Source organism: Lytechinus pictus, chromosome 10, assembly GCF_037042905.1.
Source record: "Lytechinus pictus isolate F3 Inbred chromosome 10, Lp3.0, whole genome shotgun sequence".
Classification (NCBI taxonomy): domain Eukaryota; kingdom Metazoa; phylum Echinodermata; class Echinoidea; order Temnopleuroida; family Toxopneustidae; genus Lytechinus; species Lytechinus pictus.
The window spans coordinates 17,425,773-17,497,861 of record NC_087254.1 but is presented as its reverse complement, the minus strand read 5'-3'; the positions used below and the strand labels follow the sequence as shown (position 1 = coordinate 17,497,861).

The following is a 72,089-nucleotide window of genomic DNA, read 5'->3' as shown; positions in this document are numbered from 1 at the left end:
TCAAAATTTCCATTCTGTAAATAAAATATTAATATTAAAATATCAATCCGTTGTCAATAAATCTGGATGAAATGCCTGAGAATTCTGGATTACTTTTTTTTTCAGGTAAACATTGTACAAGTAAACAATATGCATAAATAGGTCTTCTGAATTGCAATGATATCAAAGTAATATGTTATCATGTAGTGCTGTATGGGGTCTTGCATTGTCCTGTTGAAACAATGTGATGCCAGGATGTGCCTACAGGAAAGGGAGCAGATGGGGTCTCAATACTCAATACTTCATCAACATAGCGCTGAGCTGTCAGATTACCTGCCAGGATAACCAGATGAGTCATATGGTTGGCTGATATGCCTGCCCACACCATCACAGAAGGTCCACCCCACCGATCAACTTCACGAATGTAACATTCTGCATATCGCTCTCGTCCATCACTTGTATTGACGCAGAACCTGGATTCATCTGAAAACAATACTGCATTCCATTGTCTTCTGGTCCAGCGGCAATGCTCTCTGCACCACCTCATTATATTCCTTCTATGGATATGTGTTTGGTTTATTTCATCCTTTGACATTGACTTTTGTGTAAAACCTCGACGGCTCATTTTGTTACATTTTGTGACTTTTGATTCAGTGGCCTAGATGCTGTACATGTCATTTTATTTCTTTGTAATAAAGATAATCACTTCCTGTTGGGTATGTGATTACTAATGGATATTGCACCATACCTGTGTACAAAATTGTTTATTTCTATGGGGTGAATTTTTGTGTGCAGCCTTTGAAAGAAGTGGGTACTTTCTTTTGCTGGCCAGTTTATATATATATATACATACATACATCTTGTTCATCTTGTTCGAGGATATGGCCCTTCTGACATTTCATTTCATTTTAAAATAATAACTAAAAATCCCCCCCTGCCTTGGCGACGAAAGAAAAAAAGGAAAGGAAAGAAGGAAAGGAAAAATAAAATAAAACTAAAACATAGTGTTATGTATACTCTGAATTAATATAATTAATCATTAATCATTAAGTCACATAATTCAGTTTTCTAAAGCAAGTTTAGTTTACATTGACAGAATGGCTGACATGAGACAAGGGGTGGTATTCTGATAGCCATGATTAGTTAAACCTTGGTTAACTTAGACCACACTTTTATAGAGTGCCAGTTGTCAACTCATTAATTCTTATCCTGCTAAAAAAAAAGTTGTCACACAATTATTAAAATTGCCATGAATTTTGAAGCCCAGCTTTCCTTGGAAGTGTGATTTCAAATTCTATTTCAGACTAGGGTTATCAGATTACCATCCAAAATGTCTAGACTGACAGAGATAGGGGTGATTGCTTCGCTCATTTGTTGATAGATTGAATGACAGACTGGCTGACAGACTAACTGACAGGCAGAAAGTCTGACAGACAAAAAATCTGACAGATAAAAAAGTCTGACAGACAAAAAGTCTGACAGACAAAAAAAGTCTGACAGACAAAATGTCTGACAGACGTAATATCTGACAGACATAATATCTGACAGATAAAATGATTGACAGATATCTGACAGACTTTTTTTTACAGACTGACTGGATTCATTGATTTGGTGATTGCTTCATTGATTTGTATAATAATATTGATCGATTGACTGGCTGACAGACTAACTGACAGGCAGAAAGTCTGACAGACAAAAAAAACTGACAGACAAAAAAATCTGACAGACAAAATGTCTGACAGACAAAAAAATCTGACAGATAAATTGTCTGACAGACAAAATGTCTGACAGATAAAATTACTGACAGACAAGATGACCGACAGACAAAATATCTGACAGACTGACTTACAGATAGAGACATAGGGGTGATAGCTTTGTTGATTCGTTAGTTGATTTATTGATTGACTAACAGACTGGCTTGCAGACCGACAGAATGGCTGAGAAGCAGAATGACTAACTTATTGGTATACTGATCGATTACTGATTGATATACATAGGTGCCGTGGTCCGGGGTTCGATCCTAGCTGTGGCTCCTATGCCTGTGAGCAAGGCATTTAATGTGCAATGCTCTTTTATCCTGCTTTCAAATAAATGGAAATGCTATAGGAATTATTGGTAACTCGGTGTGCACTTGTTTAAAAGAATACATGGTAAATGCTACTTGCATTGTTTCTTTGTTCACATATTCATTTATCAATTCAATGAATCAAATTCATGATATAATTGATCAATGCAAATATATTTATATTGTGTTCTATTAATTCATTTGCAATCAATAAAATGGGGTTATTATCAAACCCGCAAAACCATTCATATTTTTTTCATGTATCGCTCATTATTCAATTATTGAAAAAAAATTAGCTCGGGCTAATTTGCGCTTTCATAAATTGTTAATTGAGAAACACATCTTGTTTTTTATTCAATAACGTGCTTTTACTCTCTAGTTTTCCGATCTATTGTAAAATAATAGTGAAGCTCGCGCTTCGGGCTAGACTCATTTGTTTAATTAAATACACCAGCTCGCACTAAATGCACATAGTGTCTTTCTTTTAGGTCTAACTCTAGAAATTTCAGCACACGCTTCGCCCTCACAAGATAATCGAATCTTGTGAGAGATTTTGACATAATGTTTAGAATAAGATATTTCACCCTTTTCCCTTTCCATTTTCTTTCTTCACCTTTTTTTTTCTTGGTGGTGATTCTTCGTTTGCTCCACCCCATCTGTAAGCCGGTCTGACCCTTTAATTTCTCGTAATATTGATTTTTTTTCCAACTTGAATATGAAACAAATTATATAGGCCTATGCAAACCACCAGTCGATTTTACATGATTTCAGTGATGCATTTGCCTTCTGCTCATAAATATTACCATTGATCAAAATGAAGCCCATACAAGATGCATGGAGTTTCTTTAAAACGATGCAGACAATCACTGCTAACCCATAAACAATACGCTGTGTTCATTCACAATAGGTCCATGTGGTATATGCACTGAGGCGAATGGGCACACAATGGCGGGAAATTTTGAAAAGCTGATGGGCAGCCGAAAGTGAATGTCTTTTGTCGACAGGAATGCAAGCCATGTGACAACAGTAATGGCGTATGAAAAGGCGCCACAGCGAACATGAGGACAGCAAATCTATAAACAGCGGAAATGTGTTCTCAAATAATTGGACATCAGACAAATTTTCTTTCCTGATATTACTGCCTACATGGGAGAAAAGACGGAAGCTGCAGTGATTTTAAACATGATTTTGGTGATGACAAGGTAAGTGAAATAATTATCTAAATATTCTCCAAGGCAAGGAGCCAATGTAAAATCTTGCTTGTTTTGTTGTCTACATAATGCACGATTGGCGATCATGTACGCGAGTATAAAAAAATCGCAAAAACCACGGGTAAATTTGATACTTTTTACCAGCCTATAATCTGTGTAGTGAGTGGAAATAGTGTTTATATTCACCATATCATGAAAATATAAAATTCATGGAAATATTTGGGGTTGTGAAACCTGACAAAATGCTTGTTTCAGTAGTGTAAATCTGAAGTCGAAGCGAGATTTCTTGTTTAGGGCTCCTTTTTAAACTGGTAGTGTCCACCTTGTGATGACAAGCGACCCCTGGGAAATGTTCAAAACGGTGTTAAACCTTTTGCGAACTTTTAAAAATGGTTCAAAGCAATCCACTTGTTCCAACCTTTTTATCAATGACGAGAAAACATAGAATGTGTTGATTTTGGCCAATATCAATTAAAATATTTGTCATACATGCAAACATTAAGAAAATATAGCAAGATTGAAAATAACTTCACAGACATGGGCATGGCACAACCTCGTTGCAAAATTGACAGTGTCAGTCATGGGTCATCGATCGGGAGGGGTGAGGATATATCGCCCCCCCCCAATTTATCAGTTGGGGATGGCCTGTGTAAGCATCCCCTAATAAATTAAAGTCAAAGATCATATTTTAATATGATGAATCATAATAAAGTATGATCATGATGATACTAATAAACAATAATTATTATATTATATTATTATTGTTGTTATTGTGATTATTATTATCAACATTATTATCTTAATGATAATGATGGTAATCATGTTTGGGTGTTTCTATATATAAGGGACAAATGGGTATCAATGACGCACGGGGGGAGGGGATAAATCCCCCTTTCAGGTGGGGGGTGGCGTATGTGATCACCCCATCCAATAATTTACGATCAAATATCTAATAATATTTATTATGAATCATATGACAATTATCATGGTAAGAAGAGTACATGCTCACGGTTCGTAATGGTGATATTGATTGTTGTATATATATATATATATATATATATATATATATATTCGGTAGATATTCCACGTGTTGGAGTAATATTAAGAGAAACAAGGTTGAAACTTTCATGCTTTAATCCAACAAAATTTATTGAAGTCCACAAATTTTTGACGAGTATATACCGTCTTTATCACTTGATAATTTTTTTTTTTTTTTTTAATACCGAAAAAATGTTCACAAAACTAACCAATATTGTGCACAAAATCCTTCCAAAACACTTTAGAAAATGCAAAAGCGCCCAATGACCAGCTCGGCCGCTTCGCTCTTTGCTTTCGAGTTTCTTCGAAAAAAATTACGCATCTTACCCCCCCCCCCCGAAAAAAACTGCGTACGGCCATGGTCACCCCCCCCCATAAACACTGATCGACACCCATGGTGTCAGAATAATTTTTTTTTTATATGAAGAAGTTAAACTACAAATGATTAATTTTTCGTCAGTTAAAAGTGCATAGGCGGATCCAGGAGGGGCCCGGCCCCCCCCCCCATTGGCGGATAAAAAAAGAAAGGAAAGAAAGAAAAAAAGAGGGAAAGAGAGGGGAAAAAGAAGAGGAGGAAGACGAGTGAATAAAATAGGATGAAGGGAAGACTTGGAAAATAATTCAAAATCTTTCATGTCACTATATAAAATTTTCGCTCGCGCTTCGCGCTCGCATTGCCTGTTAGGTGATTTTCGTATCTTGTTCAATATGGAGCTTAAATATCAAGTTTGGAAGTCAATATACAAAACATATTTTACCTCGGAAATCGAACTTTTATCATTTTGTGTGATTTAAAAATTGATTTTTTTTTAAGTGCTCTGTAAAAATGTCAGTTTATATGGTCTGAATATTAACATTTTTGATTTATCAGGTACCTATTATTTTCGTGTATTCCATAAAGTTGTCAAAATATCAATTTTCAGGTCTGATCGTCAAAACGTATCAGCTAGCGCTGCACGCTCGCATTTTGATTGGCGAGTTATGCATGTCTCAATATTGATTATACAACAAACTACTTAAAAATCCCCTTTTCATGACATTTTATCAAAAATTTTGGCTTGCGTTTTGCACCCGCATTAATGGTTAAAAATATATTAACTGATGCATCCTATTTATGATTACAAAAGTGCTTTAAATGTCCAGTTTTCAGGCCAACAGATTTTGCGCCCTCTTCTTAGACATTAATGAATAAGATATTAATTTAGAAATTAAATTGTCCCTTTTGTTTGATCTCACGCTTAGCAAGAGCAATAGGAAGATAGTCATCATTTTCATATGATGACATGTCCCAGAGATGTCCAGGGCTATGTCAAAACTCAAAGTAATAATAATGGAACATATCAGCTCTTTATTAAGTGCGATCCATATCCATCTCACAATTGAAAGTGCTTGAAATGTATAGAGCGGATATTGACTCTTTTTTGTCAGTCGGAATATCTTCAAATCAATCTTCCGAGCTTAAGTCATGTGTTCTTCATGATTAACGTCTACTTTTATTCACATAGCTATTTCCAAGTTTTGCGCAAATAATTTTTCACGAACTTTTCAAAATTAAGCGGAAAGACTTTTCGGCAGTTATGTGGTCACTTGATTAAAGAGATCTGTACCAATGTTTAAATGTGGAAAAAGCTTCAGGATGTGGCAAACATATAATTTTACAGCATTATTTCTGAGTGTAAACTTTTTTGATACGCACTGTATATAATATGAAAATCTTAATATTTTTTTTCTTGAAATATCGGCAAATGATAAATCTAATGTCAGCGGCGAAAGTCACAAATCATTAGGGGGTCAGTAACCTGAAAACGCTTCAAGTGGTACTCCGGGCTAAAAATGAAAAAAAAAAATCAAATCTACTTAGCAAATCGCTCAATAGTTCATCAGAATCTAGAAACAAATACGAAGTTAATGAATTCTATAGCAACATTTAGTGAAAACATTTACATGTATATGCACACTGTTATGAATAAGCATTAGGTGGGTTGATGATATCATGTCCCACTTTTCTCTTTCTTGTGTTATTACATGAAATCATAATTATTTCATATTTTCATACCTGTGTGTATGCTATGTTTTTCTTGTAACAAAACAAGTTGCTGTATTGGCTACTTTATACATTAATTCAGTTTACATTCTTGGTGGGGGAAAATATGAATGAACACGATATCAAATATATAACAAAATACAAGAGAATACTAAGTGGGGGGATATATAATAATCAGCTTGCTCATTGCATATTGACCAGGACATGCAAAGAGCTGTAGTGCCGAAATGCAACGTTTTGAAATATCACATCTTTGTTAATTCTTGCCCAATTTTGGTGAAATTTTCTGTTTTGTGTTTCTGATTTTCTATGATCTATTTAAATCATATTATTTTCGGCCTGGAGTTCCCCTTCAACCAAAGTTCAAGATTTTGAAATTTCAAGATAATTTTGAAATTATCAGTAAGTATAATGGTAAACCTTAATTAAACCTTAATTAATGTGGTGATGCCGAATAGGCCTACCAATTGATTTTTCACTTCACAAGAAATTCATGCATTTTCTTTCGAGAAGAGAAAATATCAATATACGTAGATCTCTGATGGCTGTATTCTTTTGATTGTTTCATGGTTGCAGGATTTCACCGGGTATGCTTCGGCCTTCTTTGATGAAGAGATAGATGAACCCCTTATGAATCATCAGAGACTGAACCCCCATCAGGCAACCAGACGACATCCAGGCATTATGCAGGCAACGTCATCCATACGGCATTCAGACAGCATCCAAGCACCATACCAGGCAGCCAGACAGCATCCAAGCACCATACCAAGCAGCCAGACAGCATCCAAGCACCATACCAAGCAACCAGACAGCATCCAGGCACTACACCAAGCAGCCAGACAGCATCCAGGCACCACACCAAGCAACCAGACAGCATCCAGGCACAACACAAAGCAACCAGACAGCATCCTGGCAACACGATAAGCAAGCAGACAGCATCTAGCCACCACAATCAACCAGACAGCATCCAGGTACGACACCAAGCAACCAGACAGGATTCAGGCACAACACCAAGCAACCAGTTATCATCCAGACACCACACCAAGCAACCAGACAGGCACCACACCAAGCAACCAGGCAAGCACAACACCAAGCATCCAGACAACATCTAGGCACCAGAACAAGCAACCAGTCAGCATCACTTCACCAAGCAACCAGATATCATCCAGGCACCTCATTAAGCAAACTGACAGCATTCAGGCACCACACCAAGCAACCAAACAAGCACCACACCAAGCAACCAGACAGGCACCACACCAAGCAACCAGGCAGCATCCAGACACCACACCAAGTATCCAGACAGCATCCAGGCACCACACCAAGCAACCAGACAGGCACCACATTAAGCAAACTGACAGCATTCAGGCACCACACCAAGCAACCAGACAGGCACCACACCAAGCAACCAGGCAGCATCCAGACACCACATCAAGCAACCAGACAGGCACCACACCAAGCAGCCAGACAGCGCATCCAAGCACCCCAGGACCAAAATCCAGTTAAAACCAATTGGGTCAAAACCAATTGAAACCAGTTGGCCAACTGGTTTCAATAGGGAAATTGGAACAACTGGTTCCAATTGAAAACCAGTTGCCAATTGGTTCCAGTTAAAACCGATTGGTTCCAATTGAAAACCAGTTGCCAATTGGTTCCAGTTGTTCAAATTTCCCTATTAAAACCAATTGAATCCAATTGGAGGCAACTGGTTTCAATTGGTTCCAGTTGAAACCAATTGGAGGCAACTGGTTTCAACTGGAACCAGTTGAAACCAATTGGTTTCCAACTGGATCCAATTGGAACTTCCAGTTGGAATGAACTTAATCAGTTACAAATTAATTAGCATTTGCACTAACTATTGCTCATGCCAACACAGAAACAGTGTTATATGTCTATTAATACCAATGTAAAGGGCATTGATAAAATACAGACTTTCATATGTATATATTTATATGGAAGATCTTCAAATATATGTATTTTTATTTGATGTAATTTGGTAACAGTTAGTGGTGTACTAATTATCCTTTAAAGGAGAATGAAACCCTTGAAACCAGCTGAATCCATATCAAAGAGAAAAATCAAAAGAAACATATTGTTGAAAGTTTGAGAAAGATTGAATGTATAATAAGAAAGTTATGAGCATTTGAATATTGAGATCACTAATGCCATGTAGATCCTCCCATTGGCAATGCGACCAAGATCTGTGATGTCACACACGTACAACTCCCTCATTACTTTAGTACTTATTTCACTTATATTCTCACTTTTATAGAGTCTATCACAAGGTGAGGTGTTCTCTTTATGAGAGGACAAGTACAGAGGTTTCACAACATTATATCATTGATGAATTGTTTGTCATATGATTAGAATGAGCAAAAAGAGATGTTTTGGGGTATATTTTCAGTGTCCAAAAGGGGAGAGTTGAGAGTTGCCAATGGGAGGATCTCCATAGCATTAGTGATCTCGACATTCAAATGCTCATAACTCTTCTATTGCTAGTCCTATTTTACTCAAACTTTTGTTGATCTTATTCTTTGATTTTTCTGCTTTCACAAAAGCTAACTTGCTCCAAGAGTTTCATTCTCCTTTAATCTGTTTTAATAATAATCTATAACATTTATGAACATGGTTTTCACTGCTAAGTATTCTAAATACTTATCATTAAAAAGTGTGGTACTTGAAATTGAAAATAATTAAACAGATACATTGTTAATGATGATGAATCTCATAAAACATTAATCTGTGCACACTGGCAGATAATATGCAAATTAACTGGTTTCAATTGGATCCAGTTGGGTAACTGGAAAATTTCCAATTGGAAACCAGTTGGAAATCATTTCCAGTTACCCAACTGGTTCCAATTAGAATTCATTTCCAGTTACCCATCTTTTCAGTTAGAAGTCATCTCCAGTTACCCAATTGGTACCAGTTAGGATTTCCAGTTACACAACTGCATGGTTCAAGTTAGGATTTCCAGTTACCCAACTGGTTCCAGTTAGAAATCATTTCCAGTTGGAAGTCATTTCCAGTTACCCAACTGGTTCCAGTTAGGATTTCCAGTTGCCCAACTGGTTCCAGTTGGGATTTCCAGTTACTCAACTGGTTCCAGTTAGAAATCATTTCCAATTGGAAGTCATTTCCAGTTACCCAACTGGTTCCAGTTAGGATTTCCAGTTGCCCAACTGGTTTCAATTGGTTTCAACTGGAAATTGTTCAATTCCAGTTAAAACCAATTGAAACCAGTTAAAACCAATTGAAACCAATTGAAACCAGTTGGAAATCCAACTGGTTTCAATTGGATTTTGGTCCTGGGACCACACCAAGCAACCAGACAGGCACCACAACAAGCAACCAGGCAGCATCCAGACACCACACCAAGCAACCAGACAGGCACCACACCAAGCAATCAGGCAGCATCCAGACACCACACCAAGCAACCAGACAGGCACCACACCAAGCAACCAGGCAGCATCCAGACACCACACCAAGCAACCAGACAGGCACCACACCAAGCAACCAGGCAGCATCCAGACACCACACCAAGCAACCAGACAGGCACCACACCAAGCAACCAGGCAGCATCCAGACACCACACCAAGCAACCAGACAGGCACCACACCAAGCAACCAGACAGCATTCAGGCACCTCATCAAACTAATGATTCTTGATGCAATCAGTGGAGGTCTAACCATTCCATCTACTCATGTCCCTGAAGCAGGAAAGACTGGGTAGGAAGAGATAAAAGGGAGAAAATCACAAAGGAGACGCTGATGTTCCTTGAGGTAAGGATACAAAGTCCTCTTCCAGTAACTCAAACTCTTTTACAATCTGATTTGTTGATAAGATCAGTGTATATGTCTGTTAAGAAAGCATCTTTTCAAACCAGGGTGTCATAAGTCCTCTTCCAGTAACTCAAACTCTTTTATAATCTGATTTGTTGATAAGATCAGTGTATATGTCTGTTAAGAAAGCATCTTTTCAAACCAGGGTGTCATAATTTGATTGCGTCCCGTGAGATAAGTTTAGTTCAGATAAAAATTAGAATATCGCATGCAATTATTGGTTATTTAAAAAAAAAGAAACATATCGTATATTTGTGATAACTGTCCCTTTAATTTTGGATGAGCGTAGCAGTAAGGATGAGTGCACCAGACCCCATTTTGATGTAGCCATGTATCTTATATAAAAGCAAATGTTTGTAACTATTTGAATAATCTAATTTTCAGGATTTCAGGTTAATTTGTAGATGTGTTATATATTTAGTTTGTTCAAGTACAAGAGAACTATTGCTGAGCTAGGATATTATTTCATTTACTGAATAATATGTCAAAAATATCTCACAGTTAGATTCTCATGAAAAGGTGATTTTTTTCTCGCTCGCTTCGCTCGCTCGTTAAGCAGCTTTTTAGCACATGCGCCATACTACGCCCCTCGTTTTTTGTACTCTTCAAGCTACTGCTGCAAAGAATTCTGTTCACAGTGGCGTACAGACCACAAAAAGGAATGGAAAGAGAGAAGAGTGAAATATATTATTCTCTGGATATCATGTAAAAATCCATCACAAAATTGGATTATTATTTTTGTATTAAAAATGTCAAACAAATTTTGCTCGCTCGCTTCGGTCGCTCGCAAATTTTTTTAAAAGATAAATTCTGCCCGATACGCAATATCTGACCCTCTCAAAATCGTTGCCTCATTACGCTCGTTTCATTACGCTTGTTCATACCATGATGTGACCGGGAAATTTTTGGCTCTTGCCCGATTTTGAAGAAATTTTCTATGTTTTGTGTGTCTGATTTTCTATGATCTATTCAAATCATATTATTTTCGGTTTGGAGTTCCCCATAGGCGGATCCAGCTATTGGCGAAAGGGGGGGGGGGGGGGCGCACTGCCAAGCGGCGCACATATTTTTGCACTTCACCGGCGCCATAAAAGAAAATGTTGAAAAAGGGGTAAAGTCTGACCCTGTCAAGTGCTCTTTTCAAAATGTAGGATTTCCAGTCATGCCATTTTGCATGACCACACGCAGATAATATTTCCGGGGGGGGGGGGGGGGGGCAAGACTCGAAAATTTGGTGCATATCTCACATTTGCACATTTTTCATAGTTTTCATGAAATTTTAAGGGATAAAAATGTTTTTCACAACAGCAGATCGCGAATGTGCCTCCCCCCTTGCTGCGTACGACCATTCCCTGAAGTCCACTTAAACATATCTTATTATAACAGAAATATACATCAATAAGATTTGGGGGGCAAAATCATGAATCAACTTTCCAAAGGCGCTCGATATCACACAAAACAAACAAACTCACACAAACACACACACACATATGCATATATATATATATATATATATTTATATGACCCATGAGATAGAAACACATATCTCACCAACAAATTAATGCGAGCGCGAAGCGCGAGCTGAAATTTTTTAGTATACTGACCTGAAAACAGGAAAAAGGTGCCTGTTTAGGACTGTTTGTAGTAACTCATGAGGAGGATACATATCTCACTACACAGATAATGCGAGTGCCGAGGGCGAGCTGAAATTTCTTTATATTCTGACCAGAAAGCTTGATATTCTATGCATTTTTGGTACCAATGATTAAGATGGGTATCTAAAAAAACAATAGATGCGAGCGCGAAGCGCGAGCTTAAAATTTTGATATTTCGATCTGAAAAAAAATGACAGTTTAATGGACGTTTGTAATAAAGAACAAGATTATATCCAGCAAAAGATTATTGCAAATCAAAGCGGGAGTTCTTTTGACGTTTAGTCCCGAAATAGGGACATTCTATTCACCTAATTATTCAATCATGAAAAGTATGGGGTTTTCCTACAGAAATGATGCGAGGGCGAAGCGCGAGCTGAAAATTTTTATATTCCAATGTGAGAAGCGGATAATTTAAGCACGATTTTAGATAAAGAACGAGTTGTGTAGCTAAATCTCAATATACGACTGGTTGCGTAATTATACACTCCCGGTACTAGCAACGGGTTATAGCAAAGTTTTGGGCTAAGATATCGAATCATCTTCATAAAACACAATAGTAGCTGTCTTAAACTAAAGGCCATAGAGGTGGCACAATGTGGAATGTGTAAAGAAGAAAAGTGACTGACCTTCTTTTTATTAAAGCATTGGAAAATAAGATCAAAATTAAAGGATTTGCTCTTCGCTTTTGTATGATTCTGGGATTTTTAAAAATAAATTAAAGATTTCATGACATCTGCCATTCTGTGGGCAACTGCCCCGCCCCAGTCCACTCTGTAAGGGCATGCGATAAGCTTTGTTATGACCATTCAACAATAAAATGTATAACCAGGTGTCGCTGATCATTCTTGACCGGTGCCGATCTAGATTTGGTTGACAATAGTCCCTTCTTCATTATTCTACCGGCGCCTATTTATTGGAACCAGGGGACGCTGATTATTCTTGACCGGCGCCGATTTAAAACAAGTAGTACTGATTATTTTTACCGACGTCACGTAAGATTCAGGCAGCGGCAATTCATAATTGACTGGCGCCGATTTAGAACCAGCGCCGAGTATTCTTGACTGGCGCCGATTTTTAACCAGGTGGTGCTGATTATTCTTGTCCGGCGCCGATTTAGATTTAGGTGGAGCTGATTATTTTTGATCGGCGCCGGTTAAGACTCAGGCAGCGCCGATTTATAACCAGATGGCGCTGATTATTCTTGACCAGCCCCGATTTAGATATAGGTGGCGCTGATTATCCTTGATCGGCGCCGTTTACGAACTCAGGCGGCGCCGATTTTTCTTTACCGGCGCCGATTTATAACCAGATGGCGCTGATTATTCTTGTCCGGCCCCAATTTAGATTTAGGTGGCGCTGATTATCCTTGATCGGCGCCGGTTAAGAATTCTGGCAGCGTCGATTTTTCTGTACCGGCGCCGATTTATAACCAGATGGCGCTGATTATTTTTATCTGGTGCCGATTTAGATTTAGGTGGCGCAGATTATCCTTGATCGGCGCCGGTTAAGACATTGGCAGTGCCGATTTTTCTCGACTGGCGCCGATTTATAACCCAGGGTTGTTTGATTTAAATCATGTCGATTTAAATCATGATTTAAATCGCGATTTAAATCACTTGATTTTTTTCAAAAAAATCACTGATTTAAATCAACTTTTATGAAAAAAATTAGTTTTCTCTATTTTCTCTTCTTCTTAACAGATACTTTTAATGTAATCATTTTCATTTCTGTTCCACATGCTTTAGAGATACTTTAAAAGAATGATACACCCTCATGGAGTCTGATTTAACACCACTGTTTTATTTTCAAATTGTAAAACAAGCAAAACTGATGAAAACAACAAGTTTCTAACGAAGTAATGATAAATAACTCTCTGTATGTACACCAAACTGTTAAATCTTCAATAAAATAATATATAAAATCTACAAAGGTGCTCAAAGTCCACAACTTGGATACTTTTACAAAACAGCTGAACTACTTGTATGTACCTCCTTCTTGTTACTATTAATACCCATTCTTTCAATTACTTAAGTTGAAGGCATATGTGTACATTTGATAAGAATTACATGTATATTTGCATGCCTTTAATAATGTCAATTTTGTTGGAAATTCTCAAGTTCTTTTAGTACTTCATGCGTTGGAGTAACACTTCGGATGTTTTGAACTGACTGATATAAAAATTTCAAGAGTTTAAATGTATACATAATACATAACATTACTTGGGCTTCCATAAAATGTCCCTCTCTATAATGCAAAAAAAAAAAAAAAAAAAAAAAAAATTACCTGTATATAAGTGGATTATTGTGTCAAATAGTACAATACACAATGTTCAAAAGACTACTTGACCACTATTATTGGTGTAAAACAGTTTAAATATAGTTTAAAACTTGTTAAGTTTTTTTTTTGAGCCACGCCTTCGGCGCCGCTCAAATATTAGGGGGAGCGCGCGCCCCCTGCGCCACCCCCTGGATCCGCCACTGTTCCCCTTCAACCAAAGTTCAAGATTTTGAAATTTCAAGATAATTTTGAAATTATCAGTAAGTATAATGTTAAACCTCAATACGGGTAATTAATCTGGAAATGTCGAATAGGCCTACCATTTGATGAAATTCATGCATTTTCTTTCGAGAAGAGAAAATATCAATATACGTAGATCTCTGATGGCGGTATCCTTTTGATTGTTTTATGATTGCAGGATTGCATCGCGTATGCTTCGGCCTTCTTTGATGAAGAGATAGATGAACCCCTTATGAATCATCAGAGACTGAACCCCCATCAGGCAACCAGACGACATCCAGGCATTATGCAGGTAACGTCATCCATACAGCATTCAGACAGCATCCAAGCACCATACCAAGCAGCCAGACAGCATCCAAGCACCATACCAAGCAACCAGACAGCATCCAAGCACCATACCAAGCAGCCAGACAGCATCCAAGCACCATACCAAGCAGCCAGACAGCATCCAAGCACCATACCAAGCAGCCAGACAGCATCCAAGCACCATACCAAGCAGCCAGACAGCATCCAAGCACCATACCAAGCAGCCAGACAGCATCCAAGCATCATACCAAGCAGCCAGACAGCATCCAAGCACCATACCAAGCAGCCAGACAGCATCCAAGCACCATACCAAGCAGCCAGACAGCATCCAAGCACCATACCAAGCAACCAGACAGCATCCAGGCACTACACCAAGCAGCCAGACAACACACCAAGCAACCAGACAGAATCAAGGCACCGCACCAAGCAGCCAGACGGCATCCAGGCACCACACCAAGCAACCAAACATCATCCAAGCACCATATCAAGCAGCCAGACAGCTTCCAGGCATTATGCAGGTAACGTCATCCATACAGCATTCAGACAGCATCCAAGCACCATAGTACATTATTTTACACCCGATTTTGATGAAAGTTATAGTGTTATGCTTGCTTGATCTTTCTCTTTTTATTCAAATCAATGTTTTGTTGGGGTGGACTTGTCCTTTAATATTCTGCTTGTGATCATCTCTAGCATTTAGTTTCAGTAGGTTTTTTTTTTGCAACTTTCATTGGCAAAGGTGGAAGAAACTGCAATTTCCTGATTAAACTTTCAATTGAATAAGACGACATTCTTATGCATGTACATGTATTTGACATAGATTAAAGTGTAAAATGTGACGAACAAAAAGAAAAGCAACCAGAATGAAAATATATATATATATGGTCATTTTCACAATATATGGTGTAACTCTGAAATTTCAATGTTTTTATCTGTAGCAGTCTCATAAAGCCACATAATTTAAAGATGCTTTGGCATATGAGTAACCTCAATGAGTGCTACCTCGGGTAGCATAGACATCTTCACTCATTACTTCGTTTAATTTTGGCAGGCACATAAGTACCCTAAGTTGCACCTTTTTTGTGTACATAAAATACATAGACTTTTTTTGGAATGCCCTTTCTTATTTCTGGAATGTTGATGATTACTTTTGTTATGCAGAATGTGAAGTTAGATGTTCAATGAAAAATACCAGATAGGTTTTTAGTGTGACTGCTTCTTTATTTCTGAGAACGGGGTGGTCCAATTTGTTGTTTCGGAGGCTTCATTTTCCGTTAACAATAGCTAACAAACTTTGTATTCCGAGCATTGGTTTTCAAAAAATAAAATTCTGCTCCCTAGGACCTTTATGCAACATTTGAAGTATAAACTTCCAAATAAAAACAAAATATCTTGGATCACACTTCTTTTTACAATTTTTTTCAAAGCCTAACTGATGAAGGTTAATTTTCCGTTAACTGTTTTGAAGCCTCCGAAACAAACTTTACAGACTGCCCATATAAATATGAACGAAGGAACTTGTCCAATCAATACATCACAATGTAGTATATGGACACCTAGTTCACCTGTCAATAAATAGCAGAGATATTCCTTGCTGTTTGAAAATAAGAGATGATACTAACTTTCCGTTAACAATTGAAGCCTCCGAAACACTTGAAGCCTCCGAAACAGTCAAATCACTTGTTTTTATTTTTTTGTTACTTCAGTCCAAAATTTGTAGGTTAAATTTGTATTATAATCATATGTTATGTTGTATAGACTGGCCTCAGGTAGAAATTGTATGAATATCAATTCAATTTTTTTCAGAATTCGCTGATAACATAAAAATTCTGTTTAGGAGGCTTCGAACATAAGTTAACACATGTTTTTTTTTGTTATTCTAAATTCATAGATAAGAGAGTGTTCACATTTTATTTTGTTGTTGTTGGTTTTGATCTACTTAAGAACAGAAACATATTTGATTTTATAATTAATAATATTTCTTAAGTTATACCTGAGCTAAGTATTTGAGATGGGATTTTCCACTCATAAAACATGCATTTCCCTATTTCTAACTCAGAATATAAACATTAGATATCAACTAAAAGAAAGAAAAGTCACACATATAAACCATGTAATGTTTATTAATATTGTAATATACAGTGGCTCAAAATAAAGCTCTGCATTTTCCCAAATTGACAGGCATCCTAAACTTATGTTAACACTTGCTTCGGAGGCTTCAAACAAGAGTTAACACCATATTTTGTGTTATTCCAATGTCCTGGATAAGAAAAATTAGGCATTTTTTCAACAGCATGTTTGGTTTTGATCTACAAAATTACAGGAATGAGTATTTCTTCATCAGATTTTCTAATTTTTAATGATATACAAAAGAACTTGTATTTGTGATTGAATTTTACATTTGTAAACGTGTGTTATCCTCAATCAAATTCAGGTTACTCAGTGTGTAGATACATGCATACTTACACACATACGCACAAATACAATATTTAGGAACATTTTAATATACAAAGATTTAAATAAATCTTTGCATTTTCTCAAATTTTCAAGGTATCTGAGACATGTGTATATATGTACATGTAAATACATGTACATGTAAGTTCTATGTTTCAGAGGCTTCATTCTCTTTGTCATACCATTATAAGTTAAGGTTTTAAGTTTGTCATCCAAAAACCATAAATTGGTGGACAGACCATCCTTTTATAGATTCTGAGGAAGTAATAGTGTTATTACCACAAATGACTAGATCATGATGAACATGTATTGGTATGGAGAAGTTTATGTAAATATTTTAAGCAACATCTAATAGCATATACATCTTCAAGATAGGCATGAATACCAAATACAGGGTTCTCATTCTCCAAGCACTTAGTCCATAATAGTACATTTGCTTTTTTCATTATCATTATTTTATCAATATTTTCTGCACAATTTGTTTTGATGGAATTGTGAATTCAAGTATTTTCAAAATATAAAAGTCTGTCACTACAATTTATTTCAATGAGCTCTTGGTAATAAGTACATAACAATTGGCATTGCACTTTTTGAGTAATGTATGAGCAATGCAGAGTGACACAGCCTTATCATGTTCGCAATCAGTGATTGTGAATTGTGATCATCCATTTTGTACATTGATTTCTTCTGAAATACAGGTTGGTTAGACTGTGACCAGCCACCCCAAACCTACAATAAGTCACTAGGGAAGGTTCTCTGTAAATAGCCAGAATATTATGTTTTTGTAAAAAAATAGAAAAAGAAAACTAATTGGAAAGAGTAATTTTTCTTCTTCATATACAGTCAAAATCTCAAGCAGTAAACTTAGATAGAAAATCAGATAAAATAGTCTTGACAGAAGTGTTTGTGGACTGTTTGGACTTTTCTCTGAGATCGCTGCATCTTAAGCTTGAATGGACCCTAAACTTTGAACATTGTTTTTCCCTATTTAAAAAGTTTCTTCTGCATTCAATCAATGACTTACATGTATGTGGGTTATAATGGATTAATTTTGACATGTTATATACCTTTTAAAAGCTTGAGATGAAATAATTTAAACTCAATAAAAATTTCATAATTCATTTTGGCAACATATACACTGTAGTTGGATTCGGGATGGCTGGTCACAAATTACCTATCAAAGCAATGTTAATCCCATTAACTTTCTCAAATAAAATAACTATCTGTGAGAGTTGTATCAGTTTGCCTTGAAGGATTTTCATTTCAGTTTTTAGAATATGATTTGAAATGATTTGTTTATAAATACTTAATGTACAGCTTACAATGTATGTCTTGATTGTCTTTTTTAAGAAAAAAAAGTGGGAAGAAAACCAAGTGCCAAAGATATGGTAACATGAAAAAAGATCAAGATGAAAGCAAAGCATGATATAAAACCTTTCAAGTATAATTTGATTAATTTTGTGAGCTTAAGCTCTAGGTTGGTATGCAGACAGTACTTGTGCCATAAATAAAATTACCCTAACTCCATTCACTACAAGTGATTCCAATACCAACAATTGTTTTGAATTATAATCATAACTTACATGTATTGTATGTACTTTTTTTAAAAGCTTGTTGTTGAATGATGCAAAGTAAAGTGCTATTAAGCACTAATTTGAAAGTGCAGTATTAATAAATTCAAGTCCCTAGCATAGAAAATTTCACTAATCACACATACATGTACATGTTTGCTCATGGCTATGTTCCTTAACACTTCCATTTGATAAAACAGTAAGGAATAAATATTCAATTTTATATTGTCATATCAACAATATGGTCGAGGTGCCGCGGCCAAGTGGTCTAAGGTGCCTTGCTATCCATGTACTTGGAAAGTCTGGAGTTTGATCCTCGGCCGTGGCACCTATGCCCGTTAGCAAGGCATTTAATTGACAATGCTCTTTTATCCTGTATTCAAATAAATGGAAATGCTATTGGTATTAACTAGGTGTGCATTTGTTTAAAAAAAAATCATACATTTCTAGTGTCAATTCAATTCAAATCCAAACTGCCTTTTAATGTGTGACTTTGATGCACTTACTTTACTTTGGTACTTTGGTATTTTGGGTAATGCACATCTACCTAACAAGCAGAATTTAAATATAGAAAATATTTCCTGGACATGTTCATTGTAAAAATATTGGATATTACTTTAATATGCATGTACATGTTACAGAAACTGTTGGACTATTAACATCATTGAAGTCTCCGAAACATACACTGTTGTTACCTAAAGGCATACAAAAAATAATTGTCAACCAACTTTCTGCATTGAACTTAACATATAATTCTGGATTTTTTTACAATTGGATTTAACATAATAATAAACAAGTGTTAAAATTGAAATAAGCTGTTAGCTATATGATGGAAAACGCAATATGTTAACATGATTGAAGTCTCCGAAACACTCTGGGAACCCTAGCAAAGCCACTGAAACACAAGTTTCAGTATTTCATCACTTTGTTTATGCATCATGAATATTCTTTTCTGTATGAGATGTACTTCTATTACTATATTCCCTTTAAAGCTGAACAATTACCTATCTTGGCACCAAGGCATTGAAATATGATGTCTTTGTGCAGTCGTTAACATTCGTGAATTACATTTTCCCATTCACGAGACATTAGTTTGTTTGATTTTGTTTACATTCAGTCTTATACTGATATGCCATTTGAAAAAGATAGATTTGTAAAAGTAATCAACTTAAATAAGGGACTTTCATAGTGCTAACATGACTGAAGTCTCCGAAACACATATTTTTGTTAACTGAAGCCTCCGAAACACACTTGGGAGAAATTTCCAACTTTCTTATTTGGTATCTGATTTCCATGGGATTTGTGTTAGTAATTAACCTTCATGGAGAAGTAAATGTACAATAATTTTTGCTTTCCTCTTCCTCTTGGAAGACATGTAATTTTAAACACTTTGTTGTCAAAATCCAAATTTGTGATAAATTTCAAAAACTTTAGAAAACTAATAAACTTTGACTCCAAAACTTTTAAAAACCTCAAAGAACATTTAATTTGTGAATGAAAAAGTGCAAATGAAAATGTTTTCCACGAAAAAAATTGTAATTTTGGTAATGAAATCAAAAGGCTGACTTTATTCAATTTTTCTCATTTTTCACAGTTGCACATAATTTTTTTGAGGTTTCTCAAGTAGATTAAGCTCCAGAACAGACAGAAATGAAGAATTTAGACATTTATTGACCTGTTTTTATTAGAAATGTTTAAGAAAGTCCATTTTGAAATTTTGATCTTGAATTTTGAAAGTTACACCCTTGACCGTGAAAAGGACCATATACATAAACGGGGCTTAATTTCAGTGTTAACCTCCGTCATTATTCGAGAGGGATGCATTTTTTTAGCCCTGGAAAACGCACTATCTTGCGCTTAAAGGGATGCTCCGGGCTGAAGAAGGTGAACATTTCATCAAAATCGGATAACAAATAACAAAGTTAATGAATTTTAAAGATTTGCATCATTCCGGTGAAACAGTTGTAGGCATGTCGGTGAAACAGTTATAGGCATGTCTGTATGAATATTCATTAGGTGGGCTGATGATGTCACATCCCCACTTTCCTTTTTCTTATGTTATTACATGAAATCATAATTGTTTCATTTTTTCATAAATGTGCAAATGATGTGTCTCCGTTATTATAAAATAAGTTGTAGCAAGAAATTACTAATGCACTTAATCAGTTGTAAATCCTATTGTTTTCGTTCTTGGTAGAATATTTTTGAATAAACCTAATTTCGTATAATGAAATACAAAAGAAGTGGGGATATGTCATCATCAGCCCACGTAATGCATATTCATGAAGACGTGTTGAAAACTGTTTCACCGGAATGATGCAAATCTTTTAAATTCAATAACTACGTTATTTGTTATCCGATTTTGATCAAATTTCTAGCATTTTGCTTTGTGAATTTACTCTTTTTATCGAGATATAAATATCTTTAGCCCGGAGCATCCCTTTAAGAATATTCTTGCCCTTGCATTAAATGAAAATAGGCCTATATATATCTTATTTTGGAGTCCTTGAAAATTATGACGAGAAACCTTTTTGGTTTTTCTATTAGTCACAATTGTAATGCTTTCCCTTCAGGTTTTATTGATTACTATTGTTTGGACCAAACCTCATTGATCATATACAGTGTAGACATAATCTGGTTTACCCTTCAGAAATGAAATGAATGAATATCTTCAACGCCGTGTATTTTGGTATATTTTACAAGATAAATGCAGAAATAAAGAACATAAGTAGGACATACTGCCCCAATGGAAATTCAGATAGAAAATGAAAACTGCGATTGAGACAAAAATTGAAATGGACCTGGGATCAGTTTTATAAAACTTGCTATAATAACAAATTTGCATTAACAGTTAAAAGCTACTGAAATCATTCAATCTGATTGGCTGATAATAAACTGTTATTGAAATTTTGCATTTGTTATTATAACAATTGTTATATGAAAGGGAATCCTGATCGTTAAAGGACAAGTCCACCCCAACAAAAAGAGAAAAATCCAACAAACTTAACACTGAAAATTTCATCAAAATCGGATGCTATGACATTTTAGAGTTTTGCTTCATTTCACAAAATAGTTATGTGCACATTTTGGTCGGTATGCAAATGAGGAGACTCATGACGTCATCTACTATTTCTTTTGTATTTTATTATATGAAATATTCCTCATTGTCAAGTGAAACAGCGATTAATTCCTCACGAAACATGTGGAATTAGCATTGCTAAACACGATATGATTCAGTCAAGTTGGTCCTTATTGTCAAATCTATTTTTTTAAATGAAATATTGTATAATTCAAACAATAAAAAACAAAAGAAATAGTGAGTGATGAACATCATCGACTGTCTCATTTGCATTTCACTGAGTTGTACATATCACTGTTTTATGAAAAATAAGCGAAACTTTAATATGTCATAACTTTCTTATTTTACATCAAATTTTGATGATATTTTCAGCGTTATGCTAGTTTGATTTTCTCTATTTATTTAAATCAACATTCTTCTGGGGTGGACTTGACCTTTAAGTGAATAAATTTCATTTTTTTCTGGCAAAGTCATGGATATAATTTTATTTTAGGAACTCAGTAATGATGTATTTCTGAAATGTTTTATTAATGTATTGGATACATACATTATTCTTCTGAATGGTAATGATATCCATATCAGCTTTAAAGGGGCGGCACATTGACAAAAACTCCATTGACTGCACGATGTAAAAAGTCTTCAAATACACCTTTTGTTACTAATTACTGCTTGTATATGGATGTATCCTGAAGTGATTTTAGCATGTTATAATAATAAGTGGGCCTATGTATGTGTTGTTTTACAATCAGGGTATACCGAGCTGTCTCATTTGACTACAAAAAAAAAATCCCTTTCCCCCTCAATTGTAGTGTGTGTGTTGTAAACAAGTGATATGATAATCATTTCAAATTTTGTGGCAAAATGTCAGCTAAGTATTTTTATAGGGGTTCAATCTTTTAATTACATGTTCTGCCAATAGACCAGTTCGTAGTTACTTCATGGACAATTTTGGTCAAATGACCTTTCATTTATTTCATTATGATAGGCAGATTTCAAAGCAAGATATTACATAGCAGGATGTAAAAATTGAATAGACCAGGTGACTAGAATAGCACACCATTGAACACTCCATCAGTCCATGAAGGTATTTGTTGTATTTCTACTTTGAATGCATATTATAGCATGCTGTACAATGTACTTGGCCAACTGTGAAATACCAGTCGTTCGTAGACGCATTGTCGTTCTTTTTGGATGTGAATGAAAAACACAATTCAAAAGAATATATGAATAATCAAGACATCAAAGTTGGTGCTTATCTCATTAAATTTTAAACCACCATGTCACTTGAGTACCAATGACCTTTGATCATGCGCAGAATGGAACTACGAACTGGCTTATTGCTTCATTTTTAGGAGAGGACACTTTGGAACATTGGAACGTCTGGAAAATAAGTGGATGTGGGGTAAATTAACATTCTCAATTTGTTGCATCACAAGTATTCTTATACACATACACCCACACACATACAAAAAAAACGATAATCAAGTAATGTATTATGTAATTATAATTATTATCCAATGTATTATCTAACAGTGCGTAATAGCACCAAATTCGGAGAGGATATTTTTGGACGAAATTTGAACCCCATTTTTGGTTAATTTTCATAAAAGATCATATTAGTAGCTTGTAGAGTTTTCAGTTTTTGAATATTTAATTTCAATAATCATTTCTGATTGGTAAAACAATGCCTATGCCTAATGATTACTAATGATAGAGATGTGAGGGCTCGAAATTGGGAAAAACAAAATTAGACTAATTATGGCCCTAAAATTCCAGATATGGTCACTTCTGAGAAGTAAATGTGTATTTCAATAATGGAAAAAGTTCGCTTGCAGGTTGTTCTAACAGCGTCCAACAGATTTGAGATTGCAATTCAATTATTTCTTCTGATGCACAGATTGAATTTTTTTCAAAATATACTCCGATTGTCATACAACCCATAACTAGAATACTATGCTTATTATGGGTTTTGAACTTGGTTAGATTTGAGTTGAAGACTCTAGGTGGTGCAATTAAGGCTGCTAGTTCGTATCTTGCTTAAAGTTATCAAAAAATAAGTTTTGTTAAGAAATTATGTATATTATTTGAAAATTGATTTTTTCATTGTATTTCACCAAATCGTCCAGGCAAAATAACGAATTTTAAAGTTAAGCAAATGTATCATTATCAGAGGAACTCTATTCATCGGTAAATCGGTCTACCGTATTCTACCTAATTTCTAAAGTACACTAGAAAAATCCGAACTACAAGTATCTCTGCAAATAACATATGTTTGCAAATTACATTATTAGCCTAAATTTTTAATTTATTTTGCCTGGACGATTATTAAATGATCATATTACACCTCCTTGTTGTAACTTGTATTTATTACCCCTCCACCTCTCTCTCTCCCATCTATCCCTCTCTGTCTCCTCTCCCTTCCCTCTCTGTCTTCCCCTCATCTCTTCCCCCTACCATCTACAGGGGCTATCACACTTGGTTGCACAAGCTTTTGATTACACTATATTTTGCAGACAATAGTATTGCTCGTTAACAATAAAACAACTAATTGTGAAAGCCCCTCCATACATCCGGTGAACTTCATGAAACGTATGGTCAAATTAAACCTGATTTTAACTATTACTTCAGCAAAAAGAATGTAACAAACTTCTGATTATTGATTTAAAACCTTTTGTGATAGATGCAAGAAACATTTGAAAACTTTGAAAACAATGTCCAAAGAAGATGACTTCTCTTTAGCATTGTCAATTCTTGTCTGGTATATTTTCCATGCCCTTTCAGTGAATTAATAATAATCAAAAATACAAATCAAATACTTGATTGAAAATAGAATGTGTGACAAAGCATGCAGCACATTGTCAGAAAATGCTCTTCAAACGAATCTAAAATTTACTGTGAAGTTCACCTTTGTAAACTAAATATGTTGCAAAATGTATTATTTTAGTTGTTGGCAATTAAGAACCTTTAATACTTCTATCTTTATGAACATGGAAAAATAATGGGTCGATTGATCAAGTATTCAATTGAGTGGATATTGGAATATTGCATAACAAAATAACATAATTCCACATGGTTGCTATGATATAAAAACTCAATTCAATGAAAAGAAGGGGAAAAAATTGCCATCAATATAAATCCATTTTGCAACATTCACCTCCCCCCTCTCCTCAAAATAATCTGGAATCCGCAAGTCAAAATGTGACATTGTCCTTGAAAGTACTCTATAAGCTGAAATTTTGCGAGTCAATCACCCATAAAATTGTCCCCCCCCCTCGAAAATAAAAATGGGGGCTGAATAAATTAAATCACTCAACCTTTGATGAAATAAAAACTGCACCTAAAAAAAAAAAATTATTTCACAACGACGCACCTCGACCTTTTAAATTTACTATCTACGCATTGTACAGTACCCATAATAAAACTAAGAATTGAGGGTCAAGAACAATGTCACATTTGGCTTGCAAATAAGGGTTCCTTGACATTTGCTCCTGAGACGATTGCTCTTCTGGAGGAAGATCCTTAAAGCCAAACATAACTCCGAACTCTAACCCAATGCTAATCCAGAACCCATGTCATATGTCATAACACTAACCCCATTAGAAAGGAGCAATTGACCCAGAAGAAAATGTCACATTATTACAGAAAGGGGGGGGGGGGTCACAGGAGATAAAAAAGGTGGGGGGGGGTGGGAGATCACAAATGACATAAATGGGAGGGTGGTCACAATAGATAGATGAAGGGAGGGGGGTCACAAAGAATAGGAAAAGGGGAGATGACAATAGCAAAAGGGCAGGCAAGACACAAATAAGCATCACTAAAGAGCAAGAATTATTTTCCAAGGGATTTATTTCTCAAAGAAAGTGTTAAAAAAAAAAACAGCAGCCAAGAAGATTCATAGCAGCTGACCTCTCGATTCAATGGAGCAAACCCTAAACATCACAAAATGGCCGGCCGCCTGATCCGAGCTGGGGGGTCTTTCTGCCAGAATCGCACAATACATGATGCCACTACCCAGAGTCATTTTCAAGTGTGCAGGGCGGGGCACTGGACACTGTCATGCATGATATACCCCATCTCTAATGTAGGTGCTTTATTTTCAAGTTCAGTGATACCCTGCATAGCTAAGAGTAAAGAAGACAATGCATTCATTTTCCAAGCAATTTTTTTTCCTTTGGGGGGGGGGGACTTCACCCACATCATCTACATTTTGCTCCATCTTTTCTCTTCCTTACCATATGAATCAGTGTGTTATAATCTCCTTTGTAGTCTCTCTATTCACCCTTGAACAAAACCACTACCTCATTGCCTTTAATCTGCTCATTACCCCCCCCCCCCACTCCTCCCCTCTATTCCCCCTCTTCTACAAGTTTACCTGTAAATCCACCAATTGTGTTCTCTCTTCATACCTCCCTGTACTATCCATCAAGGGGAGCATTTCATGAATATTCATATCAGTGATTTTCAGTCAGATGTTATAAGCTACTGTGAATAAATGCATCTGATTGGCTGAGATTGAATTAGTGATAATCACTGACAAAAACTCTTCATGGAATGCTCTCCATATCCTGTCAATCTTTCTTTATTTCACATCCTTTCAACATTTATTCTCCATGACTGATATGTTCTAAATAATTTATTATAATTTTATTATATATATAAAAAAAGATGAATATTTGAGTATTATGATTAATCATTGTCACAATCCTTTGTGTGTGTTTTTTTTCATTTACATATATTCCTCATTTTATTTTAATTTTTTATATTTTTTTCAAATGTCTTTATTTTATCTGTTTCATTATTTTTTTATTTATTCATTATTTTAAATTATATATTTTTTCATTAATCTATATATATATATTATTATTATTTTTTTTTGGGGGGGGCTCTTTACAATTTAGCAAATGGAAGATTTACAATTTTACAAATAAATACACACTTTTCTGTACATGATGCAATTGTGTTCCTATGAACTTCAATGAACACTGCATTTTGGTGAAAAAAAAAACAAAAGGGAAAACAATTGATTTTTTTTTTTGGTCAAGGGGACACCTAATGTTTGTGCTTGCATACAGTATTCATCACGTCTTTCACATAACTCTGAGAGATAAGGCAAGGGGCAGTTGGAAAGACATGACTTGTGAATCTAGACCTAATGGGTTAAATCCTCAACATAGGCTCGTCCAGAGGATGTGCACTTCATAATCCCACAATGGTTTGATAATGGCCTATCAATCATAACAGAACAATGCATATATTCTAGTTGTGAAGCACAATGTCAAATTTCAGAGACGCCACCTAACAAAATGTCTAAACTCTTTCCAATGTAGGAAATCATTCCTTCAACCAAAGGGTCAATAAAAAGCAATGTCGCATTTCAGAAATGACACAATAAAAAGTCTGAAATTCCTTTCACACTGGGATGTAGGAAACCACTTCTTTGGCAAAAGGGTCATTGAGAAGCAATACCAACTTTTAGAGACAGCGCCCTATAAAATTTCCAAGACTGGTTCTGAATGGATGTAAAGAAACAATATCTTCTGCAAAAGGGACAAAGACAGTTGGAACAATCTGCCAGGAGAGGTCATCAAATTACACTCCTCATCTACAAAAAGAAACTTAAAAACTGGGTTAACAATTGGCTAGAATAACCATGCCACACTTTCAATCTATGTGAGCATACTCTTGACGCTCAGAGAAACCTCCCACTCTGGCTTCTTCTCGCAGGAAATGTCACCATCATTTATTCACAGTGGATGAATCCCTAAAATTGACCCAAATTGTTTAGGTTTCTCCATAAAACAGTGCCAGTTTGGATGAAATAAGTGATCTAAGCCAAGAAGAGAACTTATGGAAATTTGAAGACATCTTGATCACCAAAATAAGATATGCCTAGTTACATCAAATGCCTTCCAGAATAAAGCAACCACTCTAACCAAGTGAAAAAAATCCAAATTCTTGTTGACACAGGTTATGACATTAAATGTTCTGAGAAAAAAGTATCAGACGATTCAATGATTGAAAAACACGTGGAAAAAATACAAATTGGAGAATTCAGAAGGCTGACTATCAGGTAGATCACTGTCCTATCCACAAGCCAAAATACAAAAGAATAGCCAAACACCACCTCAAGTCAAGCCCCAGGACCTGGTTAAGAAACTCCACCTTACCTGAGGTGAAAGACATGCAAGTTCCAATGAAATATTTTTAGATGAAGGGATACAGATGTCATACTGGATCGTTTCAATGTGATGCCAAAGTTGGGGATGAGACTAGAAATGATCAACTAGATCTAGATTTACCAAGAATTTTTCTAATGACACAACAAATAGGCCAACACACTCGTAAAAGAAGAATACCAAAGAAGTCAATTCCAGAAGACAAAAGTTTAGATGGCATGAGCCATAAATATCAGAGAACCATCATGTCTCTCAATTATTATTCATACCACCTGCAACGGCACAAAAAATCAGTAAAACAATCAAATTACCATTTGAATGTCCAATAGAAAATATATGAACTATAAGCTGGAAAAACTCAATTCCTTCTGTCAGTACTTGGGGATTTTCAAAACATTACCAGACACCAGATACAAATATTTCACATGCGGTTGAAACACATTTCCAGAATTCAGGTATGCTCTTTTCAAGCACTCATCAACATTTCCTTCCTGCCCTTCTTTGTGCAGACATAAGTGGTTAATAAGGCCTGGGTATATTCAAAGTGCAACCAGTCCTTTATCAGTCTTGATCAATGCCTCTGAGTCGCAAAGCTGTCTTAGCTACACTGCTCCATTTATGAAATTAGACATCCAAGCAAAAGGCCCATAACAAATATTGATGAGGGGAGATACGAAACACTGAATAAGCAACACTCCTGTATAATTCCTTGAAAAGCAACTGACAATTTGACATTGCACTCATGAAACTAGATTCAAGACTAACATGTATTGGTATGGTTGATTTAGCATTTTGCCCCCCCTTTTTTTATTACACATTGTGGAAAACCATTGAAGCACACAATCCTCATAACAATGGGTGAAAACTCAATACTTTACTTTTGATTTTAAGTGAATATATATTTTTGGGCAGACGAACCGATATTGCGTCACAGATCACATCATTCCAAGCAGCAGTCCATTATCTCTACACATTGTGTGATAACGTGATGAATACATGCTTGCACAAACATGAGTTTTATAGCAAACGGGGAGAGGATCAACAAAATTTATTTAAATTAGTCCGTCAAAAAAAATTAACATGTACAGAAAAGTGAATTATATTGTAAAATCATTAATACCACTTTCTCTTGTGGTTCCGTAATTAATTTTAAAAATGTAATTGAAATCTGTAAATATCACTAATTGCCTTGTTAAAGAATTTGCTTAAGTATTTATAGCACATTATCATATCAGTCATGATGAATATCGTGTTGAGAGGGTGTGAAAAAGATGAATTCAGAGTGACAGCTACAGCAGATAGTACAAGGAGGTAAAAGAGAGCATGCAATTAATGGATGAACAGATAATGCTAGTATTTTAGAGGTGAAACCAAAGAGGAAAGTAAAACATGAGGGGAGGGTTGAGTAATGGTATTGTTTGATGGATTTTCATGAAAAGAATTTAATTCCAAAGAGTAAAGAAAATGTCATGAATGTAAAGAGTGCAATTTAGACATTTCTTCCCAATACTTCCGTAATAGTTATTGCCATTAGCATACCATAATAATTGCTGGAAAACCGTTTGCATTGTCTCACATACTCTAGGCTACGCAAGATATCATTGAAATCATCAATAAAGCACTTACATTGTGGAAGCTGTATGCCATGCACAGCAGTGTCCAATGCCCTTCTCTGCACACTGAAAAGGAGATCTCTCGGTAGTGACATCACTCATTGTGTGATCCTGGCAGGAAGATCCCGGCTCAAACCAGACTGAAAGCCATGCTTGTGAGGTCTAGGGCCTACCCCAGCAATCAATGAGGTCAACTGCCATGGTCCTCCAACTTGAATGAATCTTCTTGGCTGCTGGTCTTACATTTTATTCAAGAAAGAAAAAAAATGATGAATACAAATCAAGTATACTTATAATACAGACAATAGTAAATTACAGGGCAGCTAGGTCCAAGCTATCTGACACGTGACATAACAACCTAAAGAGGTGTTTCACAAAGATGTAAATGTGAGTGTGATTCAATTCACTTTTGAATTTACACTTGCATGTGGAAAATAATAGGTCACAATACTGGTTGGATCACGCTCAGAGGAATCATGCTGGCTCACATAAATCAATAAGACTGCGCATTAAATATTGCGCGCCAACTAACACTTAGGCATGACTTTTCAAATTGTATTTATTCACTTGTGAAACACTTTTCAGAATTGTTTTGCTAGTTTCATTAACATTTTAAAAATCTAAAGTAATCAATTAAGTAACAAACTCTTTCAAACACTAGCCTACAGTGTATATACAGTGGGAATTTTTCTCTAATAAAAAGAAAATATTAGGGCCATGACATATTAAGAGAAACTAAATAGTTTCTCAACTGCATGCAGTCGAAATTAATACATCCACCATAGCCAGACCAACAATAACAAACATAACATTTTAAATAATAACCTCATGACCTTTGCCATTGTGACCAAAAATCATGTAATGAGATCCTCACTCACATATGCATTCGTGATCAAAGTTTGAAATCGATCCCTAAATCAAACCTGAAGTTGTCACAGGGCAAGTGATATTTTCAGGTATACAATGAACCAATTCTTTGCTTATCACAAGAACAAGAAATTTTGGGGTACAAATTGATCTCTGTGACCTATGACCTCATAACAACCATATCTAAGGAGTCATTGCCAGTGACGCCAACCCCTTGAAAAGAAAGAAAGAAAACATAATTTTGGGTGTTAAAATTTTTTTTTTTACTTTCTCCAATATCTGTAAAAAATAATTTTGGATCTAAGAAAAATTTATTCTAAATTGAACTGAAAATATGCCTAAATGAATAGGTTAACCATAATAACACTAGGTTATTTTCGAGGCTGGAATGATGGGTAGCTAAATTCTCCCCTTAAAGATCTCGGCCGTTGTTTGTGCAACCACGATAAATCATTACGCATGTCGACCATGATATAATCTACAAAATTGTATAAATGATTGTTCCAAAATTATTCAAGTTTAATTCTTAATCAACTAATTAATGCATAAATTCAGAATTTTTGCTTGAATCTATAAAAAAGCTCTTAAAGTACTGATTTGTTTTTGTTTGGAGACTCTTTGTTGGATTCAGATCAAACACACAACGAAGAATAATCGTTATCAAAATGCTCTATTATGTATTTTATTGTTTTTGCAATTTCTTATGTATTTTTTGTCTTCAACTTTTTTAAAGTCATTGTTTGAAGGAAATTGTTAACATTTTTCCTTTCATAAGCCACATGAAATATGGTGATTTTGATTAGCGAACAAAAAATTCATAACACAGTTAGAAACAGAATTTGCATGGGATTTGTACAGTATGTGAAATAACGCTTTTTTTTTAAGTTGATGCCTGACATGCAATTACATGTTTTATAATTTCGGAACTGCATACCTGGGGGTCATAAATTGGGTCTTGAACGTTGCACAAGATTAAAAAAAAAGTCTTTTTAGGGTTAAAGATTTACAGCACCACATATTATACACTGTGCATTTGATCAATGATTTCGCAATTGAAATAAGTATAAAATTGAAATTGGGAATATTCATATCATATACTTTCTTTGAATAGCAATTGACTATAGGACAGAACATATTAACAATATTCATGGAAAAATAAGTATGTATAAAGGTATTGTGCACAGAAGTTGGGAGGGAGAAATGTTTGTGTTAAAAAAATTCTACGACAAGTAGATCCAGGGTAAAAAAACAGAGATAAAACACAAAAGGAAAAAACTCTGGAAAACCTTTGGATCCACTTTTGCAGACTAGTTAACACAAAAATTATCCACAAATACATCCAAGGCTCAATTACTAAACAATCTTAATTCTAATCCTCACAATACTTGCAAAACATTTCCAACATAATGCACAAATTATTTTTTTCTAGTAAATATGCCCTACATTGTATGCATCCATTAATGAAAGAACAAATAATTTCGATACAGATAACAGCTTGGACCTGCCCCTTGGATCTACACAAAACTTATTATAAAACACATGAAAATGGGTTCATGAGTAGCAAATGCATATACCCTCACTGGCCATGTATATTGTCCTATTTACATGAATCACTGATTTTTGGTAAATTAACTTTTGTGTGTGTGTTAGAGCATGTTCTGAATTATTCAAATGTGGCCAAAATTTGGTATAAGAGGTTGGTAGAAACTGCCCACTTTTTCACACGTCAAAAATGGCTTAAATGGAAAAACACATATGGCAAGTGAGGGTTGAGTTGGGTATTAAAAAATAAAATATGTTTTGGATATATTTCAAATATTTGGTTCATTCAATTTGTTTGATAATAAATAAATTGTGGATGCCCATTTACTGGACTAAATGCCCCTCTCTATGTCCTTGGAAATTGTTACCGTCTCTTGTAATATTCCCCGCTTATAATTCAATAAATAAGAATTCCCTATAGAAAAATGGAAAAAAAGTGGCTGTAAAATTTGATCTGATATATATGTGAAAACAAGCATACCTAGTCAATTTGCATAATTGTATTTTTGTATACAACCTCCAAAGAATATAAAGGAATGTACAGATCTGACCACTTGCTTTTGAAACTATGACAAAATACCAATACTCATCCAGACATTCCTTGTAGATGATGATATCAAGATTGGTGTCATGTCCTTGTTTCTGGTAGACTAGCTCTCTCTTTTATGCTGGAAGATGGTTCACATAAGATAGGGGATGTAGCCATGTTGTACACTGAGTGATATGAATGCAGATGTCAAGTGACAGAACAAAATATTATTCTAACATTACCTTTTCATAAACATTCATCATCCAATAAAATATGTCATAAAGAAAATATGAACTGTCTTTCCCTTTCTAATATAAAATCGAAATTTCTGCACTTGTGGTCAGAATTGGTAAACTCTATCTTTTCTGCCACCACTACCCATAGGCTACTTCTGCTTTTTCTTAATAATCTTTAAAAATTATTTAAATCAAAACTGGTGAAGATGCTAAAAATATATATGAATTTGATTAACAATTTGATGACACATCATGTTTGATAAATATATTATGATACATTCATGTTTGGAAACTTCAAAGGTTCAGCGCTATGAGCAGGAAAGAATGTCTTCTCCCTGTACACCCATCTACTCCTCTGTTTCACAAGTTGAATATGTTTAATGTAACTTTTTTTAAAGAGTTTAATGTCAAGTCCAATGCCTCTTTTGGATCATAACTCACCTAATACCAATAACTCTTCACAGACATTCCATGTTGATGATAATATAAAAATTGGTGTCATATCCTTTTCTCTGGTAGACTCTCTCTCTCATTTATGCTGGAAGATGGTTCACACAAGATAGGGGATGTAGACATGCTGTACACTGAGTGATATGACTGCAGATGTAAAGTGAAAGAACAAAATATTCTCACAAAATTTCCTTTTCAAAAACATTCATCGTACGATCAAACATTTAATTATGAAAGTACGAATCACCTTCCCTTTTCCTTCTAATTCATAACAAATAATTTCTACACTTGTGGTCAAAGTTGGTAAACTCCATCCTTTCCCCATAAGCTACTTCTCCTGCTTTTCACCTTATTACTGGACAACAATTTTTTTTTTTTCACTCAAGTTACTCATTTAAAAACATGCACGTATAAATTGATGTTGTACTTCATCGAAAAATGGGACAATTTTTGTTTATCAAACACAATGAAATTTCATTCAATGTCCCTTGCACATCCATCTCTTGTCCCATTTTCCGACCTTAATTTGACATTTTGAATGTCTATTCAATTTCGTAATCGTTCAAAATGAAGCGTGGGATATGAGTCAAAGAAATTATTCTTAAATTTGATAAATCACAGTGGATTATGCAGTTTGCAGAGAAGGGAAAAAAATCATTCCATGCATCATCTCTTTGCCAATTTAACAATTTGATGACACATCATTTTTGCTAAATATATTATGATACATTCATGTCTGGAAATTTCAGAGGTTCATTGCTATGTGCAGGAAAGAATTTCTTCTCCATGTACACCAATCTACTCCTCTCTTTACTGTAAGTTCAATATTTTTAATGTAACTAAATATTTTAAAGAGTTTTTATGTCAAATCCAATGCCTCTTTTGGATCATAACTCACCTAAATACCAATAACTGCTCACGCCAGATATTCCATGTAGATGACAATATAAAGATTGGTGTCAGGTCCTTGTCTCTCGTAGAATGGCTCTTTCATTTATGATGGAAGATGGTTCACACAAGAAAGGGTGTGCATCCATGCTGTACACTGAGTGACGTGACTGCAGATGTAAAGCGAAAGAACATTATTCTAACAACATTTCCTGTTCATAAACATTCATCGTACTATGAAACATGTAAAGATGAAATGAATTAAGGCTTACATTTCGACAAATACACTGCCAGTATACTACATAATAACACTTTTCAGAGCAATTTAAATTAGAGGATTTGTACCATTATATATTCCCCAAAACGCCTCACAAATCTTACCTGATTTTGTGGCATCTAGTTTACATATTTGAATATATGAATATTACAATAAGGGATTATTTTTGTTTACACACATAAATTTCCAAATTTAAGAACCAAATTTCTCCAAAATGTTTCATTCTTCTATGAGTCTACTTTATGCAGATGTACACCGAGTCACAACTGAATAACTAAATAACTGCAATCACCTTGCCTAATCAGTAAGTTTTTTTATGGTAGGAAGATTCAGGGGCATAGTGAGGAGGCATGGGGGGGCAGTTACAAAAAAAAGAAAAACATGAAGGGAAAGAAAGAGAAATATGAATGCAAAGGGAGAAAAGGGAAGAATGGGATTGTGGGTATTTTTGGAGGGTTTTTTTCTCAAAAGCATAAAAACCTCTTCTCTCTACTTTGATGTAGAAATGTATATGAGTTTGGTTAACAATTTGATGACACAGTATTTGCTAAATATATTACGAAACATCCACATTTTGAAACTTCAGAGGTTCAACGATTCGTGTGAAAAAGAAATTCTTCTCCCTGTACGCTCATCTACTCCTCTGTTTCACAAGGTAATATGTTTAACGTGACTAGATTTTTAAAAGAGTTTTATGTCAAATCCAATGCATCTTTTGGATCATAACTCACCTAAACATCAATAACTGCTCACACTATCCATTCCTTGTAGATGATGATTTCAAGATTGGTGTCATGTCCTTGTCTGTGGTAAACTAGCTCTCTTATTTATGATGGAAGATAGTTCACACAAGATAGGGAACGCAGACATGTTGTACACTGAGTGATATGACTGCAGATGTCAAGTGAAATAACAAAATATTATTCAAACATTTCCTTTTCAAAAATAATTCATCATACTATAAAACATGTAATTATGAAAGTGTGAATTGTCTTCCCTTTCCCTTCTAATTGATAACAAAAAAATTCTGCACTTGTGGTCAAAGTTGGTAAACTCCATCCTTTCTGTCGCCACTCCCCATAACTTACTTCTCCTGCTTTCCACCTCATAACTGGACAACCAATTTTTAATTCACGTTTAAAGTAACTCATCTAATTTTCTAAGCATCGTATCTGCGAAAATATTTATCAGTTTTACCTAGATTTTGTCTAATTTGTGCATAAAATTGAGCAGATCAGATTCCCATGTTTCGATCGATGACTCTGAATCTATTCGCATATACACTACTCAAAAAAAGTTAAGGACCACTTTTTAAAACGTACATAAAGATTTTATACAAGGTGTTTTATTTCTGGAAATACCTCAGTACAACTGTCCTAAATGTCCTTAAACACGCTGTAATCAATTTCACGCATGGGTGGTTTCAGTTGTTGCACAATGTCTCTCGCATCACTGCACATCCTGAAAAGTGGGCCCCGAGGGGTATCAGCTACCGACATGAAGTGGTAAAAACGAATGTCTGAGTGTCTTTCAGGCAGTTCAGTAACGAGTGTGACCACCTCCTGCAGCAATAACGGCTTCACAGCGCTGTCTCATGGAGCTGATGAGGCGATTGATGTCTCTGACGTCCAGTGCATCCCATGCAGCCTCCAGAGCCACACCCAGCTGCTGCAGTCCAAGTGGATGGGCTTCGAGCTGCTCGAGACTCCTCCCCATCATGTCCCAGACGTGCTCTATCGGGTTTAAGTCCGGGGACCTCGCTGGCCACTCCATACGCTCAATCCCCTGGCCCTCAAGGAACTCGGTCACCACCCTAGCTCGGTGGGCACGGGCATTGTCATCCATGAAAATGATGTTTTGTCCCACATTTTCTGCAAATGGCACCACTATAGGTTCAAGGACCTCATCCCTGTACCTCACTCCTGTCATTGCTCCCCCTGGGACCACGTAGAGACGAGTACGGTTGGCGTAGGTGATGCCTCCCCACACCATGACGCTGCCTCCCCCATAACGGTCATGTTCTGCAATACAGGGGTCTGCAAATCTCTCTCCTGGTCGCCTCCAGACTCTCGAACGTCCATCATTGTGGTCAAGGGAAAATCTGCTCTCATCTGTGAACAGAACTCTATGCCATTGCTGTCTGGTCCATCTGACATGCTCCCGGGCCCAGTTGAGACGAATTCTTCTGTGAGCAGGGGTGAGTGGGACACACTGAGCTGGCCGTCTGGCATGCATATTGGCTCTGTGAAGTCGGTTACGGATTGTTTGAGTGGAAACAATCACTCCAGTTGCTGCAGCGAAGTCATTGTTGAGGCGGCGTGCACTGTGAAAGCGGTTGCGGAGGCTGAGATTCGTCAAGTAGCGATCATCTCTAGGGGTTGTCGAAACTGGTCGGCCACTGCGGGGTCTCTCGGAGTATAGCCCTGTCTCTCGGTGTCTTTGATTTGCTCTGCTAATGACACTGTGTGACACGCCCATCATTCTGGCTACTCTTCGCTGACTGAGGCCAGCTTCCAGCATCCCTAGGGCTCTGGCTACATCTGTTTCACTTAGGTGGTGTCTTGGCATTGCTGTTGTAGGCAAGTTGTTGATTGTACAGACTAAAGACGGAAAATGCTTTGGAAGACACTTGTCTTATGGCCCACTGCAATGATGCCAGAGACATCATGAAAGAACTGCATGTGTGAAATTGATGTCATTGTGTTTGATGGCATTCTGGACAGCTGTATCTTGGCATTGCTATTGTCAGCAAGTTGTTGATTGTAGAGACTAAAGACAGAAAATGCTTTGGAAGCCACTTTTGTACGGGCACATTGCAATGATGCAAGAGACATGAAAGAACTGCATGTGTGAAATTGATTTCATTGTGTTTGATGGCATCCTGGACAGCTGTATCTTGGCATTGCTGTTGTCAGCAATTTGTTGATTGTAGAGACTAAAGACAGAAAATGCATTTGAATCCACAGCCAGAGCCCTAGGGATGCTGGAAGCTGGCCTCAGTCAGCGAAGAGTAGCCAGAATGATGGGCGTGTCACACAGTGTCATTAGCAGAGCAAATCAAAGACACCAAGAGACAGGGCTATACTCCGAGAGACCCCGCAGTGGCCGACCAGTTTCGACAACCCCTAGAGATGATCGCTACTTGACGAATCTCAGCCTCCGCAACCGCTTTCACAGTGCACGCTGCCTCAACAATGACTTCGCTGCAGCAACTGGAGTGATTGTTTCCACTCAAACAATCCGTAACCGACTTCACAGAGCCAATATGCATGCCAGACGGCCAGCTCAGTGTGTCCCACTCACCCCTGCTCACAGAAGAATTCGTCTCAACTGGGCCCGGGAGCATGTCAGATGGACCAGACAGCAATGGCGTAGAGTTCTGTTCACAGATGAGAGCAGATTTTCCCTTGACCACAATGATGGACGTTCGAGAGTCTGGAGGCGACCAGGAGAGAGATTTGCAGACCCCTGTATTGCAGAACATGACCGTTATGGGGGAGGCAGCGTCATGGTGTGGGGAGGCATCACCTACGCCAACCGTACTCGTCTCTACGTGGTCCCAGGGGGAGCAATGACAGGAGTGAGGTACAGGGATGAGGTCCTTGAACCTATAGTGGTGCCATTTGCAGAAAATGTGGGACAAAACATCATTTTCATGGATGACAATGCCCGTGCCCACCGAGCTAGGGTGGTGACCGAGTTCCTTGAGGGCCAGGGGATTGAGCGTATGGAGTGGCCAGCGAGGTCCCCGGACTTAAACCCGATAGAGCACGTCTGGGACATGATGGGGAGGAGTCTCGAGCAGCTCGAAGCCCATCCACTTGGACTGCAGCAGCTGGGTGTGGCTCTGGAGGCTGCATGGGATGCACTGGACGTCAGAGACATCAATCCCCTCATCAGCTCCATGAGACAGCGCTGTGAAGCCGTTATTGCTGCAGGAGGTGGTCACACTCGTTACTGAACTGCCTGAAAGACACTCAGACATTCGTTTTTACCACTTCATGTCGGTAGCTGATACCCCTCGGGGCCCACTTTTCAGGATGTGCAGTGATGCGAGAGACATTGTGCAACAACTGAAACCATCCATGCGTGAAATTGATTACAGCGTGTTTAAGGACATTTAGGACAGTTGTACTGAGGTATTTCCAGAAATAAAACACCTTGTATAAAATCTTTATGTACGTTTTAAAAAGTGGTCCTTAACTTTTTTTGAGTAGTGTATATCGGCGAACAACGAATGCGACGATTTTACATTTTCTCTTTTGCACCCTTCTTTTGAAACAGACCACCCGCCATACACTGAGTTTACGGCCGATTCTTGTCGCGGTGGCGAAATATTTTGACTCTTCTAAATCAGTTCTATGATGTCAACATGCTATGATTGTCTCACTACTTCACTGCGAGCTCCGGCACATGATTCGACGATTGACGACCAATATTTGTTCTAAAGCCTTTTCCTATCGGATTTCTTGGTATGAACAACTGTTTTTCCGCGGGGTTCGGGTCTGGTCAATTCAATTTTGATGAATTCTACTAAATTTATAAATTTTTCCCTTTTTTTTATCTCGTAAAATTGATTTTTACCGTTCCTATGGACAATGCGCCTACTCTTCGCGCGTATCATTTGTAATTAATACGCAATAATAATCTGGGGAATTATTTGACAATTTCTGACATTTTACAATCATCCCCATTCACCGACTGTAGTGTGTTAGTGCGAGCCTGCATGTGTAATCAGGTCCACCAATTCGGGCGACCATGTTTTGTCTAGATTTTTTTAAAATAAATATTCTAAATGACATTATATTATCTTAAACGAAGGCCCACTATTTTCGTTAGACTCTAATCTTTCTTTTGATACTATACATATTTTAAGAAAATATCTAAAATATACGTTACCGATGATTTATTACTTATTTCTTGAATTTTTGTGCCGGAGAGGGAAAAAAGCAGCTGTGTGTTGCTGCCCTCTACGTTCAACGAGTTGTGCTTTTATCAAGGCTTTCTGATTAGAATTTTCGATATCCTGGCCAATCAATGCGAGCGACAAGTTCCAAACACACGCACATCTACAAGCGCAAAGCAGCGGCACAAATCGCGATATAGAGGGACTGGTAACTACGTCTGTAAGGATGATGTCATCCAAGATGGTAACTTACGTTGACCAATGAAAGGATCGAAGATGACTATGTTTTGATCATCATTTGAAAGGAATTAGCGGTAACTGCGGTCTAAGGTACGATATTTCTGAATTTTATACTATATATTTTTTCGTAAATTTGAATGTAATTTCTTTTTTATAATGTGACATTTTATGTACAAACAAGTGGAGTGCCTCTGGCAGTCTCACCTGCATCGCGCGATTCAATATTTCAGCAGTGCTGATTTTGAAAACTACTATAAAATAATTATTCACAAAAAACACCATTCATATAAAGATACAATACTACGTTCACTGACAATAAATGACATTTGGCCTTGATCATGCGACCTAAGACTGGTCAGTGATACTTGATTACCCCAAAATTGTCACTTTTTAAAAGTCACAAGCAAAATATCATGGCTTTGATTCAAGTTTATTGGAACGAATTCCACATTCTCATCATGAAACATAGTCAGAAGGCTTGTAATTTAAGGCACTTTCTAAAAGACGATACAACTCAGTGAGGAGGCATGGGGGGGCAGTTACAAAAAAAAGAAAAACATGAAGGGAAAGAAAGAGAAATATGAATGCAAAGGGAGAAAAGGGAAGAATGGGATTGTGGGTATTTTTGGAGGGTTTTTTTCTCAAAAGCATAAAAACCTCTTCTCTCTACTTTGATGTAGAAATGTATATGAGTTTGGTTAACAATTTGATGACACAGTATTTGCTAAATATATTACGAAACATCCACATTTTGAAACTTCAGAGGTTCAACGATTCGTGTGAAAAAGAAATTCTTCTCCCTGTACGCTCATCTACTCCTCTGTTTCACAAGGTAATATGTTTAACGTGACTAGATTTTTAAAAGAGTTTTATGTCAAATCCAATGCATCTTTTGGATCATAACTCACCTAAACATCAATAACTGCTCACACTATCCATTCCTTGTAGATGATGATTTCAAGATTGGTGTCATGTCCTTGTCTGTGGTAAACTAGCTCTCTTATTTATGATGGAAGATAGTTCACACAAGATAGGGAACGCAGACATGTTGTACACTGAGTGATATGACTGCAGATGTCAAGTGAAATAACAAAATATTATTCAAACATTTCCTTTTCAAAAATAATTCATCATACTATAAAACATGTAATTATGAAAGTGTGAATTGTCTTCCCTTTCCCTTCTAATTGATAACAAAAAAATTCTGCACTTGTGGTCAAAGTTGGTAAACTCCATCCTTTCTGTCGCCACTCCCCATAACTTACTTCTCCTGCTTTCCACCTCATAACTGGACAACCAATTTTTAATTCACGTTTAAAGTAACTCATCTAATTTTCTAAGCATCGTATCTGCGAAAATATTTATCAGTTTTACCTAGATTTTGTCTAATTTGTGCATAAAATTGAGCAGATCAGATTCCCATGTTTCGATCGATGACTCTGAATCTATTCGCATATACACTACTCAAAAAAAGTTAAGGACCACTTTTTAAAACGTACATAAAGATTTTATACAAGGTGTTTTATTTCTGGAAATACCTCAGTACAACTGTCCTAAATGTCCTTAAACACGCTTTTATCAATTTCACGCATGGGTGGTTTCAGTTGTTGCACAATGTCTCTCGCATCACTGCACATCCTGAAAAATGGGCCCCGAGGGGTATCAGCTACCGACATGAAGTGGTAAAAACGAATGTCTGAGTGTCTTTCAGGCAGTTCAGTAACGAGTGTGACCACCTCCTGCAGCAATAACGGCTTCACAGCGCTGTCTCATGGAGCTGATGAGGCGATTGATGTCTCTGACGTCCAGTGCATCCCATGCAGCCTCCAGAGCCACACCCAGCTGCTGCAGTCCAAGTGGATGGGCTTCGAGCTGCTCGAGACTCCTCCCCATCATGTCCCAGACGTGCTCTATCGGGTTTAAGTCCGGGGACCTCGCTGGCCACTCCATACGCTCAATCCCCTGGCCCTCAAGGAACTCGGTCACCACCCTAGCTCGGTGGGCACGGGCATTGTCATCCATGAAAATGATGTTTTGTCCCACATTTTCTGCAAATGGCACCACTATAGGTTCAAGGACCTCATCCCTGTACCTCACTCCTGTCATTGCTCCCCCTGGGACCACGTAGAGACGAGTACGGTTGGCGTAGGTGATGCCTCCCCACACCATGACGCTGCCTCCCCCATAACGGTCATGTTCTGCAATACAGGGGTCTGCAAATCTCTCTCCTGGTCGCCTCCAGACTCTCGAACGTCCATCATTGTGGTCAAGGGAAAATCTGCTCTCATCTGTGAACAGAACTCTACGCCATTGCTGTCTGGTCCATCTGACATGCTCCCGGGCCCAGTTGAGACGAATTCTTCTGTGAGCAGGGGTGAGTGGGACACACTGAGCTGGCCGTCTGGCATGCATATTGGCTCTGTGAAGTCGGTTACGGATTGTTTGAGTGGAAACAATCACTCCAGTTGCTGCAGCGAAGTCATTGTTGAGGCGGCGTGCACTGTGAAAGCGGTTGCGGAGGCTGAGATTCGTCAAGTAGCGATCATCTCTAGGGGTTGTCGAAACTGGTCGGCCACTGCGGGGTCTCTCGGAGTATAGCCCTGTCTCTCGGTGTCTTTGATTTGCTCTGCTAATGACACTGTGTGACACGCCCATCATTCTGGCTACTCTTCGCTGACTGAGGCCAGCTTCCAGCATCCCTAGGGCTCTGGCTACATCTGTTTCACTTAGGTGGTGTCTTGGCATTGCTGTTGTAGGCAAGTTGTTGATTGTACAGACTAAAGACGGAAAATGCTTTGGAAGACACTTGTCTTATGGCCCACTGCAATGATGCCAGAGACATCATGAAAGAACTGCATGTGTGAAATTGATGTCATTGTGTTTGATGGCATTCTGGACAGCTGTATCTTGGCATTGCTATTGTCAGCAAGTTGTTGATTGTAGAGACTAAAGACAGAAAATGCTTTGGAAGCCACTTTTGTACGGGCACATTGCAATGATGCAAGAGACATGAAAGAACTGCATGTGTGAAATTGATTTCATTGTGTTTGATGGCATCCTGGACAGCTGTATCTTGGCATTGCTGTTGTCAGCAATTTGTTGATTGTAGAGACTAAAGACAGAAAATGCATTTGAATCCACAGCCAGAGCCCTATAGGTGAGCGGCCAGAAACCAAAAAATGCCTTATTTCTTGACTTTAATCCCCCCGGCTGGATCAAAGCAAAATCATACATCAAATTAAAGGAAATTTTCTGAATTTTTCGGAATTGGGCATTAAAAATGCCGTAATGTGTAGCATCACCATGGAAACCAGCCTTGAATAAGCCACGCCCATTTTAAATACTTATTGAATATTTCTTGTGAATATTGATTTTTTACTCATTAATTAGAATTATCAGGTATTTTTTCTTATTTTCAAAGGATAGATCCACTATATATTGTAAGAAGAATTACTGAAAAACAACTTAGCATGAATTTTATGAACATTTTCTCAGAAACTGTTGCCTAGCAACAAAAATTTCCTTAGCAACCATTTAGCTCCTTAAGTAAACCACTTATTTTTCCATATCAAACCTAACTTTTAACTTTTTAACTAGGTTAGATTAAACCAAATAAATTACACCAATTAAATTCTATAAAGTATTATTGAAAAATAATAAAAAGAACTGAAAACCCCCATTTTAACCATTGCGAACCTCAAATAAATTTGCTAAGCTCTAACTGACATACCCCTTCACATCGTACAAATCGCCATATTATGTTCATTTTGACTGCATGCATTGAAACACGTATGTACAAGTCACATACTTTATACTATTTTGTGGTGAAAAAGTTGATTGAGTTAATAATACCTGATCAATTAACTTGTAGTATCTTGTCTTCAATAGAACAACAACAAAATGACCATTTCATATTACCCATGGATACCAATTCATTGCCTAGCAACGACTATTTTCCATAGCAACGACTATGTTAACACTCTTTTCCCTGGACAAATCTGTGGAAAAATGGTTTATTATGAGCAATAATACTGACACAATTATCATATAGATGCCTACAACCTCGTTTTCAATAATCATTCAACAAACTGACTATTTTATAGCTTCCTTGGAGACAAAAGTGTTGCCTAGAAACAATATTCCCTAGCAACGGCTATGTTACCACTCTTCATCTCGGCCAAATGTGCTGAGGAAGTTGTGCCTTAGAGTAAAAATATTGAGAAAATTAACGATAGTTTGTTATCGATAGGCAAACAGCATTCCGGAGTTGTACTATTATCTACTGACACAATTTCATTGCCTAGCAACACTATTTACCTTAGCAACGATGTATTTTCCCCTTAAAAATCTTGAGGAAAATAATCCACTTTTAAGTGTGCAGTACCATTTGTTAAAGGGATGGTCCAGGCTGAAAATATTTCTATCTAAATAAATAGGGTAACATTCACAGAGCTAAATGCTGAAAATTTCTTAAAAATCGGATAACAAATAACAAAGTTATTGAATTTTAAAGTTTATCAATATTTTTAAAAACCGTTATATGCACATCGTCATGAATATTCATTAGGTGGGCTGATGATGTCACATCCCCACTTTCCTTTTTCTTATGTTAATACATGAAATCATAAATGTTTCATTATTTCATACATGCGTAAATGATGTGTCTGCATTATGATGAAATAAGTTACGGCAATAAATAACTAATGTACTTAATCAGTTGTCAATTGTTTTAGTTCTTGGTAGAACAATTTTGAATAAACCTAATTTCATATAATAAATTACAAAAGAAGAAGTGGGGATATGACATCATCAGCCCACCTAATAATATTCATAAAGACATACCTAGAACTGTTTCACCGGAATAATGCAAATCTTTAAAATTCAATAACTTGTTATTTCTTATCCGATTTTGATCAAATTTTCACCATTTTGCTTTGTGAATTTTACTCTTTTAGTTGAGATATAGAGATTATCCAGCCTGGACCATCCCTTTCAATAATATACCTACATGCATACTGGCAATGGTAAATTAAAGGACACCACTTCATTTCTCTTATTTCTAAAAAAAATCATTTATCCTTGTTTGTATATTGCTTGTCTACCAATTCTAAACAGTGCGATGAGCATGGCATTTAAACTTATCATATATAAAAGAGCAGCTTCAAAGAGAAAGTTAAATGTTGAAGATAAAAAGAGAATAATATGGTTTGGAGGATTCATAGCTGGGTACAAAACATTTTTTAGTGTGCTACAGTAGGTATAGCATTGATGATATAATAGAATGGACAACACTACTCTTCAGGCACAGTCCCTGAATTTGATCATAAAGTGGGTCTTCACCTAAGGCTTATACAGATATTTTTTTTTCAATTTCAGGGACGTCCTATACTCAATTAAGTCACTGGCAGAGGCTTTTGGCTGCATATTCAGATCACTTTCCTCGAGTGAATATAGAATGGTTTACAAATGGATCTGTTATGTCAAATAATACCTAATCACCCATGCATGTCCAACTTCCAAGGTTGTGTCTGTGTGGAGGCTGTAGCCCAAAGATGCCAAAGTTGTGAGTTCGACAAGTTTCTGTTGAAACTTTAACGCAATGGCAAAAAGAAGCTGCTGAAAACTGCTTATCTAATAAAAGAGAGCCAAAAACTTTAATACTCTTACTAAGTGTCAGAAGTTTAATCACAGGGAACTTATAATGTCACTTTCAATTTGATAACTGGCAAGAAATCAGAGGGATGAAAGTATGAAAACTTGGGATCTTAAGCCTTAATATGATGGTTGTTTACCTGATTACTAAGGAAGCATGAATGCTTGTAAGCAAACAACCAGAGGACCGACAGCTTAATGTCCTCTCCAAAACCTGGTAACATGGTAATGAGGATGCGCCCTACAAAAGAGCACTAATGTACCAAGTGGGAATCAAATCCAGGTCACCGGAATCCGAAACCCCCGCTCTATCGACTGAGCTATCATTCCTGATTAGGCCAAGAAAAGGACAAGAAAACCATTAAAGATAGACAGGCTGACTAAATTGGGAGATGTTTTCTATGTATATATAAGTGTCATTATGTAATATGTCATGATCTTTGCACACATCTATTGAGACAACCAGGGAGGGGTATACAAGAAAAGTCCCTAAATATGGAGAGGAGGCATATCAGCTTAAGTGGTCTTTGATGTTGTCCTTCAGGTATTTTCTGCTACAGCGATAGTGTCAGTGACTCGGCTGTTAAAAACTGATGCCCTAAATACTCAGTTTAAGAAAAGATGTCTGAAAGAAAAGACAAGGATTCCTCTCAACATGCATACATATGTAAAGGACATCGACAAAGCTTCGAGAAAAGCTTCGGGAAAAACAGGTACACATGCCACTATTGTAGGGCTTACACTAACGCTACTGTTCGTTCCATGGATATTTAGATCATGCATACGCACTCCCAACATCCAGCAGTATCATCTGATAAATAGTGTAATCCCTTGAGTTAGCAACTACAAGAACTTGGGTGTTACAGTTTCTTCTGATCTGCGATGGAACAAGCATTGCCAATTCGTCCGGCAGAAAGCAAGTCGTACTCTTGAACTCTTTCCTCCTGTACAAGAGATGTGAAGTCGAGGGCCTACACATCCTTAGTGCGCCCCCAACTAGAGTATGGCTGTGAGGCCTGGAATCCATACACAGTCACAGTCATGAGATCAGCAGCTCGCTTCGTGTACTCTGACTACAGGATTTCCACATCACCTTCATCTCTTGTGACGTCATTGGAATTGGATGCACTACACACACGCCGAATCCATGCCCAATGTTCCCTCTTTCACAAAATCCACTACCATCATGTCTTCATAACTCTTCCACTTATCGTCACCCCAGCAACATAAGGAACTGGAACAACCTACCCAGCTCAGCTGCCAACACCAAAGGAATGTCCAGTTTCAAGGAGGCTGCTCTCCCTGCCATCAGAATGATGCAGCCCCCTGTTGGATCCCAAATGATTTAAAGTCAAAAGCTTGGTTTTTACTTGCACTCAGCATAGCATGTTTTACTGTACATATACAAAATTGCTATGTATATCCATCACCATCTCTGCACTTCATGATGCTCCTTCCAGTGGCTCACTTTATTCATCATCCCAGTATAGCTTCTGTATGAGCTGCCAAAGGCATCACTACATCAAGTATCAAGTAATGTAAATCTTTAAAGACATCCATGGTATAATAAATATGTCTGAGAATATATCTAAAACTGATGTAATTGGGATGATACCCCTACAGTATTGCTAAAACATACTAATCTGTATTTGTAATGATGATTTGTTCATATAATAAGGCTGGAACATCTAAATTACAGCCATAATTTTGTATCACTGCTTGAATGGAGTGGGAAAACATTGAACTGTGCAATAATCTCTAAAGTAATAATCAGTCATCAGTGTGCCAAAACGAACTCAGTGATGATCTGGCAAGTCTAACTCCTTACTGTGCTATAAATCATCTCTGAGCCAATCCAAAAAGACCCCCAAATTATAGTGTATTCCACCTTAAAAACAGAGAGCAGATCAAAAACTGAGGGTCAGTTGGTAACAAGCAAACCTACCTTGGCGTCATTCTAGACCTTTTTTTTCATAGAAAGAACATGCTGCCAAAACAAATGCAAAATTTGGAGCAAGGAATATCATTCTGAAGAAGCTGGGAGACAGATGGGGAATTGACAGATGCCAAATCTTTCTGTACCACAGCTCTTGCTCTTTGCTTCTCCACTGTTGAGTACGCAGCCCTTGGTGCTATATTGACCCCAAGTCTTGAATGGAGCTTGCAGAGCCATCACTGGCTGCTTGCGACTAACAGAAGTGGGTAATCTTTACCTACTCTGTATTATTGCCCCACCGTACGTCAGAAGAGAAGTCATCAGCACAGATGAAAGAAAAAAACAATCAAGAACATAGTATTCCACTCGTCAACCATGAACCTGCCAAGAGACTCAAATCTAGACACAGTTTTCTCCGCTCAACAGAATCCCTTGATGACTCTGCACGCATGAAAGCGTCACACTCTGGTCTAACAATCTCCAGTCTGTGATGCACAATCTCACCTATGGAATTAGTACATCACTATCCAGGTCCAAGTGAAGAATGGCCTACCTGATCTTGTTTGAATCGCCAATGGGGCTACAATAGGGATGGAGAAACTACCTGCAACTGTAAGGATGATCATAGGATACAACACTTTTGTGTCTGCTCCCTCCTACCAGAGCTATGAACTGCCACTGCCTTTGCCACTGCACGAGAGTCTTTTCACAGGAAAGTTTCATGTAATTCTTGTACCATTAACAGGACATGATATCTTTAGTGACCTAAGAAGAAGTTTGTCATTAATTATCTTACTGGTAGAAGACACCTATTTATGGTAATCTGACATTTGGGGAAAAAATGATTATTTGCTCAAGGGTTGTTGGATGGGGGAGGGGGCGGGGACTTAATTGGTTCCTGATGGGGTTGTCGGTTAGGCTAAAACTTTGCTGAAAAGGTGCCTATATTCTGATTGTTAGTGTTTTAAGGGGAAAATTACAATTTGCCAGTGAATGAGCAAAGACATTCGATGCTAACAATCTTACCCCATATCTACATACCCCCAAAAGCCACCTTTTGGAGAGACAAACTCCTGCACACCTAGGCTCCCTTTGGTCATAGTATACTGCATGATTTTAAAGGGCAATATTTGCTCTGTGCCCATCTTCTCGGGTCACTTCACAAGTCCTGTGTAGTAGAGGGATCAAGCAAGATCTGGCTTTTGGGTTGAACGACTCCAGATCTTTGGCAGCGCACGGCTCTGGTAGGGGGGGTGCAGACCAAAAGGTGATGCACTGTCTGATCCTCCCCTCAGTCGTAGATAGTGTCTGCATCCCTGCTGTAGCCCCGAACTGCATATTAAGGACTTTGCACCTTCCTGTTCCAGACCATAGGCGATTAAGACATAGTCAGGATGACCATTCGTCACTTGAACCTGGGGGCGTGATTCGCTAGGTCACATGGAAAGCTTTTGCGTCACAGACTGGAGGTGGTTTAACCATTATAGGGGGATCCTTTGACTGTGTGCATAGCCATCAAGGGATTCAGTCAAGTGAAACGAAGGATTCGAGTCTCTTTTTGGAAGGTTCATAGTTAAAGAGTGGAAGAAGGACATTTTTTTTTTTGCTTGTTTTTCCACCCATTCTGATACCTCTATGTGTGGGGGACTGTGCCACACAGTAGGTAAAGATCGTTTACTCTTTTGGTAGCGGACAGTCGGAAATTGCTCAGCAAGCAGCATTCAGGACTGGGTTAAACTTGAAGCATACAGCAGAGCTTTTGAACGGATGGTTTGGCATCTGCTCCCCATATCGTGTTAGCAAGCCTCTTTTTGATGTTGTTCCTTTCTCCAGATTTTGCCTTTGTCTCGGCAATATGTTCTTTGTACGCAAGAGTGCCGTCAAGGTAGGCAGGCTTGCTGGAGTGTTTCATTCACTTTCAAGTTTCAACACCATCTGACCAGCAGTTTCCGGTCTGCATCTCTATTGTTAAGGTGGAAGACGCTAAGTTGGGTTTTCTCTGGATAGTAAAGAGTCAGATATGCCAGAGCATCACTGAATGTTTTTTTCCACCTCTTCTGCTTTTATGAGGCAATGCACAGTTCATCAGCATAGGTAGCTCTTGGTGTTTGGGTGGATTAGTTGGTCGTTTGTGTATTTGGACAAGGACACTTCTTTGTTGGGGACCATTTTTCTGCCTCCACCATTTGCTGCTGGAACCACTGAGATTCACAAACAACCGGTTTGAGGACATGTTCTGAATTAGCCTTGTCAACTTGACGTCCTTTGTCATCACAATGACTTTCCTCGTAAGTAGGCCTACCCTATGATTAACTGGTTCATAAGCTGCAGAGAAGTCAACAAAGGCTTCTCCAGTTTTCAGACCTTCCTCAAACCATCTGATGTACCGATTCAGATTCAGTACTTGATAAGTAAAGGACTTTTCTGGCCTGAATCTTGCCTACTTGAATGAGGAACTCAGTCACAAAGGGAGCAATGCGGTTAAGCAGGAGCCTTTCAAAGGGATTGTGTGTGTGACAGTAGATAGTAGAGAGTAGAGAGATAGTTCTGTAACTCCTTGGGCTGATTGGGTCTTTGCCTGGCTCGAGTTAGGCAACTACCCTCAATTTCCTCTTGCCATTTTTTTTCTCATGCAAACAGTCGATTAATATGTCAGCAGCCATTGGGCTGCAACAGGTCCAAGAAGTGTGATCTGCTCACAGAGGACATCTAATCCAGGTTCCTTGTTGCTCTTCATTATTTTCTTTAATAGCATAGCACAAGCAGACAAGACGTTCATGCTGAATTGTCTTGTGTTTTCAAATGACTCTTCAGTTGGGACGCTGTCTCTGCTCTTTTAGGGAGGTTGGCCCTTCGCGGGCAATAAATAGGGTGACCATGACTGTACACAAGAAGATAGTGGGTCACTTGGTCGGTGGTCACTAGGGGTATAGTTTGAGACTCGCATAGTCGTTTTCAAGGATCCGAATTGTTTTCCCGGCTTTTCTGCTGTAGTGAGTCATATCCATTGATTTGTTAAATCACTGTCACTTTCTTTTTTTACTATCCATAATGGCAGTTGTCTATTTCCCCCCACATTCAAGTGTATCGGCACCAAAGGGGTAATTCTAAAAGCTCCTGAAATATTTATTGTACAGCAGCTTCGTCATCCGTCAAGCCAGGAGAATAGTTTGTACGGCATCCTCGTGGAATATTTTTCTGTGATGATTTCTTCAACAGCTTTCCAAATGTGCGTAATGAGTAGGGAGTGCTGGAAGATCCTGTGGGTAGGTATTCGGATCTATGACAAACTGCTCCCAGATTGCTTTCTTCAGGGTGAAACGTCTGTGAAAGGGAACTGTGCGTGGAGTAATGGCTGCATTCGCCTTCAGCCCAATCGGTCGATGTTGAGTGTGCGGGAGAGGGTCAAGCACAACCTTCTCACATTTTGTTCCGTGATGCAATCTGATTTGCATCTGACCAGTTCTCCACAAGTTCTCCATCTCGTTGGTTTATCCATACCCCCAGATAATGCTGTGACTGATTAAATCCCCAATAATTATATTTCCTCGATCGGAGGTGGCTTTACGGGGAAGGGAGAGAGATTGGTTAGGAGGTTTATAGAAAGAATTTAAAGAAATACTCATAAGTTCAATGGTTAGGACTTTGCCCGTTAGCTTGATGAGAGGCCTACTCCTAATTAATTCTACTTAAACAGATATTTGACCTGTTAATCAACTGCTGAAATCAGTAATGCCCATAAAGAATGTACAGGGACTAACCGGTTCTAGTGAGCAACAGACTCAGATTAGAGTAATTTTTGTTGTCTACTTGATAGATGTACGACATACTGAGGATCTCTTGATCTGTGTTTAAATCAGGGCAGGTGATCATTTGAAAGCTTTTTTTTCACCAGGTTGTGCAGATAAACCAGACGGCCAGCTCAGTGTGTCCCACTCACCCCTGCTCACAGAAGAATTCGTCTCAACTGGGCCCGGGAGCATGTCAGATGGACCAGACAGCAATGGCGTAGAGTTCTGTTCACAGATGAGAGCAGATTTTCCCTTGACCACAATGATGGACGTTCGAGAGTCTGGAGGCGACCAGGAGAGAGATTTGCAGACCCCTGTATTGCAGAACATGACCGTTATGGGGGAGGCAGCGTCATGGTGTGGGGAGGCATCACCTACGCCAACCGTACTCGTCTCTACGTGGTCCCAGGGGGAGCAATGACAGGAGTGAGGTACAGGGATGAGGTCCTTGAACCTATAGTGGTGCCATTTGCAGAAAATGTGGGACAAAACATCATTTTCATGGATGACAATGCCCGTGCCCACCGAGCTAGGGTGGTGACCGAGTTCCTTGAGGGCCAGGGGATTGAGCGTATGGAGTGGCCAGCGAGGTCCCCGGACTTAAACCCGATAGAGCACGTCTGGGACATGATGGGGAGGAGTCTCGAGCAGCTCGAAGCCCATCCACTTGGACTGCAGCAGCTGGGTGTGGCTCTGGAGGCTGCATGGGATGCACTGGACGTCAGAGACATCAATCCCCTCATCAGCTCCATGAGACAGCGCTGTGAAGCCGTTATTGCTGCAGGAGGTGGTCACACTCGTTACTGAACTGCCTGAAAGACACTCAGACATTCGTTTTTACCACTTCATGTCGGTAGCTGATACCCCTCGGGGCCCACTTTTCAGGATGTGCAGTGATGCGAGAGACATTGTGCAACAACTGAAACCATCCATGCGTGAAATTGATTACAGCGTGTTTAAGGACATTTAGGACAGTTGTACTGAGGTATTTCCAGAAATAAAACACCTTGTATAAAATCTTTATGTACGTTTTAAAAAGTGGTCCTTAACTTTTTTTGAGTAGTGTATATCGGCGAACAACGAATGCGACGATTTTACATTTTCTCTTTTGCACCCTTCTTTTGAAACAGACCACCCGCCATACACTGAGTTTACGGCCGATTCTTGTCGCGGTGGCGAAATATTTTGACTCTTCTAAATCAGTTCTATGATGTCAACATGCTATGATTGTCTCACTACTTCACTGCGAGCTCCGGCACATGATTCGACGATTGACGACCAATATTTGTTCTAAAGCCTTTTCCTATCGGATTTCTTGGTATGAACAACTGTTTTTCCGCGGGGTTCGGGTCTGGTCAATTCAATTTTGATGAATTCTACTAAATTTATAAATTTTTCCCTTTTTTTTATCTCGTAAAATTGATTTTTACCGTTCCTATGGACAATGCGCCTACTCTTCGCGCGTATCATTTGTAATTAATACGCAATAATAATCTGGGGAATTATTTGACAATTTCTGACATTTTACAATCATCCCCATTCACCGACTGTAGTGTGTTAGTGCGAGCCTGCATGTGTAATCAGGTCCACCAATTCGGGCGACCATGTTTTGTCTAGATTTTTTTTAAATAAATATTCTAAATGACATTATATTATCTTAAACGAAGGCCCACTATTTTCGTTAGACTCTAATCTTTCTTTTGATACTATACATATTTTAAGAAAATATCTAAAATATACGTTACCGATGATTTATTACTTATTTCTTGAATTTTTGTGCCGGAGAGGGAAAAAAGCAGCTGTGTGTTGCTGCCCTCTACGTTCAACGAGTTGTGCTTTTATCAAGGCTTTCTGATTAGAATTTTCGATATCCTGGCCAATCAATGCGAGCGACAAGTTCCAAACACACGCACATCTACAAGCGCAAAGCAGCGGCACAAATCGCGATATAGAGGGACTGGTAACTACGTCTGTAAGGATGATGTCATCCAAGATGGTAACTTACGTTGACCAATGAAAGGATCGAAGATGACTATGTTTTGATCATCATTTGAAAGGAATTAGCGGTAACTGCGGTCTAAGGTACGATATTTCTGAATTTTATACTATATATTTTTTCGTAAATTTGAATGTAATTTCTTTTTTATAATGTGACATTTTATGTACAAACAAGTGGAGTGCCTCTGGCAGTCTCACCTGCATCGCGCGATTCAATATTTCAGCAGTGCTGATTTTGAAAACTACTATAAAATAATTATTCACAAAAAACACCATTCATATAAAGATACAATACTACGTTCACTGACAATAAATGACATTTGGCCTTGATCATGCGACCTAAGACTGGTCAGTGATACTTGATTACCCCAAAATTGTCACTTTTTAAAAGTCACAAGCAAAATATCATGGCTTTGATTCAAGTTTATTGGAACGAATTCCACATTCTCATCATGAAACATAGTCAGAAGGCTTGTAATTTAAGGCACTTTCTAAAAGACGATACAACTCAGTGAGGAGGCATGGGGGGGCAGTTACAAAAAAAAGAAAAACATGAAGGGAAAGAAAGAGAAATATGAATGCAAAGGGAGAAAAGGGAAGAATGGGATTGTGGGTATTTTTGGAGGGTTTTTTTCTCAAAAGCATAAAAACCTCTTCTCTCTACTTTGATGTAGAAATGTATATGAGTTTGGTTAACAATTTGATGACACAGTATTTGCTAAATATATTACGAAACATCCACATTTTGAAACTTCAGAGGTTCAACGATTCGTGTGAAAAAGAAATTCTTCTCCCTGTACGCTCATCTACTCCTCTGTTTCACAAGGTAATATGTTTAACGTGACTAGATTTTTAAAAGAGTTTTATGTCAAATCCAATGCATCTTTTGGATCATAACTCACCTAAACATCAATAACTGCTCACACTATCCATTCCTTGTAGATGATGATTTCAAGATTGGTGTCATGTCCTTGTCTGTGGTAAACTAGCTCTCTTATTTATGATGGAAGATAGTTCACACAAGATAGGGAACGCAGACATGTTGTACACTGAGTGATATGACTGCAGATGTCAAGTGAAATAACAAAATATTATTCAAACATTTCCTTTTCAAAAATAATTCATCATACTATAAAACATGTAATTATGAAAGTGTGAATTGTCTTCCCTTTCCCTTCTAATTGATAACAAAAAAATTCTGCACTTGTGGTCAAAGTTGGTAAACTCCATCCTTTCTGTCGCCACTCCCCATAACTTACTTCTCCTGCTTTCCACCTCATAAGTGGACAACCAATTTTTAATTCACGTTTAAAGTAACTCATCTAATTTTCTAAGCATCGTATCTGCGAAAATATTTATCAGTTTTACCTAGATTTTGTCTAATTTGTGCATAAAATTGAGCAGATCAGATTCCCATGTTTCGATCGATGACTCTGAATCTATTCGCATATACACTACTCAAAAAAAGTTAAGGACCACTTTTTAAAACGTACATAAAGATTTTATACAAGGTGTTTTATTTCTGGAAATACCTCAGTACAACTGTCCTAAATGTCCTTAAACACGCTGTAATCAATTTCACGCATGGGTGGTTTCAGTTGTTGCACAATGTCTCTCGCATCACTGCACATCCTGAAAAATGGGCCCCGAGGGGTATCAGCTACCGACATGAAGTGGTAAAAACGAATGTCTGAGTGTCTTTCAGGCAGTTCAGTAACGAGTGTGACCACCTCCTGCAGCAATAACGGCTTCACAGCGCTGTCTCATGGAGCTGATGAGGCGATTGATGTCTCTGACGTCCAGTGCATCCCATGCAGCCTCCAGAGCCACACCCAGCTGCTGCAGTCCAAGTGGATGGGCTTCGAGCTGCTCGAGACTCCTCCCCATCATGTCCCAGACGTGCTCTATCGGGTTTAAGTCCGGGGACCTCGCTGGCCACTCCATACGCTCAATCCCCTGGCCCTCAAGGAACTCGGTCACCACCCTAGCTCGGTGGGCACGGGCATTGTCATCCATGAAAATGATGTTTTGTCCCACATTTTCTGCAAATGGCACCACTATAGGTTCAAGGACCTCATCCCTGTACCTCACTCCTGTCATTGCTCCCCCTGGGACCACGTAGAGACGAGTACGGTTGGCGTAGGTGATGCCTCCCCACACCATGACGCTGCCTCCCCCATAACGGTCATGTTCTGCAATACAGGGGTCTGCAAATCTCTCTCCTGGTCGCCTCCAGACTCTCGAACGTCCATCATTGTGGTCAAGGGAAAATCTGCTCTCATCTGTGAACAGAACTCTACGCCATTGCTGTCTGGTCCATCTGACATGCTCCCGGGCCCAGTTGAGACGAATTCTTCTGTGAGCAGGGGTGAGTGGGACACACTGAGCTGGCCGTCTGGCATGCATATTGGCTCTGTGAAGTCGGTTACGGATTGTTTGAGTGGAAACAATCACTCCAGTTGCTGCAGCGAAGTCATTGTTGAGGCGGCGTGCACTGTGAAAGCGGTTGCGGAGGCTGAGATTCGTCAAGTAGCGATCATCTCTAGGGGTTGTCGAAACTGGTCGGCCACTGCGGGGTCTCTCGGAGTATAGCCCTGTCTCTCGGTGTCTTTGATTTGCTCTGCTAATGACACTGTGTGACACGCCCATCATTCTGGCTACTCTTCGCTGACTGAGGCCAGCTTCCAGCATCCCTAGGGCTCTGGCTACATCTGTTTCACTTAGGTGGTGTCTTGGCATTGCTGTTGTAGGCAAGTTGTTGATTGTACAGACTAAAGACGGAAAATGCTTTGGAAGACACTTGTCTTATGGCCCACTGCAATGATGCCAGAGACATCATGAAAGAACTGCATGTGTGAAATTGATGTCATTGTGTTTGATGGCATTCTGGACAGCTGTATCTTGGCATTGCTATTGTCAGCAAGTTGTTGATTGTAGAGACTAAAGACAGAAAATGCTTTGGAAGCCACTTTTGTACGGGCACATTGCAATGATGCAAGAGACATGAAAGAACTGCATGTGTGAAATTGATTTCATTGTGTTTGATGGCATCCTGGACAGCTGTATCTTGGCATTGCTGTTGTCAGCAATTTGTTGATTGTAGAGACTAAAGACAGAAAATGCATTTGAATCCACAGCCAGAGCCCTAGGGATGCTGGAAGCTGGCCTCAGTCAGCGAAGAGTAGCCAGAATGATGGGCGTGTCACACAGTGTCATTAGCAGAGCAAATCAAAGACACCAAGAGACAGGGCTATACTCCGAGAGACCCCGCAGTGGCCGACCAGTTTCGACAACCCCTAGAGATGATCGCTACTTGACGAATCTCAGCCTCCGCAACCGCTTTCACAGTGCACGCCGCCTCAACAATGACTTCGCTGCAGCAACTGGAGTGATTGTTTCCACTCAAACAATCCGTAACCGACTTCACAGAGCCAATATGCATGCCAGACGGCCAGCTCAGTGTGTCCCACTCACCCCTGCTCACAGAAGAATTCGTCTCAACTGGGCCCGGGAGCATGTCAGATGGACCAGACAGCAATGGCGTAGAGTTCTGTTCACAGATGAGAGCAGATTTTCCCTTGACCACAATGATGGACGTTCGAGAGTCTGGAGGCGACCAGGAGAGAGATTTGCAGACCCCTGTATTGCAGAACATGACCGTTATGGGGGAGGCAGCGTCATGGTGTGGGGAGGCATCACCTACGCCAACCGTACTCGTCTCTACGTGGTCCCAGGGGGAGCAATGACAGGAGTGAGGTACAGGGATGAGGTCCTTGAACCTATAGTGGTGCCATTTGCAGAAAATGTGGGACAAAACATCATTTTCATGGATGACAATGCCCGTGCCCACCGAGCTAGGGTGGTGACCGAGTTCCTTGAGGGCCAGGGGATTGAGCGTATGGAGTGGCCAGCGAGGTCCCCGGACTTAAACCCGATAGAGCACGTCTGGGACATGATGGGGAGGAGTCTCGAGCAGCTCGAAGCCCATCCACTTGGACTGCAGCAGCTGGGTGTGGCTCTGGAGGCTGCATGGGATGCACTGGACGTCAGAGACATCAATCCCCTCATCAGCTCCATGAGACAGCGCTGTGAAGCCGTTATTGCTGCAGGAGGTGGTCACACTCGTTACTGAACTGCCTGAAAGACACTCAGACATTCGTTTTTACCACTTCATGTCGGTAGCTGATACCCCTCGGGGCCCACTTTTCAGGATGTGCAGTGATGCGAGAGACATTGTGCAACAACTGAAACCATCCATGCGTGAAATTGATTACAGCGTGTTTAAGGACATTTAGGACAGTTGTACTGAGGTATTTCCAGAAATAAAACACCTTGTATAAAATCTTTATGTACGTTTTAAAAAGTGGTCCTTAACTTTTTTTGAGTAGTGTATATCGGCGAACAACGAATGCGACGATTTTACATTTTCTCTTTTGCACCCTTCTTTTGAAACAGACCACCCGCCATACACTGAGTTTACGGCCGATTCTTGTCGCGGTGGCGAAATATTTTGACTCTTCTAAATCAGTTCTATGATGTCAACATGCTATGATTGTCTCACTACTTCACTGCGAGCTCCGGCACATGATTCGACGATTGACGACCAATATTTGTTCTAAAGCCTTTTCCTATCGGATTTCTTGGTATGAACAACTGTTTTTCCGCGGGGTTCGGGTCTGGTCAATTCAATTTTGATGAATTCTACTAAATTTATAAATTTTTCCCTTTTTTTTATCTCGTAAAATTGATTTTTACCGTTCCTATGGACAATGCGCCTACTCTTCGCGCGTATCATTTGTAATTAATACGCAATAATAATCTGGGGAATTATTTGACAATTTCTGACATTTTACAATCATCCCCATTCACCGACTGTAGTGTGTTAGTGCGAGCCTGCATGTGTAATCAGGTCCACCAATTCGGGCGACCATGTTTTGTCTAGATTTTTTTAAAATAAATATTCTAAATGACATTATATTATCTTAAACGAAGGCCCACTATTTTCGTTAGACTCTAATCTTTCTTTTGATACTATACATATTTTAAGAAAATATCTAAAATATACGTTACCGATGATTTATTACTTATTTCTTGAATTTTTGTGCCGGAGAGGGAAAAAAGCAGCTGTGTGTTGCTGCCCTCTACGTTCAACGAGTTGTGCTTTTATCAAGGCTTTCTGATTAGAATTTTCGATATCCTGGCCAATCAATGCGAGCGACAAGTTCCAAACACACGCACATCTACAAGCGCAAAGCAGCGGCACAAATCGCGATATAGAGGGACTGGTAACTACGTCTGTAAGGATGATGTCATCCAAGATGGTAACTTACGTTGACCAATGAAAGGATCGAAGATGACTATGTTTTGATCATCATTTGAAAGGAATTAGCGGTAACTGCGGTCTAAGGTACGATATTTCTGAATTTTATACTATATATTTTTTCGTAAATTTGAATGTAATTTCTTTTTTATAATGTGACATTTTATGTACAAACAAGTGGAGTGCCTCTGGCAGTCTCACCTGCATCGCGCGATTCAATATTTCAGCAGTGCTGATTTTGAAAACTACTATAAAATAATTATTCACAAAAAACACCATTCATATAAAGATACAATACTACGTTCACTGACAATAAATGACATTTGGCCTTGATCATGCGACCTAAGACTGGTCAGTGATACTTGATTACCCCAAAATTGTCACTTTTTAAAAGTCACAAGCAAAATATCATGGCTTTGATTCAAGTTTATTGGAACGAATTCCACATTCTCATCATGAAACATAGTCAGAAGGCTTGTAATTTAAGGCACTTTCTAAAAGACGATACAACTTTTTTTGGGCTAAATTTCACAGTCAAAATTTGCTATTATTGGAATTTTTACACATTTCTATCGATGAAAATGATCGAATATGATGACGATTATTTTTGGGAAGAGTATCTTCAACAATATTCATCATTTCATGGTTCAATGAACATTTAATGAAAACCAAAAATACGATTTTCAAATATCATTGGCAAGTAATGTTTCAAGTTGCTAACTGAAATTATCTTTTCTCAACCTTTTTTCGTTATGTTCATGACCAATTAACACGCTTCAATGATTCAAAGGCATTTAATTAAACATTCACGCTTGAATGAACATGTGGAATGTGATTATCTCTTTTTTACGTTATTGGAAAAAATGCAATTGCTAACTATGGATATCTGTCACAAACCTTCTTGCATAGTTAATTTGATTGGATTTTTATGAAAATCCCGATACCTAATGCTTCAGTGAGCACACAATATTAGAAAATTATGCAAATGAGAAGAAAGTTCAAGGCCTTGGCCCCACTCTGTGCCGTATCAAATGTTTATTTAAGTGTGCGGGCCCTTTGGATGGTGTCACTCTGAAGCCATGTGCGAAGTTTCATGAGAAAACTATTAGCAGAAGTAACAAAAACCGACTATGAAACAAACCCTTATTTCACTTAAAATGTTGACTTCCTCTCTCATAGACATTGTGTACACTATGGATGCATATGTTTAGGAATAAGTAATCCCTTATTCAATGTGGTGGAACTTTTTTTCAAAGCTGTCTTTAGCAGTATCATTTGGCAGTAATGTTTATCAACCTATGGGCAAAATTCCATGCAAAAATGAAATTGATTTGTTTGTTTACGTATGGATGAGTGAGCACGCCTCAAAGGGGGAAATGGGGCATTTTCAATGTCACAGACTCATTTTGAGGGGTTATAAAGTGAATAATGGGGGCGAATTCAGTTTCAAATGTAACTTAACTGGTGTTGTTTTTATCATCCATCATTTTTATCACCACACACTCTCCGAACTTTTTACACTGTCATGGTTGAGTGATCACACTCGAAAACTTAGGAATTAATCCCCTTTAACTGCATAAATGTATTCTTTTCCTAATAATTTCTCAGTATCAGTTGAATTTATGGACAAATTCCAGAATTTGAAAGTGGAGAGGTGCCGAGAAATTGAGGGAGGGGAGCCACTAACATTTTCCAATTTTGACATGTTTTAACAAGTTACAGAGGATACTACCATAAAACCCCTGAGATGATATGTCACAAAAAAAGTGCTCACTCAAGCATGAACATACGTTATAAAAATTTTGTGTGGAGTGGCTCATCAATGATGGATAGTAAAACAACGTTGACATCATAACATTCACCAAAAAACAACCTTTGCCCAACTTTGTATTTACACAATCTGAAAAATGTCTCTTGTGACTTTCAAAAATGGGAATTCTAATTCAATCTTTGATTACTCATGCATGACCCAACCGATCAATCTCATTTTCCCCCAGGAGTTGCTTAGTGAGTGTAAAAAACCACCTACGAAATATTATATCTCAAAATTATTCCGTTAAAAAATTAGAGCATTTTGATTTAGGGGGGACTTACTTTTTTTGTTGTGTATATACCTATAAACTTTGAAAGTTATAATAATTACCTCCAAAATGGCCAAAGTTCAATGACCTTAAATGACTGACAATTTGGAAATGTAATTGGAGGAACAAGTTCTTGAGTTCTCATAACAGACCTAGTTGTATTGTTTCACCTTTCGTTTTCAGTCTTGTTGTGTATGATGCTGCGATGTTTCATCTAATTTTTAAGTTCATAATTTTTCACTTTTAAAGGAGAATGAAACTCTTGGAGCAAGTTAGCTTTAGTGAAAGCAGAAAAATCAAAGAATAAGATCAACAAAACTTTGAGTAAAATAGGACTAGCAATAAAAGAGTTATGAGCATTTGAATGTCGAGATCACTAATGCTATGGAGATCCTCCCATTGGCAATGCGACCAAGATCTGTGATGTCACACACGTACAACTCTCCCATTTGGACACTGAAAATATACCCCAAAACATCTCTTTTTGCTCATTCTAATCATATGACAAACGATTCATCAATGATATAATGTTGTGAAACCTCTGTATTTGTCATCTCATAAAGAGAACACCTCACCTTGTGATAGACTCTATAAAAGTGAGAATATAAGTGAAATAAGTACTAAAGTAATGAGGGAGTTGTACGTGTGTGATATCACAGATCTTGGTCGCATTGCCGATGGGAGGATCTACATGGCACTAGTGATCTCAATATTCAAATGCTCATAACTTTCTTATTATTCATTCATTCTTCCTCAAACTTTCAACAATATGTTTCTTTGATTTTTCTCTTTGATATGGATTCAGCTGGTTTCAAGGGTTTCATTCTCCTTTAAATTTTATTCATTTCTAAAACATTTTAGTTTTAGAAATTTTAAAAATATGTTTAAAAACACCAAATATCATTATGATTTTTGTTAGATGATTGGATTGTTTTTGTTTGCTTGAAGTTTGAACTTTTTTCCTCTTTCTTTCTTCTCTATCCTTCTTTATGTCCTGCTTGCCCTTTTTAGTTCCATCTATCTTATTTCCTATCTTTCTTTCCTGATCCTTTCTCTCTCTCTGTTTATTTTCCTTTCTTTCCTTCTTTCTCTTACCTGCCTTCTTTATTAAATTCCCTTTTTCATTTCCTTCATTCTTTCTTTCCTCTTCTTTGCTTCCTTCTCCCTTCCTCTCCTTTTCCTTATCGTTAGTTTTTTTTTTCATTCTCTCCTCCCTTCATTCTTTCCTCCTTTCTTTTGTTCTTTATTTTATTTTTCCTTCCAATTCCTTTCCCTTAATTCTTTCTTTCCCTCCGTTCCTTCCTGTTCTTTCAAATGAAGGAAACATTTTTCTTTCCTCCTCCTTTTTTCTTACTTTATTTATTTTCTCTCCTTTATTTTGTCTATCTTCCCTTCCTTTCTTTCTATATCCAATTCAAAGAATGATGGGAACCTTTTTTCTCTCTTTCAGTTTCAGTCAAGTTTTCTTTCATCCTTCTTTCAATCTTTTTTTTATTTTTCCTTCATTTTTTCTTTAATTCTCAATTCATCTCTTTCTTTCATCTTTTCTTTAATTCTCCTTCATTCTTTCGTTCATGCTCCATTCCAATTCGTTATATATTTTATCACAATGAGCTAACGTTACCGTATTGTCCCGTAATCCCGCATTTCATTTTGTGAAATCTGGTCACCCTAATAATAAAGGCCTAAATCTAATGCCTCTTTCATGTCTTTTGGATCATAACTCACCTAAATACCAATAACTGCTCACTCCAGACATTCCATGTAGACTTTCTAGATGATAATATCAAGATTGGTGTCATGTCCTTGTTTCTGGTACCGTACGTGGTAGACTAAACTCTCTCTTTTCTGCTGGAACTGGCACTTCTAGTTCACACAACGCTCGTTGAAACTGCGACCAAAAAGAAGGAGAACTGGAAAAAATACGGGAGTAGGCCTATTGCGTCTCCAAAAAAGGTGCAAACAATTTAAGGGAAATTGTATTTCTCCCTGAGGATAGAGTAGGATGTACATGTAGGATTGTAGGATAGGATGTGATATAAGTTGGGGATAGAAGTGAAATAAAGCATGACTTTCTTAACATTATGTAACTTCCCGAATTCTAAAAGTCAATCTTAATTATTATGGATATGTAACTATGAGGAGGCTATGAAATATGAAATGTGTTAACACGATGAAGTTTGTGCGGATTAAATTGTAAAATGAAAAAGAGGGAGAGAGGGGAGGATGATCATTTACGTGCGTCTCATAGAAAAGGATTATATTGACATCTCTATGGTTTGTGAACATCACATTATTTTCTTTTGAGCCTAATCTTATAAATCCTGATTTTGGTTTCAAAACACGCCCCGATACGTGCATATTTGAATTCTATGCATGTGGTTAATTGGCCTCGATCACCTCCCCCGCCCCTCAATGTCGAAACATAATACAAAGACTGGAATTGGATAACACTTTTAAAAATGTATTATATTTATCATTGCATCATTATTTTCTAATATAAAAATATAATTAGGAAATTAAAAGAAAATCTCAGAGCGATTATGACAGAGTCAACGTTAAAGAATTATAATGGCTGTAAAAAAAAAATATGCACAATAACAGGGGTCGGGGCCGGGGGGGGGGGGGAGGTTGGGGCCAAGAGCCAAAAATTTCCCGGTCATATCATAGTATGAACAGGCAAAATTTTTGAGGGGGCCATCAGATATGGCGTAATGGACAGAATTTATCTTTTAAAACAAGTTGCGAGCGAGCGAGCAAAAATTTTGACATCTTTTTTACAAAAATCCAAATTTGTGATAGATTTTGACATAATATTTAGAAAATAGTATCATATTTCACACTTCTCTCTTTCCTTTTTTTTTTCTGTACGCCACCGTGAACAGGATTGTGCACAAAAAAGAGGAGCACAGTATGGCGCATGTGCCAAAACCTGCTTAACATATGTGCCGAGCGAGCGAATTGAGCGAGAAAAAAATCACCTTTTCATGGGAATCTAACTTTGAAATATTTCTTAACACTTAATTCAGTAAATAACATCATATCTTACATTTTTGTTCTTGGTTGTAGAACTTTTGGGGGCCATGACCTAACTATTCCATCTGTACGCAAGTGCTATGCGAGAGGGTCCACATAAGATTGCAGCTATAATCACGGGTATATACAGTATATAGCTTTTACACAACATTAATTCAACGCAGTTGCCTAATGAACTACACATTTTGAGGGGACACAACATAGCAATGTAGAAAAAAAATTGCCTTTTGAAATTAAATTCAAATTACGTGACAGATTTTCCTATATTAAGCAAATAACATATTTCATTGTTTTCCATTCATTTCATTACGTTGCCTTCTATATATATTTTTTTATTTCCCCTTGGGTGTGGAACCAAGACCACCCCCCTCCCTGTACGCCAGTGATTGAACGTAAAGCTTATACTGTAGAAAGGGTCAGTACAGGGGGCGTTATAGAGCCCTTTGAAGCTTACAGAAGCCCCTACTGAGTGGGGTCAGGGGCAAAGCCCCCGGTAGCTTTAGAGATTTAGCCAAAGTCATGATTGCGACCGTTAATATTATTGCACAAAATTTAGCAAGCTTAATGTTATATGCAGTCCATATTTCTTCCCGTTCTTAATTTTCGATTCTCGACAGCCCGGTCGTGTTATCAAGTTAATCTTCTTTTTTTTTTTTTTTTTTCTTGTCCCTTTTCTTTAATTGTTTTCCAGTTTAGCATTTGGCTCATTCCATTCTACCTACATTTCGCGCTTTTGTTTGCCATTTTGTCATTTTTTTAAAATTCATTTCCCTTCTTAATCATGTTAATATTTCGAAATGGTTTATCATGTTCTTCTTTTTTTTTCCGGCTTTCCTTCCGTTTTTAATTTTTATGTTTTTTAAATTCTTATAGCTTTAATTAATTTCACTTTTTTCCTTTCTTTTCTCCTTCTTTCCTCTTTTCCCCCCATTCCTTTCCCTTTCCCTATCTTTCTCCCTCCCTTTTCTCCTTTTCCCGTTTTTTTTTATTTTCCCGGTGAAATCTGCCAAGGGGGAAGCCTGCCCCCACCTGTTACGCCATTGCACAATTATATTGTGGCAGAATAAGACTAGAAATACGAGACTGATTATACAAAAGAAATACAAAGGATATTCATTCGACCCAACCCATTTCCAGTTTTATTAATCGAATATACCATATTGACAAAATGCATCCATATGATCCGGCAATTGACAGTGAATTAACAGGATGGGCATTTATTCAAATTAAATTTGAAAAAATAAGGAAAAAATATACGTATGCTCTTGGAACTATTTTACTTGCGGAATGATTATTACCGATACTTTACCGATTGAGGTGACCTCGTCGGGAGATGATTTAAATAGTGAATGATACGAACAAATCCTGGAAATTGGCGGAAATGTATCAAATGATACTAGATATATTGGTTGGCATTTTCTCAAGCCTAGATATATCACTTTCACCTAATATAGGTCCCATTCTGGAACACTCGATCTAACTCTTGCTTACGATTGAATCTACGACCAAATCCTGAAAATTGGCGGAGTTCGCAAAATTCAAACGAAATAAAGTCATGTAAAATTACTACTGTACACCTGAAAACTTTTATCGCATAAACATAACTGATTCAGATGAATCAAAGTAAATCTACAGTGCGTATCAAAAAAAGTTTACACTTGGAAAAAATCCTGTAAAATTATACATTTGTAATATCTTGAACATTTTAAGACTGGTACAGATCCATTTAAGCAAATGACGATATCCGGGGAAGATATACCGGCGAAAAATATTTCCGCTTGAGTGAGCACCCCTAGCGTACCTACGGGGGGGGGGGCAGAGGGGGCACTCTGCCCCCCTGACGAGCCACAGCCCATACAAAAGACATATACCTGCCCCCCTGACGAGCTTAAAAGACCTTTTTTGCCCCCCTGACGAACTTGAAGACCTTTAATCTTTAATGCCCCCCCCCTGAAGAGCCTGAAGACCTTTTTTTTTTTTTTTTTTTTTTTTTTTTTTGCTTGTCAAATTTTTTGGCGGCCGATTTTGCCCCCCCCTGTGGAAAATCCTAGGTACGCCACTGGTGAGCACCACTCACTTTTGAAAAGTTAGTGGAAAATGATTTGCGCAGAACTTTGAAATATATAGTTATGCGAAAAAAAGTAGACCTGAAACATGAAGAACACGTTGAATTTAGCTAGTAAACTTGATTTTAAGATATCTTTCACATTTTTTAAAACTTGTTTCCTTGCCCAAAACACTTCGAAGAGTGCATTGCGCCCCATCCCACTCCCCCACACACCGAGGCCATCGTGACGATATTTGCTTAAACTGAGCTGTGATTTACATGAACTGACTTAGGCTCTACTTTCATTTTATTAATCATTGTCAAGCTTGGGAAAAGTGTGGAGAAACAAGTATTAATGAAAAATGAAATGTAAACCCACTTTAGATGATAAAAACTTAGTGAAAAAAAAAGCAAGAGATGTCTGATATAAACTTTTGTCCATATTCGGTTATGTCCTCAGATCCAGCTGGCACAAAAAGGGTAAAGGTTGTGCTTACTAAGTGTTGAAATTTCAATTTGGGTTGCAAAATTGTTACAAAAGGCTTCATGTATCCGTTTTATTTCAATTGACCAAAAGTGCAAGGCCAGGAAAATGTATGAGAAATGTTTTGCAGGGTAAGTTTGATTTCGCCCTTTCCCTTATGACACAGCCATGAGCGTGAAAACGAGCATTTCTGCGCAAACAGATTTCTGCCAGCTTTACAAAAATGGACAGTGCTCACTCAAGTGTAACATTCTTCTAGCATCCAAACGGGTCAATATACAGAAAATAAAGAAGATCCATTTCGAACAGATTTTCGGGTCTCTCGCCCCACCCGCGACCTGGACAAATTGTCCAAAATTGAGCAAAATCAGTATTTTCCAAATATTGCCCCCGAAACCCCCCCCCCCCCAAACCAGCCGTCTTCGCTCCGAGGGGTCTTCTAGCATCCAAACGGGTCAATATACAGAAAATAAAGAAGATCCATTTCGAACGGATTTTCGGGTCTCTCGCACCACCCGCGACCTGGACAAATTGTCCAAAATTGAGCAAAATCAGTATTTTCCAAATATTGCCCCCGAAACCCCCCCAAACCAGCCGTCTTCGCTGATCCAAAATCAGACATAAAACTAACATTTTAGACAGATTTTTTAAGGCTCTATAATGTTTGATTTACCCAGGGTAGCCACTTCAGTAAAGGCCTGTACAACACAATGTTATGCTTTATATTTTTTGATGTGCTGCTTGAATTACCGCTGATTCATTCATAAAAAAATTAAATATGTACAATAATCAAATTTATAGGAAAAATAAATTCTCTTCTTTCTCCATTAGCTGATTAATTTGGATATCAACATAAAAGGTTACAGAACAGCTGCAATTTCCTCTATGCTTCTTAAAAGAAACCAAAACCTAAGATGAGAAGCAATCTTTTTGGAAATGAGAGGAACAATTTATGAAACTTTTTTTTTTAATTGTTCATCTCATTTTACTCCTTCCAATAAGATTGCTTTTCTTCTTGGGTTTTGGTTTCCTTTAAGAAAACAGAGAGCAGCTTGAGAAAAAAAATCTTCACTCCATGACATCATTTAATAATATATTTAATGATAAAGTATTTTCCTATTAATATTTCAATTTGCTATTTGGAACACAAGACACAAATGTTTTCTTTGGCAAGTATTATCAGACAATACAGTTTTGGGATGTACAATGTGTCCCAGAAAAAGAAAAGAAGAAATAGATATCCGAATCATTAAATGTAAAATTTCTAACAAGTTAAAAGAATACTTGTAAAAACTCTGTTTTTCAAAGGAATATTGAGCAAATCATTCATGCGTGGCAGAATCCAATAAGCAAAGATTAAGAAATAAACAATTTGATTATGAAAGTACAAGTGAACCTCAACTCACTCTCATTATTGAAAGCATTAAAAGAAGTGCTCTCGCCATATCGCTGAGTTTAAACAAGTTCAACATGTCCAACAAATCCTAACAAATCTTCATCAATCATCATCTGTGAAACCTCATTTTAAAACCAAAATTTCCATACTGTAAATAAAATATTAATATGCCTGAGAATTCTGGATTACTTTTTTTTCAGGTGTACATTGTACAAGTAAACAATATGCATAAATAGGTCTTCTGAATTACAATGATATCAAAGTAATATGTCATCATATAAGATCAGAATGTTTCAAGAGTGTTATTGGACCAGGGATGATATTCTGTTTTATCAAGAGTTGGCAAAATGATTGCTAAAAAAAACATTTACTTTTGTGTGGCGGCCCTCTGTCTTGGAACGGGTCCTGGATTCTGGGGGACCGGCCCGACCCTTGCCTCTATCACCTTCATCCGTTGATGAATTACTAGTCATCCTTACTGCGAGCGGTCTCCTTGTATCTGTATATATGGCGTAATGTAGAGCACTGGCGTAAATCCGTAATGATGGGTGGGGGGATGACTGAAATATTTTGGCAATTTTTTTGCAATCATGTTTTTAGATATGCAAGGAATTGCCATTGATATGTCCACAGTGGCGTACCGTGGGTCACGGCATTGGGGGGGGGGGGGGCACCAGCAAAAATTTTGAATCACTGAGTGAGTGCGCTAAGTTGCCAGTTATACTGACCTAATAGAGACATTTTAAGGACAATGTCATTAAACTGATATGTATCTCACTGATCAAATAATGCGAGCGCGAAGCGCGAGCTGAAATTTTTTTATATTCACACCTAAAAAGGGACATTATAATCAAATTTGTGTAATCATGATACGTACCTGTCTCGCTAAACAATGCGAGCGCGAAGCGCGAGCTGAAAATTTAGATAATTCAGACTTGAAGTGGGGCATTCTAAGGTTTTTTTGTAAGAATTAACTAGGACGTACCATACGTATTTCATTAACCAAATGATGCGAGCGCGAAGCGCGAGCTGAAAATTTTTGATATTCAGATCAGAAGGGACATTTTAAGGACTGATTTTAGGAATTCATGAAAAGCAGACATATCTCACCAATCCACTAATGCGAACGTAATCACGGACAGGAAATGTTTCATATATACGAAGACCTTAACATGGGGCAATCACTTTTTGAGTCGTGAAAAAGAAGCATATGTCACTACATAAAACAATGATAACTCAAGTGCTAGGAAATATATTTGGTTTATATTGACAACAGGATTATATATCACGTTAAACAGACAATGCGATGAACAAAGAAGACGTAGGCCCTGGGCAAATTATGTTTCATAAAGTTATGATAAATATGTTTCTTATGTAATGTAACATAACATAATTATAATATAACATTATAATGAATAATATTTTCTTCTTTCCCACTCCGTTTCTCTTCCTTTCTCCCTCTTTTCTCCTTTTCCCCTTTCCCCGTTTTTTTTTGGTCAGCCGATGGGGGGGGGGGGATGTGCCCCCCATGCCCCCCGTAGTTACGCCACTGTATGTCCATATGGCAAATACCCCTCCAATATTATTATCTTTTTTACCCCATGATGGTTTAATGGTTTTATTAGAGATTACATTAATTTTTTTTTGACATTCCATCTTAATCCCTTCCCAAAGACCCCAACATTGATGAATTGGAAGAAACGGGGGTTTCTCTTCAATGTTAGGCCTATAATAAGAACATAAGTATTTCGTTTGGAAATGGTGAACTGGCTCTTTATTTGCATTTTATGATTCAATAATATTGTTTTATTTGTTAAGCGGTATTTTAGGAAGAATTTTCACCAATAAAACAATTATCTCTTGTGATTTTTTTTTCATTTCTTTCGTAAAAAGTGGGGGGGGGGGGGATGTTTGTACAGGCCATCTACCCCTCCTCGAAAAGTGGGGGGGGGGGATATATCCCCCCCATCCCCCCGGGATTTACGCCAGTGATGTAGAGACCGGGCGTGTTCTGTTTTCCCAAAATATATGGGGGTGGAGTGTTGAGAGGGAATATGTACGGGATAATGATAGGTGATTTCAATTGGAGCTGTATAATCTCTATGGGAAGGCTTATACTGTAGTAGTCAATTGGATTCCATAGATCACACAGGTTGGAGACGATGAATACATTTAGTGTATGACAACGGTCATAATTTAATTATACATCATTCAGCATCTCTTACAGGTTATCACAATTAACACTGTCACCAATTATCCAGAATTGTATTTGCAGTAGTAGAAATTAAGAGAGTAATGTTCATTTCCAAACCTTTTCTTGATTCAGCCCAGTTGGAGAGGAGCGCAGGGAGTTCGTCGTTCGACTCCGACCTCGGCCAGCGTCGAAAGTGACGAGATCTTTTTATTTATTTATTTATGTTTAAAGGCTTTTCAGTCTTTTTAAGCCTTACACTTTATTAATAGACATTTTTATATCTATTCATCATTAAATTAATATTTGGATTATACATAGGATTAAACATATAGATATGTTTCTTTTACATATATATTATTGTACCAAAAAAAATTACAATTTTTTTTTTTTTATAATTTTTTATGGTTCCACCATCTGCAGGTCCGAGGACACCGCCAACATCGCACATGACCGGCCGATCCAGGCCCGCCCACAGATACCCCATCTCACTGCCGCGAGGGACGAGCAACACATCCACTAACGTACTGATGAGCACCACGGACAAAATTACCCACTCAGGCACGGCTTGATAGACAAAAAACTTGAACTGTAACAATTCAACGAGATTATGCCCGCTTTATATGTTCGAAGGATTTTATATGATATAAGTATTTATATAGATAGCTCTATATAAGAGTTATAAGAGAAATATCCTTTATTTGGAAATTGTATATTTTAATACTTCAATGAAATAAACCAAACGTAAATTAGTGATTAAAGCGCTAAGAAATTTCTTAAATTAGCAGTCTGGTAAAAACACTTAATCAGTTAAGCAGATCTCTATGTGTTGATATTAGTGAAAGTCGGTGTCAACGGCCTCGGTTACACCATTTATCGTACAAAGAGGGTAGCTACTGAAAAGCATGAAAAGGAACAATGTTGTTATTTAAGGTTTAATGACAACATTTATTTTTTAAATTAATTGATTGTTTTATTTATTAATTTTGGTTTATATAAAAATCAGTGTTCTTCCAGACAAACCTAAATGTGATTTCAGACAGAAATGACTTGGCTAGGTGTCCAGAGAAAATCAACAGTACCCATCAAATCAACAGTACCCATCAAAACAGCATCTTATCAGTGTGGGTAAGCTTTTTCACACATGACTCCATACTCTGTATAAGTAATGCTAGAACCAGAATATACACAAATATTTAATTTCAAGGAGATACGTTTTGATTATTTAAATGCAAAGCTTTTTTCCACTTTATCCATTTACATCTGACCTTAACTTTGTTTTCAAAGTCAGAGTTCTTATTTTTTCCATTTTCTTAAGATATGATTAAACACTTTGCTATTGAATGCGGATGATTTATATTAATTCATTTCTGCTCCATACTTATAACAGGGTGTTATTTCAAAAAAAGTATACATTTTCGTTTTGTGAAATCGGGTTCTCGCTTGAACCTCCCTTACATGATACGTCATTTTCATTTACCATTACTTTGCTCTCTACTGCCCTCTACAGGTGCCTTCGTGGGCTCAAGCAACGGACAATGCACATGCTCAAAACTACGGCTTGTTCATCCTTCAATACACAATAAGCGGACTTCCTTTGCCTCTTCTCTCATCATGCTCATACATGTAGGTTCCTTGAACCTCCTTTGTGTATCGTGCTTTGTATGTTGTAAGTTCCCTTTCTGTTCGTTTTTGCTTCAGTACCTCTTCTCATTCATGCACGTGACTGTTGTTTATCTGTTTCTGACCGGGACTTGTATTTCAGATTTCACTGTTCCTGCTATAGACATTTTAATGTCATCTAAAAAAAAAAATGCGTTTTCTGATTTTTCTTTAATATGACAAATTCGGTAGATACACCATTCAATACAATTAACGATGATGACTTTCTTGACTTGTTTAGACCACCGTTAGTAGAAAGTGAATCAAACATAAATCCCTATGTTACTTCCTTTGAAAATCATGTTACAGACAAATTTAATTCATCATCACAAGAGTTGAATTATGATTTTGACACTGATAACCAATTTCCTGGTCCATGTTCTGAATATGTCACCCATAACCAGTTTAATAATGTTGTTAAGGAATTTGATAACTCCTCTTTTTCTCTTATACACCTTAATATTAGGAGCATTAACAAACACTTTGATGAATTACGGTTACTTTTGGATAATCCCACCATGCAAACATTTTCAGTAGTAGGTTTAACCGAAACATGGCTTTCTCATGATACAAGCCTTCCATTCGCTCTCGATGGTTATGATCTTTTAGTTAACAACAGACAAAATAGGGTGGGTGGGGGCGTTGCGTTATATGTTTCACAATCTTATGATTATGTAGTTCGAGACGAGCTTAACAGCATGTCTGATACAATTGAATCTCTTTTTATTGAAATTACTATCCCTAACAGCAAAAACATTATCATAGGTGTTATATACAGGCCTCCGAGTTCGAATATCAAATCATTTCTAGATCATATCTCAGACTTGGTTAAAAATCCAATTTTTGATAGTAAAAATTGCTTTATAATGGGCGATTTTAATATTGATTTATTAAAACAAAATAATGTTACACAAGATTTTTTGGAAATATTTTTATCCGCTTCTTACTTACCTTTAATATCTAAACCCACACGCGTAGTCAATGAATCCGCTTCGCTTATTGATAATATTTTC

At 37.7% G+C, this 72,089-nt stretch overlaps 1 protein-coding gene and 1 long non-coding RNA gene across 2 annotated transcripts; one reads left to right on the top strand and one right to left on the bottom strand.

The window, feature by feature from the left end:
* The first annotated feature begins 9,579 nt into the window (after nucleotides 1-9,579).
* On the top strand, nucleotides 9,580-17,231 carry LOC129270236 (soluble scavenger receptor cysteine-rich domain-containing protein SSC5D-like). Its single transcript, XM_064105446.1, has 2 exons — nucleotides 9,580-10,116; nucleotides 14,527-17,231. Exons 1-2 carry the CDS (start codon nucleotides 10,105-10,107, stop codon nucleotides 15,268-15,270), a joined length of 756 nt encoding a protein of 251 aa, XP_063961516.1. The 5' UTR covers nucleotides 9,580-10,104; the 3' UTR covers nucleotides 15,271-17,231.
* A 14,162-nt stretch (nucleotides 17,232-31,393) lies between these two features.
* Nucleotides 31,394-62,167, bottom strand: LOC129269890 (uncharacterized). The gene is made up of 5 exons (XR_010294832.1): nucleotides 61,989-62,167; nucleotides 53,762-53,921; nucleotides 35,068-35,227; nucleotides 34,070-34,229; nucleotides 31,394-32,670 (listed from the first exon to the last, which is right to left on the bottom strand). It is a non-coding gene; the product is annotated as an uncharacterized LOC129269890 (long non-coding RNA).
* Between the last annotated feature and the right edge of the window lie 9,922 nt (nucleotides 62,168-72,089).